General features: G+C 47.9%; 1 protein-coding gene across 1 annotated transcript; it reads right to left on the bottom strand.

The window, feature by feature from the left end:
* Positions 1–11493: 11493 nt before the first annotated feature.
* On the bottom strand, positions 11494–41387 carry LOC115330672 (hydroxyacid oxidase 1-like). Its single transcript, XM_040220469.3, has 7 exons — positions 41239–41387; positions 36159–36414; positions 32815–32975; positions 31501–31592; positions 25967–26125; positions 22497–22566; positions 11494–11624 (listed from the first exon to the last, which is right to left on the bottom strand). Exons 1-7 carry the CDS (start codon positions 41309–41311, stop codon positions 11551–11553), a joined length of 885 nt encoding a protein of 294 aa, XP_040076403.1. The 5' UTR covers positions 41312–41387; the 3' UTR covers positions 11494–11550.
* Positions 41388–72089: the final 30702 nt, after the last annotated feature.

Below are 72089 nucleotides of genomic sequence, written 5' to 3'. Positions count from 1 at the left end.
CTTGTATTGTACAGGTTGGTTTTATCTTGCAAAATTGCAAGGCGTAGCTTCCTTTCTTTAAAAAATGGGGCCAAAAAATTTTCCAGTGTCAACGCCGGACGGCAACACAGACGACCGAGTCGAGTGGCGGGCGCGTTTGGCATCCGTATTGATAAGTGGCGTCGTGAGCAGCGTCGGAGTAGCCGACCAGCGAAAGAAAGCAGACGACACGCAGATGAAATCCGTTGGCAGGAAAGGCACCGTCGTTTCGCAAACGCGTTCTTTTTTTTTTTTCTTTTCAAGTTTCGTTTTAATTGTTTGCATTTGTTTTTAAAGCAAACATACAAAACAAAAATATTATGTTCTTTTTAACAGCCCATGGACGTCGCGAGCCGTCTCGATAAGGAGGTAGTGCCATTTATCAACACGCCAGGACAAAATAATGTAGGTGTGCTGTACTGTAGGTGTTGCGTACCAAATACTTTAGGTGTTGCGTACGAATGCGAATAAATTGCTGGGGCACGTTTGGGGTGGGGGGGGGGGGGGGGGGGGGGGGGCTTCCGACGTATTAGAGTTATATAAACAGGACTACTACGTCACATGGAAGAAGAATACTGGGCCGGTCATCTCGTTTCATTTCCTCCTCACTGGGTTTTTAAAATTATTTGTTAGCCCGGGGGGTCATGCTGTACTCTGGAGTTGTAGTCCAGGCTGCCAGAAAAGTATCGGACGTGGCCGGCCCTACTCGTACCCCTCGCCATGTCTAGACAAGTCCTTACGGCCGCTGGAGGTCCGTGGCTCAACGGGGGCTCTAACGAAGATTAAAGGGATACTACAACGAAATTTCGGCGATCATTTTTTTGGTCTATATGCGTTCAAAAGAGCAGTATCACATGGAACATACCAATATCTTATTAAAAAAGTCTCCAAAAAGAATTTTAAAACGAATAAACGATTAGCAAACATCACCTGGTGGATGTCGCTTACGCCTCGTTTGTAATGCTCGTCTAGGAACCTTGACAGCTAGTGACGGAGGTTGTCTCGTCTCCGGCCACGACGAGAGAAGGGGGGAAGGAGGAACTCCCCTTTTCAGGAGAATCCCTTTTGTGTGTCGCAGAAGTCGCTATTGTCCTCCTAGAAGATTATAGAAGATTAACCCGTCACTCAAAATTCGTACAAAAGCAGCCGCTTCGGTGGCTGGAACGACTAGCCCATCCTCTCGACGTCAGCCTCGCCGTAGCTTTGCTCGTCTTGAGACGACCTACGTCACGATTGTGTTGGATGTCACGTGCTCTAAGCTGGGCCTTCTCCGAGCGCTTGCCAGAGTGGGCCGTTTATAACGAAAAATACAGCCACCAGGATCAAAATGCAAACGTGCGATTGTCATTTACGGATATTGTGGATCATATTCAGCCTATTTTTGAACACGACGGGAATATTTCAAATTCCGTTGAAGTATCCCTTTAATGGGTGCATTGCAAGCGAGCGCTGAGTTTAGTTTTATGGAGTGCTGAGATGCTCTACTTCATCAACAGGGCAATCGAAATCGACACAATCACAATGGCACTCCTCTGGATGGCCAAAGAGGTCCCAAAATGAAACGTGCGCAGTATCGCATGCAAGAATTTTAAGAGGTTGTCTCTCGAGTCAATAGTAAATCAACATGTTTAACAGTAGTCATAATGCCAGTTCGGCTCACAATAAGCCAGTAGCTTGAATATTAGCACAAAGTAATCAATAGTCATCACAAGGTCCGTTAGGTCGAATTAAAGTTCAATGGGACAAACAAAACTCGAGGCAATCAATAGAGTAGTAATAGTGTGAGTCTTGCTCATAAAAACAATTGGTTTAATATATACCACATCAAAGTAACCAGAAGACCCCCGAATTGTGAAATAGGCCAAATTAAAGTCCTTTCGGCCATAGTGACTAAAAGTAGTAAAGAGTAAGCACAATGTCAATTAGGCAACTAATAAATCGATTCCTTGAAGACAACGTTCGAGTAACCAACCGTTATCACAAAGCCATTAGGCCGAATCAAGTCCATTGGGTCAAAAGTAACCCAAGGTAATAAAAATAGTAATTTGAATGTTAATTTAGCTCATATTAAATTCATTTGTGTTTCAATAATTCGAAGTAACCCAAAGTGTAACCAAAATATTAATTAGGCCAAATTAATTTCGACTACGGTCAATAGTAAGTCGAAGTAATTCAAAAAGTAATCATAATGTCAATTCAGCTTTTAATAAATTACATTGTTGAATATTAACTCAAACTAATTAAAATAGTAATCCCAATATCAATGAGGCCGAGTTAAAGTTCTCTTCGTCTAAAGTGACTCCAAGTAATCAAGAGTAATAATAATGTGAATTGTGATATATTTGTGATCAAAAGAGTATTCAGAATCTCAACAAACATCATAAATTTTCAATTGGTTGAATATTAACCCAGAGTAATCACAAGAGTCATCGCAATGTCAATTAGACTGAATTAAAGTCCATCGGATCAAAGATAATTCGACGTAATTAAAAGAGTAATATTAATCTCAATAGATATCATAATATATTAATTGGTAATATTATCACTCGAAGTAAAAGGGGTGCACCAAAATGTCGATTAGGTCGAATAAAGTCAATGTAGTAAATAGTAAAACCAATTAATAAAAACGTAATAATAGAGTCAATTGAGCGCATAATAAACCAGTTTATTAGAATAATAGCTCAAAGTAAAAAAAAGATTGATCACAAAGTCAACTAAACCAACTTAAAGCACATTGGGTCAACAGTAACTCGGAGTGATCAAAAGAGTAATTTGAAGGTTAATTTGGCTCATAATAGATTAATTTGCGGTATACTAAATTGAAGTAATCCAATGAGTAACTGAATGTCAATTAAGCCGAATTAAAGTCTACTGGGTCAATAGTAACTCAAAGTAATAAAAAAGTAATCAGAATGTCACTTAGCTCTAATAAATTACATCTTTGAATATTAACTCGAACTAATAGACCGATCTCACCAGGCACGAGCCCTTGCATGCATGACCGTCTGCCTCCTGTGAACTAAAGTTATGGCAGCGTCACGCATGCGCTGAATGCCCAGTTAGATCGATGGAGTCATCAAAATGTAAATTTGGCCGAATTTGTGAAAAGTAAATGTAGCTAAAGTTAAAGAGTAATAATAATGGGAAGTGAGCTCATAGTATATGAGTTAGTTATATAATAACTCAAAGTAATGAATGGAATCTGCAACATGTCATTTAGGCTGATATAAAGTCTAGTGAGCCAATAGTACTCGAAGTAATCAAAATACTGATCAAAACGTCGGTTCAACTCAAAACAAATCAGTTGTTTGATTAGATGAAAATAATTAACGTCATCAATATGTTAGTTTGGACAAATCAAAGTCCAAAAAAGTCATTATGATTTTACTTGTGCTCATAACAAATCAGTTAGTTTATTATTTGCCCAAAGTAATCACAAGGGTGGCCACGATGTGAATTAGGCCGAATAAAACTGCATTCGGAGAATAGTAAGTCAAAGTAATCAAAAGAGTGATCATGTTGGTATCCGAGCTGAGAATAAATCGCTTTTTGTATAAAAACTCGAAGTAATAAAGAGTGAGGAATATTTTAATTCGATTAAAATAAAGTCAAACGGGTCACTAACTCAAAGTAATCACCATGTCAATAAATTGATATTAACTCAGTTTTGTGACTAATATATCGGGTAAAGATAAAAATTTACCACTAAGTTAACTGGGCTAATTTAATGTCAATTGTGGGATTAAGAACACGGAGTACTGAAAGGAGTAATCAAAGTCTTACCAGAAGTTATATGGCGTCTCATTTTTCAATAATAAATCAAACTAATCGACTGAGTAATGAAAATGTTTGCTACTCTACATTTATTCGCGTCAATATACTACATAACCAAAAAATAAGCAGAATGTCAAATGAGCTTCTACCAAATTATATTTTTCACAATAATTCGTCAAGGCAATTGAGAGAGTACTTAATAATGCTTGTTGAACGTTTATCATGCAGATTGTGTTATTAATAGGTCGAAATGATTAGAAGTGGAAGCCATACCTACACTAAACTTGAAATAATATCAGTGCGTCAATATTAGCGCGAAGTTATCAAAAAAGTTATCATATATTGCAATTGTACTTGTATCATCTGAATTGTATCATTGATAAGTCGACTAATAAGAAACGTGAAACAAAACGTCCATTAACCTAAATATATTCGAGTGCGCCGCAATAACTCGAGGTAACAAAAAAAAGTGAAAGCCGTTTACAACTCCCTGTAATGCCGAATCAGAGCGCAGCTCCTGAGGAGGAGCAGGAGGGGAAGGTGCGGAGTGGGGGCGTTGCCTTTCCTCCTCTCCTGCTCGCCGCCCATTTAGGGGAAAATTTTCTGCTAAATTTGGCGGGGAAATTTTTTTGCTAGATAAAGCGGGGAAATTTTTCCGCTAGCGGGGAAATTTTTCGCTAAATCTAGCAGGAAATTTTTCGGCTGCGGAGAAGCTTTTCCGCTAAATTTAGCGGGGAAAATTTTCCGCTAAATTTAGCGAGGAAAATGTTCCGCTAAATTTAGCGGGGAACATTTTCCACTAAATTTAGCGGAAAATTTCCCCACTAGATTTAGCGGGGAAAAATTTTCGCTTAATGCAGCGGGGAAAATTTTCCGCTAGATTTAGCGGCGAAATTTTTCCACTACAGGTAGCGGGGAAACATTTCCGCTAGATTTAGCGGGGAAAATTTTCCGCTAGTTTTAGCGGGGACATTTTTCCGCTGAACAGCAAGGAAAATTTCCCGCTAAATTTAGCGGGGACATTTTTCCGCTAAATTTAGCGAAGAAAATTTTACGCTAGATATAGCGGGGAAAAAATTCCGCTAGGCTTCGCGGGGCAAATTTTGTGCTAAATCTAGCTGGGAAGATTTTCCGCTAGATTTAGCGGGGGAAATTTTCCGCTAAATATAGACCTTTTCCGCAAGGGCGCCGCCATCTTGAATTGTCGTCACTTCCAGTATGGGCGAAAACATTACTTTGCCGTCATCACGCCAATAGAAGACATTTAGGATATAAGCCTAACCGTCACATATTTTCGTTTTGGCTCCCCTCAATTTTTTTACTAGTTACAGGTTGAAACGTTTTACTATTTTTTCGTCGCCCATACTGGAAGTGACGACAATTCAAGATGGCGGCGCTCCTGTGAAAAATGTCTATAGCGAGACAATTTTCCAATACATCTACCTGGGAAAATTTTCCGCTAGATTCAGCGGGGAAAATTTTCCGCTAAATATAGCGGGGAAAATTTTCCGCTAGATTTAGCGGGGAAATTTTCCGCTAAATCTAGCGGGGGAATTTGCCCATCATGCACCGCGTGATTACGCCGACGCCGACGCCGCTTAAGCCGGAAACAGGTGCCTAAGAGCTGCGCTGTAAAGAGTAACCAACATATCAATTAAGCCTCGTCAATAGTGGGACTAGTAACTCAAAGTAACCACATTAGTGATCAAATTCTCAATTCCCCCCAAAAAATTCAAATTGTATAAACAATTATTATAAGTTACCAAATGTGTAAGCAAAACACGACCACTGAACACAATAAGTGCATATATATATTGTGGATTAAATTGACTGACCCCGGGATTAAATTGTGTGGCGCTTGGATTAAATTGTATGGCGCTTGGATTAAATTGACTGACCCCGGGATTAAATTGGTCGTCGCTTGGATTAAAATGAGCGGGAAAACCTGTAGTATGAGAATTGGCAAATATCACTGAACCTTAAAAAAACGGTAACTATGACGACCACTTAAAAAAAAGAAACACCTAGATAAGCCATACCTTACGCAGGACACCCGACTGAATAAGGTAGATTCATTTAAATACTTGAGAGTTATGCCTAGAAGCGACATGAGGTGGAGCCAGCACATAGACTATATTACAAAGAGAGACTTTAAGAAACGGGGAGACTTAAAGCGATTTCTTAGAGACTGTTCATCTTCAGAAGTAATACTACTCACCTTTAAAACGTACGTAAGGGCTATCCTTGAGTACGCGGCAATAGTCTGGGACCCTTATGGCCCGTTCACACTCTTGCGACTGCTTGCGACCTCTTAAACCTGGGTTCCTTAAAACTTCTTAAACCAGAGAACACACTGGCGCCATCTATTGGGAAACAGTGTAAACTCGGCGGTCCGGCATATTTTTTTTTATTTCTCGCGCAATATCCTTTCTTTTTTGGCTCGAAAAACTTTTGTAAATGTTATAAACGAGCCTTTCTATGGGTATTACGTACATTTGACCTCGGAAATCCCGCAAAACCTTCGCTTTTGTGAAATGCAGTTCTAGGGTCACCGCATAGATGGCGCCACAATGTCAGTCTCTGAGTGTGTTCCCTCATTCTAGAAACATTTAAGAAGTTGTAAGAGATCTCGTCTCTCTCAGTCGTACTCGGTCGCAAGTGTGTGAACGGGCCTTTACACTGCAACAGCGAAAGATAAACTGGAGTGTATCCAGCGAAAGGCGGCACGATTTGTGTACAGTTCGTATAGCTTGTCGATCATTCTGAAACTAATTTTCAAACATTTTTTATGAAATTGCGCCACCTGTCTAACCAAACTTTATTTCCCCGTGGGCCTTGTTTATATAACGTAATTCAGCGCCTTCAGAAAAGCCACAGTAAATATCTTAGCTACATTTTAAATTGCATTTTTAATATTGATTTGAACAATCAATACTGACGCCGATTCTCATTAGAGTCATAAAAACTATCAAATTTTAGTTAATTACCCAACCACAACGACGATTATTCTCCAATCAAACGTTCTCTGAGCCTCAAAACACCGGAAGAGACGGCATTCATGTAACCACTATACCCCGTTTTGACAAAACCTTTTCGATTTAAAATGAAACTACCCATATATTGCAGTAAATTAACAAGCACTTCCGGAGACCAGGAATCTGCTAGGGCTATACAACCAACTTTAACAAAACTTCTTACAATATTGCGTGTGTAAAACTAACGCTATCGAAATATTGTGAATCGCTAGCGCTAAATAGTTTTGCCATCTGAAATCCCTTTTCATTGTGAAAAATGTGGTCTGGGCATTTTCATGGCTTATCGAAGTGTTATTTTCTCACAATAGGTCGGCGCGTTTCCAACACTGAGGCAATTCGTGGGATAAAAACATTGCTCCAAACTAAGTAAATAAGTAAATCAAGTTTAAAGTAGAGTCTAAGCCACAAAATGTTTCGCTCGGCCTAAACCATCATACGCAGCACACGCCGCAAGGCGCGTCCGAAAAACCAAACCGGGGAAAAAGAGCCAGCCAAACCTAGCGTGCCTTCATGTGCGCTTCGTCTAGAGTGATGCCAACTGCCTGTTTCCCTTTCCCACCACACCCTCTTCCACCGCCATTTTGTTCCTCTCATTGTTTCCCCGTGCGCCGGAAAGTGGCCCTTGTGTCCATCGGGGAATCCGAGAGGAAAAATTCTAATCCTCCCTCCGTGGGTTCCAGAACGCTGCTCCGAACTTGTGAGATAAGGTGCTTGTTTCCGGGAGGGTTAAAAGTCCCACAGATTATCGCCAAGAACCGAAATGGCTGCTGGTTTGTCGGCAAGTGGTATTACAAAGGGTGGCATCACCCTAGAAAGGCGCACATGAAGGCTCACTAGCCAAATCTATCTTCCCGCGAGCTGCACTGCACCGTCAAGTCGCGGCGACATGTCCCGGTGTCGTTAGATGTCTTCTTATGACTGTTAAAATGCTTTGTTAAGCATTTTAACAAAACAGAACTGAGCTGTTTTCTTTTTTACCCAAAACCAAGGTTATTCACATAATTGTAAACCGAACGCCTCTTTTTCTTTTCTGTTAGACATGAGAGGCGTAGGCAAGCGCTGGTTTCAGTTTACTCAGTAAGAAATGAAAATATTTCCTCCCCTTTCTATCTTCAAGAAATGGCACGCCAAACTAATAACTGAACGAAAGGTGCCATAATATTTTTTTTATGCGATCTAAATTCAACGCACCATTCTAATAACTTGAAATATGTCAAAAGCAGCCAAGTGCTCAACTTGCCGTCTGTTTCTTCACCGGTTCGATCCCTGCTGCCACAGAGAACATTTGAAGATGAAGTTTTCTTACCTTTTTCCAGCGCAACCAGACGGCGCTGCGTGTGTATTTTTTTTTTTTTATTATTTACAATTACCCTCAAGGCCCCAAGTGGCATTATAGAGGGGAGTGGTTGGTTAGTACAGTTCTAAATTTCGCGTTATCGGTGATGGTGACGATGTCATCGGGAAGGCCATTCCAGTCCACAATAGCTTCTGGCATGAGCTAATGTTGATGAATTGCTGAAGTGGTCTTGGGACGGTTGATGTTGCATGAATGATCCACTCTAGAGAAATATAGCTGGGCGGGCTGAGGAGAGGCTGTCGTAATGGTTCAGAATAGTAAATTTTATGAAGAAGGCAAAGACGGGAAATTCTGCGACGGACGGAAAGGTCAGGAAGAGTTAACTGAGATTTCATTGCAGGGACACTAGAAAAGCGAGAGTAATCACAAAGAATGAATCGAGCAGCACGATTTTGAAGAGATTCGATTGCGTTGGTTAGAAAAGCCTGATGGGGGTGCCAGATAGCTGAAGCATAATCCAGTTTAGGGTAACAAGCGTGACGTAAAGGAGACGTTCGAGGTTAGAAGGAGCAGACTTGAAATTGCGACTGATATAGCCAAGTGAACGGTTCGCAGAGGATATTGTCTTGTCTGCATGAACATTCCAGGACATATTAGTGGTTAGATGGACGCCAAGATACTTGTACTGTGCAGCAGTCTGAAGGGTAATGCCGTTGAGTGTTAAAGAGTTTAAGGGCTGGGAGGGGGAACGTGTGAAGCAGAGGTGCATGCATTTGGTAATACTGAGAGACATTTGCCATGTGCGGCACCATTCAGCAATTTTGTTAATGTCGTCCTCGAGTGCAATATGGTCGTCTGGGTATTTTATTAGTCTATAAACAACACAGTCATCAGCGAAAAGACGAACAGAGGACGAGAGGTGAAGAGGGAGATCATTAATGTAGATTAAAAAGAGTAAGGGCCCAAGCACAGTTCGCTGTGGAACACCGGAAGAAACGGGAGAGAAAGAGGAGGACGTGCTGTTAGCGAAAACGAATTGAGAGCGATGAGTAAGGAATGATTCAATCCATTGGAGAACAGGAGGGTCCAGTTTTACAACTAAGTTTAAAGAGAAGGCGATTGTGTGGAACTTTATCGAGCTTTGGCGAAATTAAGAAAAACAGCGTTAGTTTGATAACCAGTGTCATGATTTTTAAACAGGTCGTTAGTGAGAAAACGTAGCTGGGTCTCACAAAACAGGTGTTTCCGGAAGCCATGCTTCGCTTTGGTGAAGAAGTTGCAGGAATCCAGGAAGTTAATTAGGTGCTTGTAGATGACGTGCGCGAGGATCTTGCAGGAGATGCAGGTGAGTGATATTGGCCGATAATTCAGTGGAGATGTTTTATTGCCGGACTTGTGGACCGGAATGATCTTACCAATTTTCCAGTCGAAAAGTAACACACCTGTATCCAGGGACTGCTGAAATATCTTTGTGGGGTAAAGGCCGGATGCAAATTTAGTGTTACTTAGAATTTTCGCATTAATACCGTCTATGCCACATGATGAAGACATTCTGAGGTATTCTATCATGCTGATTACACCTTAAATAGGATCCATTGGAAAATATTTTTTTTTGTAACAGGAGGAATTTTAGTAATGGGTGTAGAAACGGTGAAAGCATCAGAAAATACCCTGTTTAGGATATTTGCACATTCACTACTCAGTATGTTATCACCAGAGCTATTCACTAGATTTATTTCTGATTGGGGTTTCTCATTAACAAAGCTCCAAAATTTGTTAGGGTTGTTTAGTAACACATTAGGTAGAGTGTGCTGAAAGAATGTGCGCTTACACTCCCTCAACATACTTTTATATTCAGAAGAGCAAGTGGCATGCTTAGACCTAAGCTTCTGGTGTATTTGTTTTTTTAGAGTTCCTGAAAAATCTTTTCTTTTTGTTAGATACACGACGAAGGGAATTATTGTACCATGGTTCAGACGCGATAGTTCGAATTGTTGCAATTGCAATTGAACGAATTGTTCGAATCGGTGGAATGGAGGAACAGGAGCAACTTCCTACTCTTATGTTGGCGACAGGAAGGAAAATATATTTTTTTTACATCTGTCCTGTCTTTTTTTTACAGTGCAGTAAACAATGGTCAGTGCTCGCGTCGTCGCCTTCGTGAAAGATATCCAGAGGAAAATTAGAACATCGAGCACACGTCTTGTCCACAGACCACATCAAATCTGGAGTGATATTCGGCAGACGTAAAAGTTCAACACTTTATGCATTGTAGTCCTGTCGCTTATTGTCTGATCGTGTCAGAAAGGAGTTTGAAAAAAAGCCATTCTCCATTGGCGATTGCATTCACTTCACCTCTAGGCTCAGTATTGTCAGCTTTGAATCCAAATTACGCTCACGGTCTGATTTTAGTCATGGTGAGCTCTAAAGCGTTATCGGCCGCTGATTGGACGTGACTCGACAGTTTGAACCTAATTAACCAATGAGACCATTTCAACCCGCTTGAGAGTTCGCAATCGGGCAATATTTTGGTGAGAACGTCTTACAAACATAAAAATAGCCATAGAGGTCTCGGGGTCTCTGATGCGGTCGTCCTTATTATTCTATCGTCCACTGCAAGGTGTCTGTTTGTACACAACAGCAGTACAACTTGAGATATTTAATCAAAGCTCGACTTGAAAATGGCTTACAGTGTTTTGTTGCATCATTTTTGTTTCCGACAAACGGTTCGTAGAAGACGAACTGCGTTCTTCCATCATCGTAGCAGACGGTCTTCTTACAAATTCTATTTTCGTTCGGCCCACGAGAGTCAAATTACGTATCGCTTTCGCTTTAGTCATAGAAATATGCAAGCTGCTTTCCGGTCTCGTAAACCTCGGAGGGTATGATGCTCTCCGAAAAATATTTTGACAGACGGCGCAGACCTTTCAGAACATGTTGACGTACCGTGATGCACGTTCAAGACCCGAGGCTAGGAGACGTGCTACTCTGGCTAAATTGCTCATCTGCAGCGTCAAACGTCCGTTGTGGCTACATAACATCCCACTGTTTTAACAGGCTCACAACGAAACGTACTTTTTTCAAAACTTTTTGAAAAATGTAGAAGGGGTCATCAGGACGACTAGAAAATCCTGACGGGCCGTACTGGCAATCTCCCCAGTAGGATATTATCAAAGCAAAGTAAGCACGTAAATGAAACGTTGGTGGACATCCCCAGACACAAACTTATTTTAGGTGCTGTCTCGGAATGCCAAACATGGGCTAGGAGATTATCAATATATAGAAGAGGCAAAATATACAAAGGGCAAAATATTTCAGACATTTAAGTTTTATTTATCAACCTGACAAATCACAAAGGCGCTTGCTGGCAGATGGCACAATAAGCGATTGTAAAATGCAGTTCATAAACAAATGTTGTCACTTGAGTTAGTCACACTGGCCGGAAAAGTGGTCTTTGTGCACAACCATCTCAGGGACCAGCTGGTCAAGGGATGAGCAGCCTGCATGTTGGGGCAAATTGTCAGTCTTCGTTTATCACAAATGACTACAGTGTCGCGTGTCACTTAGGCTTTCGAACAATATACCCGATTTGAAGGTACGCGTGTGTACATGTTCAGAGAAAAGTAAAAATGCGACCACACCCCACAACAGTCTTGGCGGTGACCCATTAAACATAACCGCGCTACCATGAACGCGTTAAATTTCCATTAAGTTTGTAATGTACTCGTTACATTTTCAAAACTGTAACGGTTAACGTACTTACGTTATTTATTTTGGGTAACGCGTAACTTCGTTACATTACGCGTCACATACTCTTCCCAAAGCACAAAAGAGTACATTTACGATTTTTTTCTTCAGATACCAATTGTTATATAAAACGTTGCTTTTTTTTTGCATTTTTACTTGTGTTTTCTCTAAATATGGCGCTTATGCATAGTTGTAATGTCGTAACTTAAAGCAGGTAATTTGTAATTTATTGAGTAACACCAGGGTAACGTGTCTTACTTTATTTTAAAGCAACGCTGAAGCGTTGTTTTTAGGTAACGTAGGTTGGTAACGCATTTATATGATTTTCAAGTAATGAGTAACTTATTTATGCAGTTTTTTTTTCGGTAACGCCTACAACAGTGGTTACAGGTGGTATGCCTCTCTGGCGTGTACTGTCAACACACGAACCCGAATGCAAACTGTTATCCCCCGGAATTCCAGTCGCACAAAATTCAAAACGTTGGCGTTCACGTTTGCGACATATGTATGCTGGCATTATGTTTACGTAGATATTAGATTCTCTTCCAGGTGTTCCTAGAAGCGGGAATTAAAGCCGGCGCGAGAGCCAGCTGCATATTTCGCTGCATACATCCCACAGCAACAACAATATCTCTAAAGAAGACCGCAAAACAAAGTAAATAACAATAAAGAAGCAGAAAAACCTGAATGTAAACAGATTCCAACAACTACACGTTTCGAGGGAGGCTCTTGCGCATACGCAAAAACATCCATCGGTTGCCTTTTTTCGTTTAGTCTTGCAGTACTCTAAAATAAAACCATTATCTGTCTTTTTAGGAAAAAAAAATCCGCTATGGGCTTCAGGATAATTTCTGGACATTGGTTAAGTACAGGTATGCCAGAAGGAGTATGAAAGCAATATATATATATATATATACATAAACAAATAGGTGCAGATGAATGAACCGTACTTAATCCAATGAATCAAAGAGTCAAAGTTTTCAGGAACCCGCCGAAAGCCAAAAAACGGCGGAGCCAGGATATGAACTCTGGGCCTCCCAATGTCCGGTCGGGTGCGCTAACCTCTACACCACTCCACCTTGGCTTTCTGGCGTTTCCTACCTGTCTTATTAATGCACAAGAAACGAAATGTGTCCAATCGGAGGTGTTGTGGAAACACACGCCGCCGTGTGGAACGCGGTACGACGCTTAGTTTCACGTGGTACGTGCTCGTTTGTGCTCCAGAAATCCTCCCACTGTTTGTCTCGCCCCGTGTACATGTAGTATTCTTTGTTTATGAGCTTTTAGAGACACGGTATCATCATGATCTGCGAGAATCAAGAGCCAAGTTATTGAATATACAACACGGGCACTTCACGTCATCGTACGTGGTCTCCAAGGAGGATATAAACAAATATGTGCAGATGAATGAACCGTACTTAATCCAATGAATCAAAGAATCAAAGTTTTCAGGAACCCGCCGAAAGCCGAAAAACGGCGGAGCCAGGATATATATATATATATACATATATATATATATACAACAAGGGCACTTCACACCATTGTACGTGGTCTCCAAGGAGGATATGAACGAATATGTGCAGATGAATGAACCGTACTGTTGTATTCGCGTAGACTAAGTGGCTACCACCCGAATACTTAGGTTTATTGATCGGAAGCGGATCAGCGTTCGGGGACGACTGGCTTGCGCCATCGGGGGCTCGTGTCTCTGGATCGCGCTCTGCGGGCACGCGCTCTGGCTGCAGATCGCTTTTGATATTTGGTGGTCGCGTGGCTCCGCTGGCTATCACACTCCTTCCCCCTCTAGATGCCGTCGCCATATCTATCAGGAGGCCGTCTTGAACGTTGTGGTCTAGAGGTAGGTGGCGGAACCATCTGCCCATCGGGATGAACCTCTATGAATTCCTGTGCTTTTTTTGTTGCTGGCTGCACAACCATCGGAATGGTCTACTGCGCGGGTAAAGCTTGTGGGCTGTTGTTGCTGATGCCTTTTGTTGAAGATGGTATCGTGACCACTTGTCTTGAAGCGTCTTCTGCGGAATTTCTGATATGATCTTCGTGCCTTCGTACAGTGCCATCCCTTGTCTTCACAACCCAAGAACGGAGTCCGAGCCTTTTAACCACTGTTCCTGGTATCCACAACGGCGTTCCTCTGAAGTTTCTAATGAATACGTTGCTGTTGACCGCAATCTTCCTAGGAGACGTGACTGGTTGTGTCGCTTCTTCATCTCGCTCTCTCTGCGGTTGTAGACATGTGAGTGCTGTTGACAATTCTCGACCGAACATGAGCACAGCCGGCGTCTTTCCTGTCGTGAGACTGATTGTGGTATGTTGTTTAAGCAGAAATCGAGCAAGCCGGCACGACAAGCTTCCCGTCTTGTCTTTAGATAAGGCCTGTTTAGTATCGTACACCATTCTTTCTGCTTGGCCATTGGTCGCCCGATGGTATGGAGCACTTGTTACGTGACGAATACCGTTATTCAGTAAGAATTGTTCGGTCTCGGCGGATACAAACGATGTGCCGTTGTCGCTGACAATCTTACGTGGTACTCCGAACGTTCCAAACAAGTTTCGGAGTTCTTGGATCAGTGAACCGGAGTTGATGTTGTTCATTTGGCGAACTTCGAGCCATTTGCTGAAGGCATCAACAACTATCAATAGCATTTTTCCTTCCACGGGTCCGGCGAAGTCGACGTGTAGAGTGTCCCATGGCTTCGATGGTCGTTGCCATTCCGGAACAGGTGCCTTGGGCGGTGCCCGTTAGTGCTGTTGGCAAATGCAGCATGTCCTTGCCTTCACCTCGATATCCTTGTCTACTCCAGGCCACCAGACGTAGCCACGAGCAGCCGCCTTCATTGTCACCATGCCTCGATGACCAGCATGCCGTAAATCGAGTACCTGAGCTCTGGCTGCGCTGGGGATGACCACTCGTGATCCTCTGGTCAAGCAGCCGTTGAGCGTCGAGAGTTCTTTGGCGACACTTTTGTATTGCCTGCAGTTATCACCGTTGAGCTCTTTTACGCTGCCGTGATGTACAGCCTTGTAAACTGTCGCTAAGGCTTCGTCTTGTTGAGTGAGTGCTGCAATGCGTTCTGGAGATAGTAGAGGAATCCGCGAGCCTGCAAGCATCAGCACCTCACCTGGGGTGCAGGGCTCGTCGATATCAGCAGGAAGGGGTAGCCGGCTGAGGGCGGTAGAGTCCTTAATCAACTCCTTAAGTTTGCGAAATGCCTCCCTGTGACTGTCCGTCCAGAGCCATGGCCTGTCCTTCTCAAGAAGCTTGTAGAGGTCGGCTGCGACCGTAGCCCTGTTCTTGAGGAAGCGATCGTAAAACGCAAGCAACCCCAAAAAGGCTTGCAGTTCCTGTCTTCCTGTTGGCTCTGGAGCATTGAGGATCGCTTGCACCTTGTCAGCGGTTGTATGATTTCCTGCGGCGTCAATCCTGTGTCCCAGAAATGTAGCCTCGCTGACTGCAAACTGGCATTTTTCTTTCTTGAGTTTCAGACCGCAGCTGTCTAGCCTGGATAGAACTTCGTCCAGACGTTCATTATGCTCTTCTATGGTTGCTCCGCTGATAATGATGTCGTCAAGGTAGACGCTTATACCTTCAATGCCAGCTAGTGTCGTCTGCATCATCCTCTGGAAGATCGCTGGCGCTGCTGAAATTCCAAATGGCAGCCGCGTCATTCTGTACAATCCTTTAATTGTGTTGATTGTCAGGACAGCTGCTGTGGACTCTGTCACCTTCAGCTGCTGGTACGCTTGGCACAAGTCCATTGTGGAGAAGATGGTCCCTCCTCTGAGGTTTAACAGGACTTCTCCTGACGTAGGTAGCGGATAACTTGACGTTTTTGATGCGGCGTTCACAGTGCTCCTGTAATCGCCACACAATCTGATAGCTCCGCTCTTTTTCCGGACGAGTACCAGCGGCGTAGCCCATTCAGCGTGCTGGACTGGTTCAATGATTCCTTGCAGCTGTAGCTGCTGAAGCTCGAGCGTTACAGCTGAGCGGAGCGCGAGGGGAACCGGGCGAGCTTTGCAAAACTTCGGCTTTGCTCCTTCCTCCAGTTCCAAGTGCACTGGGGGTCCCATGTAGCCGGAGATTTCATCCTGGAACACCTTGGGATGCCGTTGAAGGACTGCTTCCACCTCTGGCGGCGTGGTTTGTTGCTGCACCAGGTTGATCCCCTGTACTCTGATGTGGAGTGCGTCGAACCAATCTCTGCCCAAAAGGCTGCAGCCGGACCCTTTCATCACTAGCAGCGGCAGGATATAATCTTTTGACTTGAAACGTACATGCACTTGAAGCGAACCAAGAAGTTTCAGGCCCTCACCACTCCAAGTGAAAAGTTCCAAGTCATTCTTCGTGATTTTCGGGGGATTCTTAGGCCACGTGGAGCGAAATGTCTCTTCGCTAATCAGTGAACAAGCGGCGCCAGAATCAACCCCGACCTGAAGAGGCTTGCTCTCAATCGAAAGAGAAACGTGAAATTTGGGAACGTGGCTTCTGGTAGACAGCTTGTTCAGTTCATAAAATGAACTTCTGGAAGAACACGTCGGCTGGCTCCCGCTTTCCATCACTGGTTCAACGTTGTGATTTGTTTTCTTGCGTCCTGCTCTGCCTTGGTGCTTCTTCGTCAGACATGCCTTTTCGATATGTCCAGTCTTCTTACAGTACCGACACTCAGTCTTCTGGAATCGGCACTCTTGTGGCTCGTGCTGACCCGTGCATCGGTAGCAACGACGTTCTTTGTGTGAAGCAGAATTCTTGTCGGCTTTCACAGTCTTGTTAATTTGGAGCGCCTCCTGGTTCTTGATGGCTTTCTGTTGTTTGTAGGTGCTCTCTGCTCTAACAGCAATGTCCAATGCGCTGGAGAACGTCAGGTCTTTCTCCGCAAACAGTCGTTGTTGCTGGAGTTCGTCGCGGATGCCGCAGACGAACCGGTCGCGCAGCATCACTTCCAGCGGCAGTTTGGTGTCCACTTGTGGCATCACTTGTTTGCTGAGTGCTAGCTGCAGCACCGGATGTTTGAGACGACGCTGGTAAACCCGACACTGGAAGCTGCGCAGTTGTCGAAGCGATTTGCGGAGTTGCGGAGGGCAAGATGCCGAAATAACAGTCGCTTGCTAGCTGCTTGAGAGCCGCAAAGTAGCTACTTATTGATTCTTCCGGCAATTGGTCTCGCCGTCGAAATTTGAAGCGGCTGTAGAGCTCTGAAGGTCGAGGGTCGAAGTGCGCACCAAGGATGGTCACGAGCTCGTCGAACTCAACCTCGCCAGGTCCTCTGGGTGCCACTAATGCCCGTACCACTTCGTAAGTCTCTGGGCCACAGAGCGTTAAAAGGAGCGCTCGCTTCTTATCCATGGCGTTGATGCCATTGGCCACGAAGTAAAATCCGAGACGTTCGAACCACGATGTCCATGACTTGCCTGAGAAGGCTTCCAGCTTCCCTTGCATGGCCATGGCTTGTGGTCGGTGGTTTCAGGCTTCGTTGGTCCTTGGTTCTCGTCGCCAGTGTTGTATTCGCGTAGACTAAGTGGCTACCACCCCAATACTTAGGTTTATTGATCGGAAGCGGATCAGCGTTCGGGGACGACTGGCTTGCGCCATCGGGGGCTCGTGTCTCTGGATCGCGCTCTGCGGGCACGCGCTCTGGCTGCAGATCGCTTTTGATATTTGGTGGTCGCGTGGCTCCGCTGGCTATCACACGTACTTAATCCAATGAATCAAACAATCAAAGTTTTCAGGTACCATCTTTGGCGGAGCCAATTTTTGGCTTTCGGCGGGTTCCTGAACACTTTGATTTTTGATTCATTGGATTAAGTACGGTTCCTTCATCTGCACATATTCATTCATATATATATATATATATATATATATATATGGAAGCACGATATATATATACTTCTGAACAGTATATGTTCGTGAGCCATCTTGGAGCTTCTGCTTCTTTGAGGTTTGCGTGAGTGCGGGCAGTAGCTTCTTTTGAGTACGTTTGAAAAAGTTTCTCGAGTAACGGCTGACCAGGCCCTCAAGTTAAGTAGTCTAATAATCAAGGAACACGTCCGCATAGGCACAATCTTCTGTGATCGATACCAATTAAAATAGTTATCTGAACACACACACACACGCGCGCACGCTCAAACACACACAAAACACGCAGACACACGCACAAACAAACACACTGGTTGAGGCGATTTGCTACACCGTTCACGCTGAAAAGGCGTTTGCCGAAATTCTCATTGTTTTCTTTTCCAGCAAAAAAGCCTGTAATTAAAACTGCTCTAGTCAATGACAAGTTAAAAGACGCAATGTGTGGTGAGTCTCGGGCACCCTGTTAACGCCCCCTGGTCAATCATATCGCGTGCCATTAGCCAATAAGAGCACATACAAATGAATAACGTAGTAAAAAAGTTTAAAGTGGCACTGACACATCAAATCATTTTTTTTATTGTTTGAAACGATTGAAATCGCTGCTTGGACATTACCCTCAAAATTCGAAACTTGGAAATTCAGTTTTTGTGAAGTAAAAATTTAATTTCCAAACGGTCGAATCAGAAGTTCTCACGCGATCCGCGCCGGTGGAGTGACGTCAAATTTTGAGGGCTCCTGAGGGTCGAGTGTCTTTCGCGCCTCCGCTCTGAAACGTGTCTCCGCGACCCGAAGCGAGGAGAGAGAAGCGCCGGCGTCGCGGAAACTACCGTACCGGAAAACCGGTTTGCTGCGTGAGTGCCGTGCTGCCGGATGCTTCGAGCAGACGACGGTGCCCCGCCGATGTCACAACCAAAACTATGATACACAGACACAAAAACCCAGTTGTTTTGACGGTTTGCCAATTTCCTTTTCAAGGTCTGAGAGGTCCTCGGGCACTTTAAGAAGACCACTTCATTCAATCCCCGACTCAGCGATCACCCTTTGCTGTACATGGGTCGAGCGCCGTCATGTGTTCGAAGGTAGGATAAAAATCCGGAAGGTGACATCACAACGGACTACGATTTTCGGTATTTCAAAAAGATGGGCCGTAGTGCATTCGTAATTGCGTTAAAAAACATGTTTTACGATTGTAGTGTTTAACTGTTATAGAAATGTCGCCTACAAAGGTTCTAAATTTTATTATTCGTGACGTCACCAATCAAAAGAAGCAGGGAGGTGACGAGCGAGAGAGGAAAAACGCCAAAAATAAAAAAAGACGCGCACTCAGCGGGGTATTCATTTTTTTTTTTTTTTGCGATGCGGTATTTTTTTTGTGTGTCTACGACTACGACGTGCATCCTTTTAGACATTAGAAAGATAAGACCATTGGAGTGTCAGTGCCCCTTTAAGCTACCCGAACCAAAGGGGAGTGAGGCGCCCCCTAACCGACCTGTTACGACAAATTTACCCTTCGCTGCTAATCCATCACGAAAAAAAAATAATAACTACCCAATTTTTTTGTTGCTGCTCAAATGTCGGGCAGTCCACGCTATGTAACAGTAAATATAAACAGCCAGACAATATAGAAAATCCTTAATTTTTCAGAAACTCCTCGTAGATGCTTGCAGACGACAGTCAAGACATGAGATCGCCCAAAAACTCTAAGCTTCTATGTAGCTGTGTATGCTACAATTTCTTTAGAGCAATACTAGCTTGCTCGGTACTCATGAAACCCTGTTTTTCTTAAGCTGTCAGAGACTCCAGAGAACATCATCTGATATAGTGACTGAAGTAAAAAGTGCGAACATAACAGATCACACCATGCATTTTTGAAAATGTCAGAGACTACAGGGTGTCACAAAAGAAAATTTACACGATCTTTTTTACCGCAAAAATAAACTAGACATCGCCGAACGCTCATTCTCCGCCCAAAGGTAGAGCCAGAGGTCATAACCAGATGCCAAAGTTTCAGCCCGATCCGATAACCTAATAAAAAGTTATAAGTGATTTTCTGAAAATTTCAATGGGAAAATGGCGGCCGACGGAGTTTTCGAACACATGGGGCTCTATGGCACCAGAAACCGGAAACGGGCGAAAATGGGCTCCATTTTCCCATTGAAATTTTCAGAAAATCACTTATAACTTTTGATTAAGTTATCGTATCGGGATGAAACTTTGGCACCCGGTTGTGACCTCTAGCTCTACCTTTGGGCGGAGAATGAGCGTTCGGCGATGCCTAGTTTATATCTGCGGTAAAAAAGACCGTGTAAATTTTCTTTTGTGAAATCCTGTACATTCTAAAAAACTTTCTCCTTTCAAGGGGAAGAAGAAATGTCCGATGAAGTCCTCCGCCAAGGGAGCACAATTTTCTTATTTCAAAAGGTTGGGAATTTTATCCTCCCACGGTTCGATTCTCCTTCGATTCCCACAAACGGAGTAAAACCTCCTCCCCTAAACCAACATGGCGGAACGTTAGTCCGAACCGGGTCCAAAGGCTCGTCCATCTGCACGGCTCTTCACCGTAATAAGAGCGAACGGCGTATACTCCTTTCCGGCGTCTTTCAGGTGCACAAGAGACTCTAAAAGAGCCGTCTTCAAGCACGAACCTCATATCTCGTACGGGAACACGATGAAAAATGAGCACACAAAAGACAAGGACAAACGCGAAAGAAACACAGAACACAAACAGGCGCGTGCCTCTTTGTGTTCTAAGTTTTTACTCGTTTTTTCTTGTCTTTGGTGTGCTATTTTTATCATGTTCAACGTTTACGAACTTGCCCAGCTTACCACTTTACTTTCGCACGGGAAAAACGACAGTGTTCGCATAGGACGATTCGGCGCTTAGGTCTACGTAACGTACTGTGATCGATGTGGTTTCCACCAAACGACGCTCCAAACAAAACAAAAACAAAAAGTCGAAATTTTGCCGCTTGTATTTTTCTTGCCGTTCAAATTCCAAATGCACAGACAAACGTGAATATACAATACAATCCACTTGCATATACAAACAGAACACACATTCAAGAGCAACACAAGGCAGAAACCTGTAACGACATGCACTTTGAATGGTTCACCCGATCGCTATGTATGGCAGTCGTTTTTTTAATATTCCAATGAGACACTTATTGGCACATTTAATCTAATGTCCATGTAAAGGCCGACGAAATATTACTACATAATATTTCTATAGATTTTTTTAAGGGAATCGTACATATCTCTTCATCTAACGCCTTTAAAATTGCCGCAATAGATTAATTAAGTAATTCCTATAAAAACTTTTTAATATTGATTTTTATGAGTCCTGCGAAAGTACAGTATTTACGGTGATTCCTCTTAGAGGTACTACCAGTTATTAGATATTAGTGAATTATTGTATCACCGCGACAAATATTCTTCTATCTAACAATCTCCGAGCCACAAAACACTCAGGAAAGACGGCCTTTATGTAACCGCTATACGCTCTCTTTATCAAATTCTATTTGAGTTAAAATAAAAATACCTGTTTATTGCCGTAAACTAAAACGCATTTCCCAATAACGCTAATGGGCTTCGAATATACCACAGGGGGAGATATCATTCTCACATTTTTGTATGTGTGTAAAAGAATTATAGCTCTCGATTGAGGCCATGTAAACCGCGAACGCCGAATTGTGGGTTATCTGGACGTTCTTTTTTTATTGTGACAAATTTGTGGTCTGGAAATTTCCATAGCTTAAGCAAGTCTTTTCACACCCTTTTGAATTTTTGAAATATTAACAATAAAACTACCGATTTAAACGTTGGGGCAATTCTTAACTTCATAACTTTACTCTAAGGTAAATAAATCAGTCTTTATACTAGCCAGACTTGGTTCCGCAAAGAACAAGCCAAAATACGCGACACAGGCGACGAGACACAGCCCAACACGCCAAACCAGTGAAACGAAACAAGCCAAACCTAGCTTCTTGTGAGCTCCACGGCCCCGCCATTTCGCGGCGATCGCCCAGAGTTGCTGGATGTTTTTCTGTTGCTGCTAAAATGCTTTATTGGTTATTGTTTGCAAAAAGCAAAGAAAACGTCACTGAGTTCTTTCAGGTTTTACCCCATAAAAGAATTTACCAGGATGTTCTTCAACAGAAAGGTAAACTTAACCGCTGTTTTCTCTGGTCTTTGGCAAGCGCTGGCTAACTTTCGTTAAATGGAGGGCCGGGCTGGTGACCGGCGAAAGGTTCCCCCAAGCTTTTTATTAATACGATCTAAATTCAGCACCCCAATCCAAGGATGTAAAAAGAAATTAAGCACTCAATTTCTTGTCCCTGCCGTCACCGACCTGACCGCCGCTGTGGCCACGAACATGCAGGAGGAAGTTATTTTTCTTTCTTTAAGTGCTAGAAGACGGCACTGAATGTCAATCTGTTAAATGAAGGAGAGGAAGCAACTTCCTTTCCTTCCGTTGGCGAAAGGGAGGAAAATCGATTTACCCTACAATTCCACCCGCCCCCCACCTCTTTTTTTTATAGTGCATAGTCAACTACGGTCGGTGCTCGCGTCGTGCAGTGGTGGACAACATTCAAGAGAAAATTAGAGCAACAAGCAGACGTCTTGCCAGAAGACGACATCAAGTTCTGCGTTGTATACGGCAGGCAGCAACCAAAGTTCACTGCTTTATGCACTGTAGTCCTCTCCCTTATTGTCTTAGCCTGTTGGAGAGGTGTTTAAAGAAAGCAATTACCCATTAATCCAAGATCTCGGTCCACCTCCCGCCTCAGTATCGCCAGCATTTCCCTCACTCCGGCTTCACCCTGAAAACGTAAAGAAGCCTTGTTATAGACACACAGGTGTGGTCCGGAATAAAATGTCAATATTGTCCGCATGTCTCGTGTAGTGATTTTGTTATCCGACGACCGCAGGCAGATGAAGAGGTTATTTCACGCAAGAGTTTAAGACGGTAGCTATGCTAAAAACACAAGCATTGTAGAGTTTATGACCATACGCGTTGGTGACGAGTTGCGAGGCGAGAGTTGATGTCGTTGGGGGCTCTGTAAACCCCAGTCACAATCCACAAGCATCATACAAAACACAGGGTGTTCCCGGTGGATATGATGAAAAAGATATGTGCAAACGCGCTTCAAGCATTATCGAAGCATATTTGTTTTACATACGTGTTTGCTTCGAACATAGCTGAATGCAGTTTTTGCATAATGCATTCGCTTATTATGAAACTCAAGGGAGCAAAGATTTATCAATTATGAATTGGTAGGGGAAATTTGGAAAGGTTTGACGCTGCTTAGATTACTTTACGTTAACGGTTATACTGTGCATAAGGTCGCGGACATTCAATCAGAAAAGGAAATTCGCTGAAGAACTTGCGCAGACTGGAACTGGGAGTGTATTCGAACACACCAAATAAGAAGGTACTCGGGGACATGACCTGGGCCGTCACGTGAGAGGAGTGGGGCAATTACTAAACTTAAAATTGAACGGTTTGAGAAAAATGTAGGATGGCTGGAAGGCTTGGAAACTAAACGAGCAATTAGGCCGAAATAGTTTAAACAAAAAACGAACGAAGTGAAGCCGAAGTCTTTTCTTGAAATTCCTCAGCTTCTTTTGCAGGGGTTGTGGTAACGCCAGAACGACATGCTCAGATTGGCTGTGATGGAAAGATTACGGGTAGATTTCAAAGCAAGCTGCCTTGTGGTTTACCTAATATCCTTCACATCGAGCGTGCTCGGCGTTCTGACGTTATCGCAACCGCTGCAAAAATAGCGGACGAACTTGAGCTATTATTTATTTTAGCCGAACCGCAACTGAACCAAACCGAAATCTTCGCCGCCATTTTCGAACTGAACCGGGACTCAACCAGAAAAAAATATAACGACGACCGGCCCAAAGCGGTGCGCGATATTTCTTTTGTAACAAAACGAATGTTTGTGAAATAAAACTTGTCAGCTGTAGTTTTATGTAGGGATCGAAGTGGCATACACCGAAGTGCAATATATGTGAAATTGTGGGTTTTCCTGGCGCTTTTTTATTGGCACTGTAATTCATCGCTTGGTCCCGTAACGTAGTCAAGTGACTCAAAGTGGACTTACATTGAAAACGTCACTTGGTCTATTAGTGTCATTCTTGACGCCGTGATGTAAAATGGCGTCACGACTTAGCACGAGTCACGTGACGCCGTGCCGTACTCGATTGCCATCAGCCCTATAGTGCTCGTGTTTATCAGAATCAGGATCGTCAAACATTCGAACAATAGCTCGTGTACAATCAAAGATGAGGATAGCCGAACTCTAACAATGTCTAAAGCTCAACTTATGCTTGATCCTTCTCCAACCCCATCGCATCACTAAGATATGCGCATAATACGCGTATCTGACACGCATAAATCAGAAATATTATATGTTGCATTTCGTAATAATAAATAGAAAAGGTGATCCCTTCTTGACAATTGATTACGCACAGGTGCCAAAACAACATTATATTTTCGTTCAAATTCACATGCACGGAGAATATAGTAGGGAAAATCCTAAACACGCCAGTCTCACTCGCTTTTTTCATTAACCGAGCTATCAGGCGTGAATATCCTTTTGCATTCATAACACGGACTCTGCATACTTAGGATTATGGTTCTGAACTGCCTTGCTGCACTCCCTGTGGGAGCGTCATTGCGCTGATCACCAGATAACTTAGTTCATTCGAAGTTTTTTTATAATTATTTTCGCTTCGGCTCTCCCTCCCCGCTTCCTTGGTGGCATTGAGTGTAAGTGCCGGACGGATCCCGAGTTGGCGGGTCCAAACCCCGGCCAAGATGCCCGTATTGTGACGGGAAGCCCATTACGGGGAAGACATGGTGTAACCGAGATTTGGATTGCGTTCCTGTCCAGAGGTTCGAAATTAATCCTCAGTTTTCCGCTGGTCCGTGCGTCCCCCTCCCTTCCACCTTCATTTTATGTGGCTCCCTCTCCCGTTTCTTCTCGCCCCCTTCACCTGTTGAACGCACACAGCCGCCACGTTCGTTTGTTCTTTGCGCACCTCGTTCTTTTGCTTACCTTAGAGAAACGCCCACGTGCTTCTGTTTCGCCACGACCTCTACCAATGACGGCCAGCGCCTGTCAGTCTCGATTTTGCGTATTTTTGAACATATATTACGTTTTCATTTGATTGGCGTTCCCCTACTGGCCTTCTAACACGTGCAGGGACGGATTTCGAAACACTTTCTCTCCGTATAGTCAGAGGAGCTTACGAAAACCGAGGCAGGGCCTATTATGCTCGCGATTCTGTCTTTCGGACCCCTTCGTTGCTGCTCTTATCGGATAATTCCGCAATGCACCCTCTTACGGTGGGCTAATAAGTTGATCGAAACATAATCGCGCCCACCGTTTCTTGAGCTGTCGATGAGCATACACGAGGAAAAAACCGTCGAAATCGGGACACGCTCGCCGTGACCGCGCCGGGACTTCTAAGGAATCCCTGAGCGGCCCTTGCAAACACCATCTAGATAGCAAGGCCATAGTGCTAAATTTTGTTTACGTTACACAGAAAGATGAGCGCGGGGGGCGATATCGGACACGGTATTGCGCCAGCGTATATCCGGAAGTCGTGTCATTTTATGAGGCAACAGTTGTAACAGCAGAACGATTGACGCAGCACACGTGGGTCCATGCCCTCTAGCCTCTTGTAGGTTACCTGACCGTAGACCTCTTTTTAAAAAGTCCTCATCATCTCCTGTCCGTCATTGCTTGAGCACATACTCTGAGCATGTGTTAGACATGAGTGCTTTCTCATGTCCAAGCAATGGCGATCACCAACGCTGCTTTGTACACTTTCGAAAATGGTCTGTTCCAGCACTGCCTTGTGAGCAGGTGGCATTCTCATTGGTATGCAACAAGCAGCCGGTGCGATTGCTATGCGAAAGATTCCTGGAGAGTGACAGACTTCAAGTATCATAGTGACCTCGGGGACCTCTGACCTTGCTTCAACAAAAAAAATGAAGGTTTCCAGTCCAACGGCGACATGCCGAATACGTCCCGGCAAATCTCAGCTTGGACCTTGTCAATAGATCTGGAAGTTGGCTCAGCCTTTATGCTTGAACTGGTGTCTTATTCCGATCACTTTTTCTTCTATTTCACGCTCTTTGATCATAAGGCTTCTATGGGGTCTCTTTATGATAATGTTGCTGAAGCAATATCGTGGATGTCTTACGTTGTACGCCAACCCCCAGATGGTAGGACGTCCAACGAACACAGCCTTGGCTCCGAGTGCCAACGCCTTGATCACATCCGTGCCAAGACGGACGCCGCCGTCTACGTAAACTTCGACGCGTCCGCGGACTGCACTCACGATCGCTGGGAGGACTTCGATCTGCAGAAAGGTGGAAACAGAAAATTTCTCTGGAAAATTTGCTTACCTTTAATATGAATTTCAAGGCAGAACTGAAAGCCGGGATTAATTGCAGTTTGTCTTATTTGCTATAGACGCTTTCAGGCAGCTGTGCATGGGCGCCGCCATGACCGACCTTCAGTGTTTTTTTTTTTCTTTCCTCTTATTCCGTTAGCCGGCGCCATTTCAAGGTTGCCAAATTCTCCATAGCACCCCTCTATTTTCTTCTTCCGTTCGCTTCACTTCATCATTGCCGCAGCAAAAAACGTTATTGCCACTTTAAATGCTACTTAGTCCTTCTCCCCAGCATAGGCTTTCGTGGAGGCTCGTCAGCCCCCGCTTCAGCTGCTCAACATCTCGTAAGAAAATATGGTCGGCAATGGCAGCTCAATCTGCGAGTGCATATAGCGTCTATATGGGAAAGGTTAGAACTTCTTTCGAAAGATTTTGTTTTAAAAATTGGCGGAAGGAACACTAATGATGTTTGCGTAGGTAAGCTCTACGGCCAGGGAGCATGATATAGGTGGTTAATCCTCAAGAGATGTGAACATATCAGTTAATTACCTAAGATTTTAGAATTCACTTTTACTTTGTGAACTTACCCATATGGCTCTAATTAGAAACTTGCCACGCGTCATTGAAAACACCTAAATCAGTAGATGTTAGAAGGTTTTGATGGACGTGGGAAGCGAGGGGTGCACCAAAATTCTCACTTGTGCCTTGAGCAACAGGCACAAGGCTAATGGTGTGAAAACGAACAGATTTGTACTATATGAGGTTGGATATTGCTTAGAGATGCACCATGCCGGGCACGAGTGAGCCCATTGAGAAGTTTAATGCTTATCCCGAAAGTCCAGTGTTTCGTTTGGATTTATTTCATAGAGCATTTATTCAATGATTTGGGTCACAGTTTCTTGCATTTTTACATGGGCTTTAGTAATACCTTTCAGCTTTTTATCTAGAGGCGTTTGAATAGGGATATCCACACTTGATCAACTGAGCTCGAATCTACAAGTTCTCGCAGATTGCTTGGCTTTCCAGTAGACTTCTCGAGCCCACATGAGCTGTCCTTGCGCAACAAGTGCGCTGTCCTGAGATAACGAAAGCAAGCCCGCAGCCTGAGACAATGTTTGAGCAAACGCTCTAAAGAGTTGGAAAGACTCTCAAGCGCTCATTTCCTGGACAAGCCGCTTAAATCTAGTGGCTTCATGCGTGTTTACTAAATGCGCCATCCAGTACCCTAGTGAAGATTAGTAAGAAGACGTGGATGAAAATCGTATAGTATCCGCGTTTAGGCTCCGATAGTCTTGTGCCTGTTGCGCGAGTGGTAACAAGTTGACACAACCCCTCGCTTCCCACGTCCGTAAATATTTTAGAAAATTGGTTGATGCGAGCGTGTTCGATGACGCTCAGAAAGCGCCTAATTAAAATCATAAGTATATTTTAAATATTTATAGAACCGAAGAAACCGCAAAAGTGCACCAATCACGAAGGTTTTAAAGCAATAACTATACGAATTAAAAACCAAACACCCTGTATAGGTCATGTAAAACGATGACATTGAGTGACACTTCGAGATCAAGTGACCTCGAGAGTCATGTCACACTGTGAAATCACTTGACTTTATGATGAAACGTTGCACCGTGCCATCAGTCGAAACCATGGACAACGCTGCTAGATTGGCTCGGTTACGAAACTGCCCATAGACGCCCCTTGCACGAGCAGTACACCCCTCTCCCCCAACGGCTCGCCGTTCAGCGCGCCACCGTTTCGGGGAGAGGGCTGCTATGGTACCAATGTGTTCTATGGAATTCTTATGTCTCGAAGCACAGCGTCTAGATATTTCACCATCCTCTATGGAACACGCGGTTTTAACACAACAATCTAGATGGCACCTCAAACGATGGGAGAACGGGGGAGGGGGAGGAGAGAAGGTATCCAATCCTTTTCACAATTGAAGATATCTGGTGACGTTTACCATGGCATCACATGGCGTCGGTATATCACGCGTAACCGTGACGTCATGTGTGGGTGTGCACTCATCACACGCTTCCTGCGTGACTGCACAATCTACGACGGCCGATAAAAAGGAATGAGTAATGATATAGCGGCGTCGGTGTCGAAATTGCCGTCGGCGTCGGCGTAACCGCTATATGCGAGAACTTGCACCTAAGTGACCCATAATGCAACGCTGCGGGCGTTGCACCACGGGACGTCACGGGGCACTGCTTCACTAAATGCGCCTTGACGCGTCTCGCTGATACCGAACAGGGCACCCACCGTACCCCCTTCTCCTCCTTTCTCGCCTGCAGTCAAAGTAAAACAACGAATCAAAATATATATACATTAATATATAGATATATATAGTTGTTTTTTTTTTTTTAAAGATTTGCAGATTTGTTTAAGAGAAGCCGTGAAAGTTGAATTTATGCGGCTTGTGGAGGTGAGTTATACGGCCAGGTTGGTATTATATGGGAGGCTAACCTTTGTGATAAGTCGGGTAATTATTTCAAATTTGTTAATTAACCTTTTAATTCGTGAAAATAGACATATGGTTCCAATTAGAAACTTAAAAAGCGTCATCGATGACCACTAAATCAGCTCTTTTTAGAACAACTTGAAGCTCGTGGGAAACTTGGGCGCGCACCGCAGTTACCACTCGTGCAGCAGGCGCAAAGCTAGCAATGGCGGAACGCGATGATATTCTGCTCATCCGCGTTCCGCAACCGCTAGCCTTGCACCTGCTCCACGAGTGGTAACTTCAGTGCACTACTACGCTTCTCATGCGCTCAAAGTCTATCTGAAAATTACTGATTTAGTGTTTTTCGATGGCGCTCAGAAAGTTTCTGATTGAAACCGTATATCAATTTTCATTATTTAAAACGTTGATTAACAAATTTCATTTAATTATTCTAAAGATCGTTACGATTAGCCTCCTATTCTACGAGCGTAGATTGAAAAGTTTCGTTAATGAAAACGAAAGCAATATATATCTGATTTAAGTTATACTTTATTTTTCGAGATAATTCCCCCAAAACACGCAAACTTCGTCTAGCGTTTCTTCAGCTTCTCCATTCACTCCGGGAAGTGACGTTCTTTAGATCCCCAAAAAAACTGCTCATGGTCTCCATCACCTCCTCATTCGACAAAAACTTTTTTCCATCCAAGAAGATCTTGAGCTTCGGGAGTATGTGGAAGTGCGAGGGAGCCAAATCAGGTGAATACGGTGCATGCAGAATGGTGTTTGAGATTCAGTTCTGTTAGTTTTTAGTGAGCAACTACACTTGAATTGGGGGGGGGGGGGGGGCGGGGGGGGGGTGCAATGTCATGGTAAAACCCCACTTGTTTCTGGACAATTTCCGGGCGTGTTTTTTTAATTACGTGTTTCCGCTTGTCCAGAGGTGTTATGCATTATTGGCTAAAAACTGTTTTTTTTTTCTCTTTTCAAGATAGAAAAATTTTTTTGGCGTCTCAAAAAAACGGATGCCATCACCTTGCCAATTAACTGAATGATATTTGTTTTCCTCTGAGCGGATTCACCGGGCCCTGTCTAATGTTTCGTTTGATTTTTTTTTTCTTATTTTGGGCGTATAATCCTGGGCCCAGGCCTCGTTTCTAGTTACAATCGTCGCTTGAAATTTGTTGGATTTGCTTGAAACACTTGCCAACTGTCGGCTGACGTTCGACTGGAATGCGTTTTTGCTCCGGACTGGTCAAGTACGGCAGCGATCTTGCAGAAAGATTTTAATGGGAAGGCATCTACTGTCTCATGGCGCGAGCCTACGTCATCAGCGTTCAAACCACGATAAAAGGCTCTTAAATTCTTCTTCAAGTCAAGCCAGCTCCCATTCGCCGGTTCGCCATGGCACCTTTTACACCGCTTCGATCCCATTGGCTGGCGCGCGTTGACCAGTCTCCCATTCGCCGGACACGCAGCGCCATAAGGTGGCCAGTCGTTGAAACTGACGTTACGCGTCAGTTTCAAAAACCGGCCACTTCACGGCGCTGCGTATCCGTCAGCGCCAGGTCAGCGCCAGTCAGCGCGCCAACCCGCGTAGAGCAAGAATGATATGTATATATACATGCTTTCGCATTCACAACTCATAAGAGATGCTTAGGTGTACCTCGATCCTTTTTAATTACAATTAATTTTGTAAGATACGAACAACTCATTCAGAAGTGATGCCGACTGCTTCTTTAGTCTCACTCACTTTTATGCGGCGGTCTTAGAAAAGCAAGTCATGATCTTATCCTCAAGTTATGGTGTGGTAGCCGTTTTTGGATGTCCTGACCGTGGTTCATCAATTGTGTCCGTACGACCACCCTTGAACTCGGAAACGCAAAACCTCGCAGTGGAAAACGAAGGCGGTGACTTCCCAAGAACGAAATGATATGATTTACACCACATCACAGTTTTTCTCTCCAAATAAAAAAAAAATTAGTGAACGTTCGAATTTTGTTTTCATTCATCGTTGAAAATGTTCCTGGTTGCTCGACTAGAATGGTTGTCAAAGCCCTACTTTTTAGATATCAATGAGACATTTGTGGTCATTTTATACGAAACGGTGCCCAACACAGCGCCACAAAAATATTTTGGTAAAAAAACCTTCCTAACGGTGATTCCGGAAACTTTTCAATCAAACCTCCTATGTAACCCTGGTCGTATAACTCAGCTTCAGAAACCTCATAGTGCAACATTCACGGCATTTTATTAACAAATTTATAAAGCAAAAAAAAAAAAAGACACACGAGATCTGTGTATCTCTCTCCTGATAATTACCATAGCATGTTCGAAAAGAAGAAACATTATGAGCTGCGCTCTAATTTCGCGTTACACAAAAGGGTACACTTTTTTCAATTATAGTGTAAACTAGCCATTTTATTTTCACCTTGTAAAAACTTTAGTTGCGTGTAGATATTTTAAAATTACGAACACACAGAATTTCCACGGCGATTACTCCGGACTATATTAAAAGAGCTACGCCGCAATCCCTACTCCTTAATGGTCAAGGCAAAGATCAATCACGAAATGCCTTCCCTACTCTGACAAGCACGACTTTGCCATTCGCCATATGCCAACACTTCTCGGGCGCCATCACTCGCTGCGACAAAACGATAAATAATATGATGTTCCAACTCCAGGATTAAGCTAGTGGATCTATATACCTTTACAAATATGATCACAATACTGCGCATCTAGCTCTTTACAATAAAACACAAAAGCATCCTCATTACTTCTCGAACAGCCCTCGTACTTGGGAGACACGGAATATCTCCATCCCGATCATCGACGTTCGTCTACAAAATTTAAAGCATAGCAGTATTTATAAAGTAAGACTTTGCCAGATGGAGCGTACGGTTGCTGGGAGCCCGTCCAGCAGGCGACCACCGTGGTTTGACACGAGGATCGCTGAAGCGCCGCGACTGATGGCTTCCTCCGCGTCTTCCGCTGTGAAAGGTAAGAAAGCTAGATCGGTACACTCATATTTGCGAATACAATCGAAGCATATAAATGTAGACGAAAGCTAGAACAGCAGCAGAAGCTTCACTAGACAAGTGACTTGGGAAGACTTCCCGAAACGTTTGTTCGGTAACGCTTCTCCTTTTAACGTTAAAACAAAATCAATATTTATAAATATATCATATTCATAGTTATATTTACGAACACATTGCTGCATTTCATTACTGAAGTACCACAGTTTTTTATTCCAAAATTTGGTGTTTGCGTGTAAATTTTTAGAACTATGAACGCCCAAAGAACGTTAACGTAAAACCTTGGATTTTCTTTTGGCCAGAGCCCGGCACGCTTTTTACTGAGTAGGCAAATATGTGCCAGGCTTGACCCCGGGTTGCTGGGAAGGTAATGGGCCATTTTGACGTTTGTTTGGTACTTTTTTTGCATTATGCGGTGAACAGGACAAACATCACATAAAAGCCGAATAAATGTCCTTCGGCACTTACTGAAGCTTCGGAGAAGAACCCTATTAGACCCAAGCTTTTGCGTCTAGTCATGCTCGACGCTCTTCTGGCGGGCAGCCTGTGTAGCCATATTTGTATTTGGGGAACCAATGGGTAAAATGTACATTTCCTGTTCTTTGGCGATTTCAGCAAGCGTCATACTTAAGTTGGAAAATGCCCTCACTCCTAAATCGTGTTTTCTGCGTTTAGTGTCCAAGATATGCATCTACATCGAGTTAACCACAACGGTGAAATATCCATTAAAATACCATCTATTTTAAAAATACAGAGTGTGTCTCGTGTTTTTTTTTCTGACATCGAAACATTAATAATTTCAATTCTCAGCTTTAATATTTTCTCTCTATGTAACAAACATCTTAGCTCGGTACGTTTAACCCAGGCGTGTATCACGTCACGTTATCCAGTCATGAAATTCATGCGAATGCCGGTCAGTCCGTAACCGGCTTTAGAGTATCTCTGCAGATCGAGCAGATCTCTATTCGCTATTTAATGCCTCCAAACCTTAAAATAAGAATTAATAAACAAAAAATGTGAATATAAAAGATTGTATAGATTCTAGAGAATTAATTATTTTCAGCGCTCGAATAATTACGTAATTTAAATATTGAGAAGGCACCAATTTTCCTTTCTACACCAAAAACCAAAGTTTCAAATCAACACGAGAGGTGTAAGGATACTTTGCAAGTTCGCACCATTAGTGATTCCTTTGAGCACCAAAGGTAGACTGGTAATACTCTTCAACCAGGTGATGTCATCCCAAGACTGCGAGGGGTCGATGTGGGCGTCTCTCACCGACACCATCGCTTTCACGTTGGCAGATTTGTTTTCCGGGCTTGCCTCCAGGTTCCCGAATCTGCGTTGAAAACGCGCTGTGGAAACTTTCCGCGTTTGTCGACGGCGTTTTCATTACGATACCCTGAGTTACCGCTCATTTACACTGGAAGCGGATCCGCGTTCGTAAAGCGGTTGCGAACGCCGGTTGTTTAAAGATTCAGTACAATATCACGCGCACTTGATGTCATTGAGTGGGCGTGCAATTGTAGTGGATCTTTATACAACCGCGTTCGCAACCGCTTTGCGAACGCGGATCCGCTTCCAGTGTGAATGAGCGGTAAGAGCTGACTTTTTAAAGGACGAACGGTCTTGAGGCCGAATTTTTCAACATCATTATTATAAAAAATAAAATAACAGCCATTGTCATTTTGTTTTGTCTCGTGCTCTAGAACAATCACTAAAATAACGCATCGAAAATACACTCAATGACTAAAGTTGAAACATATGCGATATGCTTCTCTTTTTAAATAATACTATAAAAATGCATCAACACGACTCATCCGGTTATTTGAGCAAACCTGCCTTATTACCGGTGATGATAGTTTAGATTGAATAAAAGGGTAAAATATGCATGAGTCTCTGAACAGACGAGCAGGCCCATGAAACTTCAATGACGATACCAAATCGCAATTCAAGTAGCCATGAACTATTACAAAAAAAAAACAAAAAAACGACATGAGCGGTCTGTTTTCTTACAAGTTTGGTAATGAGGGTTAATACAGTATGTATTCAGGGTCCTTCTTCACATAAAGGTGTCGAAGGTCAAGCTATAGACAAGTCGACTTAACGCCAAACATTTAACACGCGTCCACTGATCAAAATGCAAAAAAAAAACATTTATTATAGACAATCGTGGGCGACTGCAGCTCCTTGTTTTTTTGTTTTTTTTTTTTAATTACTTTGACGACACCGTAATATTACGACTGCCACGAAATCCTCGTTCTATACACACAAGATTACGACCTTGAGTATTAGCCGTTGCAACCTCCGCCTCTATGGACCATGCCCGAAGTCAGCTCACTCAGAAACATCAGCAAGGGGAGGGCAGGGGGGAGGGGGGGTGGCAACTCCTTACGCAGAAGCTCATCACCCTGATAAGAAAACCACGTCGTGATTCAGCGAATAACAAGTCTTCGGGACGACGGGAGTCATCACCAGAGCAAGTTCATAGGACGACAAAGTACAATATAACTTTTCTAGCACGGAAAAGCGACAAAACTGTTTACAAACAAGCAGCACGTGTCTGAGAACTGGGCACAATCACTGACAGGCTTTTGGAGCGATGAAGGTGATGTCATTATTTCGTAAACAGTATGCTAGCATATATGGTCCAGCACTCTGTTTGCAAACCCGTACATATTGACCTCTCTCCGACCTCATGTCGTCTGTGTCCTAGTCTTGTTCCTGGAAGGCGTCATTGATAAATGTGATTACCGGGTCCAAAAAAGCGGTCCCTCGATTTCCGGCTGATGACGTCGCAGAACTGTCATGTTTTCTCCGGCCGCGATCCTGGTGGTGTCACAGCGGCGGTGGTATATGTGGCACACACCTATTCTGCTGCGGGCTGATCTCAGCTTGACAGTCCACGGAAGCTTATTAAGCCGGGGTTTGGGATACCGCGACGACAGCGACACTCTCGTTTGCTATTGCTTTGTTGCCAGGACATCAACGCCCAACAGCCAGGACCGCGGCATGCAATCCGACAGCGTGACACTCCCGCGTCAGTGACGCCATGTTTTGCCACTTTACGACCACTTTCGGTTCATGGGCGGAATAAGACTCTGAACACCAACAGCCGGCAACGCGTTCCAGATACTGTATTTGTACTAGTAGCGCACCGCAGCTCGGTACACCGAACCAGGAGCTCGCGCTTCAGAAACCAGTGACCTCGGTCTCAATGGAGACTTTTAGTATAGTCCTCACGGTTCTTGGTCTTCTTAGAATCTTATGGCATCGCACTGGTTGTGCGAGGACATTTTAAGTATCCAGAGTGCAGCACCTCAAGCTGGTTGCGGGACCGCTGGGGCGTCCTATTCTAACATTCACTAATTTTTAACCTCATCAAATTCCATGAGGGAGGACATATAGCCACTAAATACAATGCTCTTCCGAGCGAAACGTTAGCCGACTTGGTGCTTGTTACCAGTTTTTTGAAGTTTTATCTGACATCGCGCAAAGTTAAGTTCCTTCCTCCAAAAATATTAAGGCAGTCAGTGACAGAGCTTTGTAATAGTCTATCTATAACTAAGAAAATTTCATTTTCGAATTGTTATTATAACCGAGTGCGCTTGCCCTGTACTACGCACCAAACTGGCGGCGCACAAAAGAAGATTGGGGAATCGTAGCTGATATGTTAATCACAGTTTATTGACTAGCTGGAGGTGGGCATTGTATACTGTCATGTAACCGCCGCTGCATGATGCATGTTAAAGATTGCAGTTTATTTCAATATACGGGCCCGCCTTCATCACGACATCCTACATTGTAGCACCAACTATAAGCTATGCTAAGATAAGGGATTAGAGTCACTCAGTCCCCTCCGACTTGGGTAGCGTATATACACATAATGCCTCCTTTACGACTTCCTTGTAAAAGAATATGCCTTACACCCTGACAGTAAAGCTCTTTTTAATACCTAGGATTTTCCAATTGCCTGGAAGTGACTTTAAACTTATTATTAACTTCAAGTTCCCCTTGGATTCATTCTGTGAAATGTGTTCAATTTGTTTCCCTCTCCAGCGTTAACTATGGCTGATGAACATGGCCTCGCCTTCTTTTCTCATTTTCAGGACTCTACTTCGAATATTCAAATCGTCTTGCTGTTTGTCACGTCACATTATTTATTTATTATTCAATGAAAGTTAGTGATTGTTCAAGGAATAGAGAATTATGTGATTCCATGCGGCTCATTATTTACATGATAATGAATGATACCAATGACTAACAGTGTACTTATGTACTGTGCGTACTTCAGAGAGTGGGAAGTCAATCATCCGCAATAGGCGTCTGGTCTCTTCGCTGGAGATAAGAAATTTGCCCACTGCAGTAAACTGATAGCCTGGCACGAGAATCATTCATATTGAAGAAGGCAGAAGTACGGATATATACCAGAACCCTTGGGTTTCGCAGCGCGAGCCTTCGCTCTACCGATGAGTAAAAAATAAATACCAATAATTAATAAAGTTCCTGAGGCTCCACGCACCTGATTCCGTCATGCATATAGAAACGCCGCATTACTGCGTCGACTTTCTTTCCAAGCACGGGAGAATCCACGGTGACCACGAGTGCCCGGTAGCCAGATCGTTCGGCCCGTCTCACCAGGCTCCTCGTGAGGTCTCGGTCAACGGCGAACTGTACTTGGAACCAGAAGAGGCCGTCTGGCACTTCCCTCTTCACAACCTCCATAGAAGTGCTGCTGTAGGTGCTCAGTACCATTAGAGTCTTCTCTGCGTGGGCCGCTGTAATGTCAGAAAATATCGACTTTCCTTCAACTCGGGTTCACTTTAAAGAGACATAAAGTGAAAAAAAAAAAAGATTCTTTGTTTGATTTATATTTTCTTGTACATTTCTCTACTGGAAATTTTTTTGTGCAATGTTTACATTGTTATGCGCAATTCAGTGGTGGTAGCCCTAATCTACTCCCCCCCCCCCCTCCCCTGTCTCCCGGTGCTCACAAAACTAAGCACCGTTTCTCAGATCTCATTGGTTCAAGAGGTGATTGATGTGTGAAATGTCGGTTGTAAAATTGTCTCTCTGGGCCGTAAGAGCATTGCGATCAACAATGTCTTTATGTTTGAGAAACAAGCAATCTAAATCAAGTGATTATTGTTTTCAAAAAGTATTCAAAGATTGCCTTTCCGCTTGACTTTGAAATGACAACGAACAGGGCTACCGGCGTCTGCGGAGTGATCAACTCTACTAAAACACTCCGTTGGGAAACTCACCCTTGAAACCGGGACCGCTCATCTCCACCGAGGCCAAACTAAATACGATAACAGCGCCTTCCTTTAGCAACTGGTCAAAGTATGAAAGTTCATTTGTATTGCTACTGCGAAATGGCTTTGCGAGATGGCGCAACCCGCCCTTGCGTGGTTGTACCAGAACTCTTACGTGCAGACGTGCACTTCCCGGAGTGGCCGCTGCGAGAGAAATGGCGTCGTTGTGTTTGGCAATAGTTCGGTTATCGAGAACGTATCGAAGCTCATAACGAAATGTAAAGCGCGCAAGAAACAAGGACGAAAACGAGTTGGAGTCGTGTACTGCATTCCGCTGTCTTGTGGTAAGGCCTATCTGGGCCAGACTGGACGTTGTATTAATGATAAACTGAGGGAGAACTGCAACTCTCTCCGTAACACTCCGTCTGGCCACTTAGCAGTCCACTGCAGCAGGTGTGAATGTGCTGCTGTTTTTAAGAACAGCATTATTTTAGCTTGATTTCAGGAGCAGAGAGAATGGTAGGCTTTATAGGCTTTTATTACGAAAACTTTGGGTGATGGCGGCATCTGTCACCCGACACTTGCTTTGACAGATGCAGAGGAAGCACTCTTATCCACGACAGTGCCCTGCGCACGTTAAAAGGGGGCGGGGGGGGGGGGGGGGGGGGGGGGGGGAGGGAGGTAGCAAAAGGGGTTCCTTTGTTTCGTACATTAGAACCGGTAAAAGGGGCCGAGGGAAGGGGATTGAATAACCAATGTGCAGTCGGTAAAAGGAACTATCTTCATGTTTTCCCAAATATTATTAAAAGTTCAGTTGCGAGTAAGCGCTCGTCTGTCTTTCGAGTCCTCTCTTTTTCGTCCTTGTTTATTGCGCGCTTTATATTTTCTCATGAACTGCTACCAACTAGCCCAACTTTCAACCCTGCTGCGGATCGAAGTCACGGTTTTAAACCAGGCTTTGTGGCAGTTTCCCAACTGAGTTGTACTGGAAACAATGGGAGTGAGCAACGAGAGCAGCTCGTCCAGCTCGTTTATGCTAATGTGTGCCAGTCATTCTGAGTTCACCGCGGTGTTTAGACGAAGATCTCGTAAACCGATGTAGTTTGTAACAAGCGATCTTTATAAGTAGATGCCTACGGAAGCGCTGCTGGCACTGTGCAAGAGCTTGGGTTCGTAGCGTGGGTACTGGGACAAACCTAAGCCTAGCGTCCCATTTTAACTACATGGTGCTTTGAAAAGCGGCCAGGCTCTTCAAATCGACCCCAAATGCGGTTTCTTAACCTATCGCACTACGCTTTTGTGGAGCGTTGCCTACAGGTGGTGCTTTTCTTTTTGTTTTTTGCCGGCAGTTAACGACGCGGAGGAAAAATAAACGAAGATTTTATCTTTGTTTATTTTTCTTCCGGTAAGTTCGCTCTTTGCAAATTTTATAGAAAAAAATGCACCAGCAGTGTACAACGCTGCAGAAAATCGTAGCGCGATAGGTTAACAAACTTATTTTCGCAATGCATTTAAAGAGCCCGGCTGCTATTTGAAACACCTTGCATGTTGGATGACCTGGCTTGATCTGTTCCTTTGCGCGTATTGATGCTGAATAAAGATATTGGTTCTCATAAAAGCGGCAACGCTGCTTTGTGAACTGTGCGACCGTTGCGATTGCACCCAAGGTTTTAATCCCGAAAGGTTACCTACACAGGTACGAATTTGCGAGCACTTTGGTTGGGGGCAATGGGGCGTTTGACTCGCATTAAGTTTGTCCAGGTTCGTTCCCGTCAGTTTGTTTCGAAAATAAATTAGCTCAGTGTTTTGCAATGCACCGGGCCTGCCAATACGAATATTTTCAGGTCGCGTTTTAGTTGTGCGCCATGACGCTTACCCACGTTTTCTCGCGGATGCCATGCGAAGAAAATAAAAAAAAAAACACCTGGAAAACGACATATTTATTTTGTTAATTTTTCATTCTTTTCTTTAGTCCTCTCGGTCACAGACCCTGACAGTCGCTTGTACTGGACTGTGGCTCGTGCATGATAGATCGCTGGAACGCCGCTTTCATGGTCGCGTCTTGCAAGCGTTGCAGACGTTTTAAGACAGGGGCGGAATGCGGAGAGCACGTTTGTCTGCTTTGTTTGCAGGGGTTGTGGTGACGTCAGAAAAACACCGAGCTGTGATCGTCTTTGATTGAAGGATAGTGAATACACCCCGAAGCCAGTTGTGTTGAGGTCAGGGTGTGAGACAGACAGGTGGGGAAACAGCCCATAAAATCCTACCGCAGCGCCGTGACGGAATTGTGTACTCGTCTGCTTGCGGGTACGTCCAATTTGCGACAGATGGCACTGCGTCGAGAGGAAAAAAATCGGAATCGGATTTGCGTGGAACTCTATGGGAGAGTGCGCAAAATAAACCGGGAGCACGACAGTCTTTCATTGAAAATTTACGAGAAACCATATCCGTCAGTTTAGCCGGTCGCCACCGGTCTCCCACCCGGAGTGAGAGTTCGCGATGCTTCACATAGATGGCGCCACAGAAAAAGAGAAAACCAAGGGGGACACAATCCAGACGCTCATTTGGCTCTCGTTTCTCCACCTGTCTATCACCCTGATTAAGGTCTACCCACAATCCTTCAATTAGAGCCTATCAGAGGTCGGCGTTCTGACGTCACCACAACCCCTGTCAAGGAAGCAGACGAACTTGCGCTCTCTATAGCAGACGGACGAAGGCAAAAGCGGACGCCGATACGCAGCTTCCATATCCGCGTCTGGGCATGGCAGACGACGATAGACGATGTTGTGGAATAGCAGATGATGCCGGAGGTTGCCGCACGTCCGCTCGCACGACTAGCAGGCTGTGTCAAACTTCCAGACTATTCCAGACTAGATGCACCGGATGTCGAGAAAATGGAAACAATAGGCTCCCGAGCATATTCGATCGAGCAGCCAAGCCAATCCAGTGGTTATGGGCGGGGCCACTGATCTGAGGCCGGGGCTTGGAATGGGCCGGGATTACCACCAAAATTGCGCCTAACGGCGTAAATATTGATAGAATAAAAATTAAAAAAAAACACATTTTTAATAAGTTTTTATTTTTTTTTAATCTTTACTCTAGCGTTCCTTTTAGTCCGACCGCCTTCAACACTACTATGTGATGGAGCAAATCAAGCGGCGCCAAAATGTGCATCGTCAGGTTGCTTGTCGTCTTCGTGCATTTCCTGTCGCAGTTTAAGCCATTCACTCGGAGAAAAAGAGCTCGAAGTCGAGCCGCACTCAAGGTGCGTGGTTGGTTTAGCCGGTGATATGTACATAAACCGCACAAAGAAGACAAGCGCAATGGCCATGCACCTTTGACGCTGATTGGTCGACTTCGAAGGATTAGAGCACTGACTGCGGTCCGATCTCATGTGGAAAAAGAACGCACACGCCAGGAAATAACAGATTACATTTGCGATTTATACGCAACGTGTGACCAGACATGAAAGTAGTAATCTTGAACACATCACGCAATCTATGCCTATTTCAATGAAGCGTTCGCGTGAATAGGTTTGGTCTTCCAGCAATGATACGGGATATGAATGTTTCTCAGTTTACACAACCTTAGTGCTGCTGGCGAACCTATGTATTCTCGCACACAACGCCACTGACCATGGAAGATACTTTGTCGCCCCGTAATTTCAAGGATAAAAACGGACGTTTTATTTCAGTCTCTCCTTTGCATACCTTCGTAAGAAAATTGTGGGGTCGCATTATTGGCGCTGTCAACCATGCGTGATTCCCAGATTTTCGCCATCAAGCTTTCCCATTCCCGTTGTGTCGATACATTTCAATGCGGCTCGTACAGTAGAGCCAAACACTGCTTGAGGATTCAATTAGGGCTCGTGATAACGAAGGCCTTGACTACTCAAAGCATCTCCGCGTCAAGGTCATTGCATTTTTGTGGAGTGACATTTATTCCCGTATAGCCTGTTCCAGGTTAAGAGAAGTAGAGCAAACTAATCCCAGAAAGTTCTTCACTGTTTTCACTTTAGCACAGCAAGCGCTGTAAAGCAGTTCCTCATCGCCTCCTTTCGCTCCCTCTGGCGTTCGCTCTACTAAAGTGAAAAGAGTGGACGGCTTTCCGGAAGAAGCTTGCCCCGCTTTTCGTAACCCTAAGCAGGGTCAGAGTATTTCGTGTAGAATTAGCGACGGCGCAGTTGCCGTTGATTGTCTACAAACAACCTGCTCGCTTGCGTTTATTGCACCAGTTCTGTTTGCTGATTCCACAGATAGTTCCCCGAAAAAATGTTTCGGCGCCTAGGGGGAGCTACAAGTTTGACACCAGGTCGATTGAATGTTTCGTAACTCCTGGATTGCTTACCTCTAGCGGTGGCGATCTCCCCGTCCGGATGCCACAGCTTATGGAGGGATGACGGCGAGAGACCAACCGGCATTGACACTTTCTGGTCCCCCAGCAGGGTTACCTCTAATCGGCGCTGGGAAACGTCCCGAAGTACCCTCGGCAATAGACGCAACCTGCGTGAGAAGACAAATGTACTAACTGGGGTTTTGGGCCTTCTGGGTAAATCCTATTCTAACATAGGTATTTTTTAATAATGATAATAAATAAGTTATGTTTGCAATCTGGGATAACATTATTATAAACGAAGCACAAGAAAAACCATTAAACATCATCGCTTGAACTGTGTCTCTTTAGAAACTTTTTATGTGTTAAATGCGCAACCGAATGCTATAGAGGCTGCAAATATCTGTCGTTTTGTAGCGAATATTTTATTATCAGAACCTGGTTTTTCTTTTAACATTCTTACCGGGCTGGCAGTATGCTCAAAATAAATAAAATTAACAACTTAAATATTAACATTAACTTCGTTTTACAAATTTTAATATCATACATAAGCAACTCAATACATTCACATTTTCAGTCTGCCATACTGCCACCCTACCAAGCGTAAAATTGCTTTCAGGGTTAACAGGATAATCAGTACGACAGCTTATGAGCAGGTTGCTTATTGATGAAGATGGCTTCAACGTAGGTGTGGTACCGGGCTACAAACCGCTTTTTTCATGAACTAATTTAATAAAAACAATTACTGCCTGACACCTGCCCAGTAGTGTTCTAAATGCGGAGAGGAAAAGAAACTGCCCGGAAAAACAATAAACCTATAAACAGGTCGATAGCAAAATAACGCACCGATGAAAAAATAAAAATGAAGTAATGTAAAAGACCATGTTTCAAGTGAACGCCCATTTGTCCGTCCAGAACGTGGTATTTCCCGAGTCCCTGCCCTTTTCCTTTGGCACGGTATGCTTCTGTCTGTGCAACTAAAACACCAAGGCTCTTGGGCCACTGCTACGAATTTTCTTTTTTTCAGTTTTCAATGAGAGGCTTTAGGTAGAGAACCCGAGAACCCTGTGCCCCATTCCTGCCTCCGTTTGTTTCGATTTGTATGATCAACGTATCTGCTTCCCGTTACGTACCCCTGCTACGAGCTTTGCGCTGAAGTCTACAGACTACGAGGAGCTCCGCGCCGGCTAAATGTTTCGTCCACGACTTGAACCAATGTCACCGTATCCGAGAGGCAGAGTGGCACCGGGCTGTCTAAACGTTCAAGCTTGACTCCATAATTCAGTGCTTTCTGAATACCAGAGCGCTACAGACTAAACCACTGCGCGTTCCTATACACCTTCACCTGCAGCCAGTCGGTAATGCCCAGTTGGAAAAATCGACGGTCTTATCGTTTTCCCGCGTCTCTTGCCTAGTCCTCGAAACTCAAGAGGGGATGCGTCGTTTCGTTTGTTAGACATTTGAGTCATGTAACTGCGAGCAATGGCATTTTCATTGGGGATTCGGCCACCGTGTGACTCTCCTGTATTGTATTATTACCACCCAGAAGACAAAGATTGCGCCCCCCGCCCCCCCCCCCCCCCCCTCAAACGTCAATCAGTACAAAATCCACGCTGCTGCGCTTAGCTAGCCTCACCATCGCCGCTAGCTCGACTTCCAGCCTCTCACAAGGAGCGGGACGCTTGCACACGATGACGCCAAAATAGATCCGTCTGCCTCTTCGCGGCGACTATCATGGTACTTCAGCGTGAATGCCTCTTGGGCGAATGAGGAGTCCACTAAACATGACGTAATGCGTATGCCTTTTACTCTTTTGGGTAGTGCTTGTACTGAAAAGAAAGCTTCATGATCACCACGATCAACAAAAGCTGTAGCAGAAACATTCCATTTTAATGCGAAGAGCGCTTGCTTCTAACGCAGGGGTTGTGGTGACGACTGAGCGGCGCTGAGATCTGATTGGCTCTGCTTAAAAGGATGGTCGATAGGCCTTGATGTGATATGCCTTGAGGTGTACCCACTATTTTTTATCAGCCAATAAGAGACCGGCATTCTGACATCAGCGCAACCCCTGTGAAAGGAGCAGACGAAATTGCGCTCCGCGTAAAGTGGTTCAAAACTTATTTTTATTGTGCTTCGAACGAATCCTTGCTCTCAATGAGATATAGTTTTGTAAGTTTGAAACTGTTTCATAACTGCATAAAGAAGTTCCCCGAGTAAGTTCGCGACAGAGCAGACATCGTATATTCTTGCCGTCACGTCGATTCAGGTTACCCCTTAATTTTCTAGGAATATTACGAACTTCTGTTCAAAACTGAGGTTCGACTGGTTAGTCGAAACTTCGAACTTCTCTCAAAACTCAATGAGCTTTCTTCTGTAGATGTTTTGCTCAACCTGTACGCAACAATTTTATTTCAATTATATTTATAAAATTCGTATAATATGTGCACAACATAAAAACAACATGTCTGCTTTTAATGCTTTGGTTGGTCTAATAATGCCAAATAATAAAATATATACCCAACAAAGATTACACTTCTCCGCTAAGTGCCGTCTGCTGGATTTCGATTTTCGCACATGCGCACAAAAGTCGAAACTTCAGTCGAAGTTTTGTCAATAAGTTCAAATTTGGTCCAACTCGTACTAGAGGAGGTCCCTGACCTCCTCTGGTACGAATATCTGGATTCTAGACGGTACCCAGAAGCTCACCTGAGGTAGGCCATCCGGTTTTCCTTGAGTGTCTGTTCCAGGTCCGCCCCAGCGTTACAGTAACTTTTCGCACTCCCGTTCATATTGGAACAACCAAGACGTTCGATGTCATCCACTGTCACCACGACTTCCCCTCTAGCGGTAGAAGCATCCATCGCAATCCGCCACGCTCTTTTCGGCGATGCCAAATGCCCCATCTGTGACAGTGCTTACCGCGGAAGTGTCTCGAGCGTAGATGTAATCAAACTCCCCTTTTTTGAGCCATATGTCACGCTATAAGCTATATCGCTTTTTGATTTGTTTGTTTTAGCGAGTTCCCCACAGATTTGCACATCTCGGCACCCTGTTGAAAAAAAAATATATATATATATGGTGTAACAGAAACAAAGCAGAACTCCAACAAATAATATATCGTAAATAGGTGTTTATATACTTTTGACAATCCTTGAATGTTTGTTGAAAGTCACATTTATTTTTACTGGTAAAAGCACAACAAATGGAAATGCTGCAGGCAGAAACGTGTTGCAGCCGGCACGAAAAAAGCAGGTGCTCGCGAGAAAGGTATAGATGCAGCACACCGAGAGTGGGAAGATGTGTTCTGGACATCACGCTCCTGAAAGCAAGATATTTCTTTCTATAGATTTTGTGTTTTGGTTTTTCACTACAGAAATGCGGAAAATACTTTCAAGTTGTTCTGCATCATATATTTTTGTTTTAATAGTAAAACATTTTATATAATTTGTCACGTTGTATACAACTTCTCAGATAGAATTGATTACGAATGAGCTCAATATGTAAGAGGGCTTCGTGACCCGTGTAAGGTTGCCTGGGAAAGGCCAAAAAGGAGAGCTACGGTTTTACCTTATGTGCATAAGGTCTCACACAACCTACAAAAATGTAGCAATGGAGTGCCAGTGGTCTGGTCGGCGCCTTTGAAGTTCCTGCGCTAAAGTTGAGTAGTTGCAGTTTATAACATCAAACTGTCCTGTTGCTATGTTTACATCGGACAGGCCGGCAGATGTATGAACGAGAGGTCAAGAGAGCATGCTCTATCGGTTAAATCATCGCCAGCAGGTAACTTGGAAGTATACTGCGATAGGCGCGGTTGCAAACCCCTATTTGATAATACGAGTATCTAAGGACGACACAGTCAACAGATGACTAGAGAAATTTTAGAATTTTTGTTCTTGAAAGATGTCCTGTTCCCGTCCTCGTCCTCTCTGTTTTATACTTTCAAGTTTTGTATGAAATTTTAGAAGCCTTTTTTATTTTGAAGCATAAAGAAAGGCGCGCCAGTTCGCCTTCTGTCGCATTATTTGAGAAATAGTTGGCATTCTTGAGCAGGTTTAAGACGTGCGGGAGGCGGTGACTTGATGTTTTTTTGATGGTCCGGGATGATTTTCGATTTGTGTTTTCTTGCAATAAATCCGTTGAGAGTCAGTGCTCTGTTTTTACTCTTTGCCTTCTTTTCTTCCGTTGTTGTATTCTTTGGCGCTGTTTTACTTTTAGTTCATCATGTACCATTAAAGCACCTAACTGGACACTTGGCGTGAAAGTCAACGAGAAATTCCGGCGGAAAAGATTGGTGGGCAACAAGGTCATGTGCGGCGTCAATTAATCACGGTCGCCAAATTTCTCGCCGACGTTTTCGCCAAATGTCCAGATTAGGGCCCAAGTTTAGGGTTGTATCTCGCCCAACTTTCCACGATGTTCCTGTTGCCGCGGGCGCAGCTAACCAAGTTGGAAGGGACCCGTGGCCGAGCACTTATCGTGCTTGGATCCCCGCAAAAGAGCCGAGGTTCGAAACCTGACTGCGGATACGCCTCTTCAATGCGAAAGCATTTACTGTCCCAAGGAGCCAGCCAATGACATCAGCTTTGAAGCCGCGCCAAACAGAACTTAAACTCCTTTCTCCAATTAATGCCGCGACCTGATCGCTCACAGCTTTGACGCCGCCTAAAAAGCCCAGCCAAACGTCCCCCAGTTCTTCTACTCCCAATGATACGAAGTGAAGCCGAAATCTAATGGATTGCCATTGAAATCCAATTGGCTGGCGAGCGTTATAGTTTTATGGGACAAGGCTTCCATTGGCCGGAGCGCGTTAGTTTAAAGGAAGGCCACGCCATGGCGCTGCGGGCTTGTGCCGCCCGCGCACCGGTAAAACGAAGCGGCGCAACCACATGGACCTACGGGCCTCGCGCCGCTAAAACAGACACGGTGGAGCGCGCTCGGCGGTTTCTGCTCGTCTCGTCGCCGACAAACATGGCGCCGCCTCCAGCATCCACATCGTCGGCGAAAATTTGCTCGTCTCGACGCCGACGAACATGGCGCCGCATCAAGCATCCATATCGCCGGCGGGACTTCGCTCGTCTCGACGCCGACGAACATGGCGCCGCATCAAGCATCCACATCGTCGGCGGGACTTTGCTCGTCTCGACGCCGACGAACATGGCGCCGCATCAAGCATCCATATCGTCGGCGGGACTTTGCTCGTCTCGACGCCGACGAACATCGCGCCGCATCAAGCATCCACATCGTCGGCGGGACTTTGCTCGTCTCGACGCCGACAAACATGGCGCCGCATCAAGCATCCATATCGTCGGCGGGACTTTGCTCGTCTCGACGCCGACGGACATGGCGCCGCATCAAGCATCCACATCGTCGGCGGGACTTTGCTCGTCTCGACGCCGACGAACATGGCGCCGCATCAAGCATTCACATCGTCCGCGGGACTTTGCTCGTCTCGACGCCGACGAACATGGCGCCGCATCAAGCATCCATATCGTCGGCGGGACTTTGCTCGTCTCGACGCCGGCGAACATGGCGCCGCATCAAGCATCCACATCGTCGGCGGGACTTTGCTCGTCTCGACGCCGACGAACATGGCGCCGCATCAAGCATTCACCTCGTCGGCGGGACTTTGCTCGTCTCGACGCCGACGAACATGGCGCCGCATCAAGCATCCATATCGTCGGCGGGACTTTGCTCGTCTCGACGCCGGCGAACATGGCGCCGCATCAAGCATCCACATCGTCGGCGGGACTTTGCTCGTCTCGACGCCGACGAACATGGCGCCGCATCAAGCATTCACATCGTCGGCGGGACTTTGCTCGTCTCGACGCCGACGAACATGGCGCCGCATCAAGCATTCACATCGTCGGCGGGACTTTGCTCGTCTCGACGCCGACGAACATGGCGCCGCATCAAGCATCCACATCGTCGGCGGGACTTTGCTCGTCTCGACGCCGACGAACATGGCGCCGCATCAAGCATTCACATCGACGGCGGGACTTTGCTCGTCTTGACGCCGACGAACATGGCGCCGCATCAAGCATCCACATCGTCGGCGGGACATTGCTCGTCTCGACGCCGACGAACATGGCGCCGCATCAAGCATTCACATCGTCGGCGGGACTTTGCTCGTCTTGACGCCGACGAACATGGCGCCGCATCAAGCATCCACATCGTCGGCGGGACTTTGCTCGTCTTGACGCCGACGAACATGGCGCCGCATCAAGCATCCACATCGTCGGCGGGACTTTGCTCGTCTTGACGCCGACGAAATGGCGCCGCATCAAGCATTCACATCATCGGCGGGACTTTGCTCGTCTTGACGCCGACGAACATGGCGCCGCATCAAGCATCCACATCGTCGGCGGGACTTTACTCGTCTTGACGCCGACGAACATGGCGCCGCATCAAGCATTCACATCGTCGGCGGGACTTTGCTCGTCTTGACGCCGACGAACATGGCGCCGCATCAAGCATTCACATCGTCGGCGGGACTTTGCTCGTCTTGACGCCGACGAACATGGCGCCGCATCAAGCATTCACATCGTCGGCGGGACTTTGCTCGCCTCGACGCCGACGAACATGGTGCCGCATCAAGCATTCACATCGTCGGCGGGACTTTGCTCGTCTTGACGCCGACGAACATGGCGCCGCATCAAGCATCCACATCGTCGGCGGGACTTTGCTCGTCTCGACGCCGACGAACACGGCGCCGCATCAAGCATTCACATCGTCGGCGGGACTTTGCTCGTCTTGACGCCGACGAACATGGCGCCGCATCAAGCATTCACATCGTCGGCGGGACTTTGACTTTGCTCGTCTCGACGCCGACGAACATGGCGCCGCATCAAGCATTCACATCGTCGGCGGGACTTTGCTCGTCTTGACGCCGACGAACATGGCGCCGCATCAAGCATCCAGATCGTCGGCGGGACTTTGCTCGTCTCGACGCCGACGAACATGGCGCCGCATCAAGCATCCATATCGTCGGCGGGACTTTGCTCGTCTCGACGCCGACGAACATGGCGCCGCATCAAGCATCCACATCGTCGGCGGGACTTTGCTCGACTCGACGCCGACAAACATGGCGCCGCATCAAGCATCCATATCGTCGGCGGGACTTTGCTCGTCTCGACGCCGACGAACATGGCGCCGCATCAAGCATCCACATCGTCGGCGGGACTTTGCTCGTCTCGACGCCGACGAACATGGCGCCGCATCAAGCATTCACATCGTCCGCGGGACTTTGCTCGTCTCGACGCCGACGAACATGGCGCCGCATCAAGCATCCATATCGTCGGCGGGACTTTGCTCGTCTCGACGCCGGCGAACATGGCGCCGCATCAAGCATTCACATCGTCGGCGGGACTTTGCTCGTCTCGACGCCGACGAACATGGCGCCGCATCAAGCATTCACATCGTCGGCGGGACTTTGCTCGTCTCGACGCCGACGAACATGGCGCCGCATCAAGCATTCACATCGTCGGCGGGACTTTGCTCGTCTCGACGCCGACGAACATGGCGCCGCATCAAGCATCCACATCGTCGGCGGGACTTTGCTCGTCTCGACGCCGACGAACATGGCGCCGCATCAAGCATTCACATCGTCGGCGGGACTTTGCTCGTCTTGACGCCGACGAACATGGCGCCGCATCAAGCATCCACATCGTCGGCGGGACTTTGCTCGTCTCGACGCCGACGAACATGGCGCCGCATCAAGCATCCACATCGTCGGCGGGACTTTGCTCGTCTTGACGCCGACGAACATGGCGCCGCATCAAGCATTCACATCGTCGGCGGGACTTTGACTTTGCTCGTCTCGACGCCGACGAACATGGCGCCGCATCAAGCATTCACATCGTCGGCGGGACTTTGCTCGTCTTGACGCCGACGAACATGGCGCCGCATCAAGCATCCAGATCGTCGGCGGGACTTTGCTCGTCTCGACGCCGACGAACATGGCGCCGCATCAAGCATCCATATCGTCGGCGGGACTTTGCTCGTCTCGACGCCGACGAACATGGCGCCGCATCAAGCATCCACATCGTCGGCGGGACTTTGCTCGTCTCGACGCCGACAAACATGGCGCCGCATCAAGCATCCATATCGTCGGCGGGACTTTGCTCGTCTCGACGCCGACGAACATGGCGCCGCATCAAGCATCCACATCGTCGGCGGGACTTTGCTCGTCTCGACGCCGACGAACATGGCGCCGCATCAAGCATTCACATCGTCCGCGGGACTTTGCTCGTCTCGACGCCGACGAACATGGCGCCGCATCAAGCATCCATATCGTCGGCGGGACTTTGCTCGTCTCGACGCCGGCGAACATGGCGCCGCATCAAGCATTCACATCGTCGGCGGGACTTTGCTCGTCTCGACGCCGACGAACATGGCGCCGCATCAAGCATTCACATCGTCGGCGGGACTTTGCTCGTCTCGACGCCGACGAACATGGCGCCGCATCAAGCATTCACATCGTCGGCGGGACTTTGCTCGTCTCGACACCGACGAACATGGCGCCGCATCAAGCATCCACATCGTCGGCGGGACTTTGCTCGTCTCGACGCCGACGAACATGGCGCCGCATCAAGCATTCACATCGTCGGCGGGACTTTGCTCGTCTTGACGCCGACGAACATGGCGCCGCATCAAGCATCCACATCGTCGGCGGGACTTTGCTCGTCTCGACGCCGACGAACATGGCGCCGCATCAAGCATCCACATTGTCGGCGGGACTTTGCTCGTCTTGACGCCGACGAACATGGCGCCGCATCAAGCATCCACATCGTCGGCGGGACTTTGCTCGTCTTGACGCCGACGAACATGGCGCCGCATCAAGCATTCACATCGTCGGCGGGACTTTGCTCGTCTTGACGCCGACGAACATGGCGCCGCATCAAGCATTCACATCGTCGGCGGGACTTTGCTCGTCTTGAAGCCGACGAACATGGCGCCGCATCAAGCATTCACATCGTCGGCGGGACTTTGCTCGTCTTGAGGCCGACGAACATGGCGCCGCATCAAGCATTCACATCGTCGGCGGGACTTTGCTCGTCTTGACGCCGACGAACATGGCGCCGCATCAAGCATCCACATCGTCGGCGGGACTTTGCTCGTCTTGACGCCGACGAACATGGCGCCGCATCAAGCATTCACATCGTCGGCGGGACTTTGCTCGTCTTGACGCCGACGAACATGGCGCCGCATCAAGCATTCACATCGTCGGCGGGACTTTGCTCGTCTTGACGCCGACGAACATGGCGCCGCATCAAGCATTCACATCGTCGGCGGGACTTTGCTCTCCTCGACGCCGACGAACATGGCGCCGCATCAAGCATTCAGATCGTCGGCGGGACTTTGCTCGTCTTGACGCCGACGAACATGGCGCCGCATCAAGCATCCACATCGTCGGCGGGACTTTGCTCGTCTCGACGCCGACGAACATGGCGCCGCATCAAGCATTCACATCGTCGGCGGGACTTTGCTCGTCTTGACGCCGACGAACATGGCGCCGCATCAAGCATTCACATCGTCGGCGGGACTTTGACTTTGCTCGTCTCGACGCCGACGAACATGGCGCTGCATCAAGCATTCACATCGTCGGCGGGACTTTGCTGGTCTCGACGCCGACGAACATGGCGCCGCATCAAGCATTCACATCGTCGGCGGGACTTTGCTCGTCTCGACGCCGACGAACATGGCGCCGCATCAAGCATCCACATCGTCGGCGGGACTTTGCTCGTCTCGATGCCGACGAACATGGCGCCGCATCCAGCATCCACATCGTCGGCGGGACTTTGCTCGTCTCGACGCCGACGAACATGGCGCCGCATCAAGCATCCACATCGTCGGCGGGACTTTCCTCGTCTCGACGCCGACGAACATGGCGCCGCATCAAGGATTCATATCGTCGGCGGGACTTTGCTCGTCTCGACGCCGACGAACATGGCGCCGCATCAAGCATTCACATCGTCGGGGGGACTTTGCTCGTTTTGACGCCGACAAACATGGCGCCGCATCAAGCATCCACATCGTCGGCGGGACTTTGCTCGTCTTGACGCCGACGAACATGGCGCCGCATCAAGCATTCACATCGTCAGCGGGACTTTGCTCGTCTTGACGCCGACGAACATGGCGCCGCATCAAGCATTAACATCGTCGGCGGGACTTTGCTCGTCTTGACGCCGACGAACATGGCGCCGCATCAAGCATTCACATCGTCAGCGGGACTTTGCTCGTCTTGACGCCGACGAACATGGCGCCGCATCAAGCATTCACATCGTCGGCGGGACTTTGCTCGCCTCGACGCCGACGAACATGGCGCCGCATCAAGCATCCACATCGTCGGCGGGACTTTGCTCGTCTTGACGCCGACGAACATGGCGCCGCATCAAGCATTCACATCGTCGGCGGGACTTTGCTCGTCTTGACGCCGACGAACATGGCGCCGCATCAAGCATTCACATCGTCGGCGGGACTTTGCTCGCCTCGACGCCGACGAACATGGTGCCGCATCAAGCATTCACATCGTCGGCGGGACTTTGCTCGTCTTGACGCCGACGAACATGGCGCCGCATCAAGCATCCACATCGTCGGCGGGACTTTGCTCGTCTCGACGCCGACGAACACGGCGCCGCATCAAGCATTCACATCGTCGGCGGGACTTTGCTCGTCTTGACGCCGACGAACATGGCGCCGCATCAAGCATTCACATCGTCGGCGGGACTTTGACTTTGCTCGTCTCGACGCCGACGAACATGGCGCCGCATCAAGCATTCACATCGTCGGCGGGACTTTGCTCGTCTTGACGCCGACGAACATGGCGCCGCATCAAGCATCCAGATCGTCGGCGGGACTTTGCTCGTCTCGACGCCGACGAACATGGCGCCGCATCAAGCATCCATATCGTCGGCGGGACTTTGCTCGTCTCGACGCCGACGAACATGGCGCCGCATCAAGCATCCACATCGTCGGCGGGACATTGCTCGTCTCGACGCCGACAAACATGGCGCCGCATCAAGCATCCATATCGTCGGCGGGACTTTGCTCGTCTCGACGCCGACGAACATGGCGCCGCATCAAGCATCCACATCGTCGGCGGGACTTTGCTCGTCTCGACGCCGACGAACATGGCGCCGCATCAAGCATTCACATCGTCCGCGGGACTTCGCTCGTCTCGACGCCGACGAACATGGCGCCGCATCAAGCATCCATATCGTCGGCGGGACTTTGCTCGTCTCGACGCCGGCGAACATGGCGCCGCATCAAGCATTCACATCGTCGGCGGGACTTTGCTCGTCTCGACGCCGACGAACATGGCGCCGCATCAAGCATTCACATCGTCGGCGGGACTTTGCTCGTCTCGACGCCGACGAACATGGCGCCGCATCAAGCATTCACATCGTCGGCGGGACTTTGCTCGTCTCGACGCCGACGAACATGGCGCCGCATCAAGCATCCACATCGTCGGCGGGACTTTGCTCGTCTCGACGCCGACGAACATGGCGCCGCATCAAGCATTCACATCGTCGGCGGGACTTTGCTCGTCTTGACGCCGACGAACATGGCGCCGCATCAAGCATCCACATCGTCGGCGGGACTTTGCTCGTCTCGACGCCGACGAACATGGCGCCGCATCAAGCATCCACATCGTCGGCGGGACTTTGCTCGTCTTGACGCCGACGAACATGGCGCCGCATCAAGCATTCACATCGCCGGCGGGACTTTGACTTTGCTCGTCTCGACGCCGACGAACATGGCGCCGCATCAAGCATTCACATCGTCGGCGGGACTTTGCTCGTCTTGACGCCGACGAACATGGCGCCGCATCAAGCATCCAGATCGTCGGCGGGACTTTGCTCGTCTCGACGCCGACGAACATGGCGCCGCATCAAGCATCCATATCGTCGGCGGGACTTTGCTCGTCTCGACGCCGACGAACATGGCGCCGCATCAAGCATCCACATCGTCGGCGGGACTTTGCTCGTCTCGACGCCGACAAACATGGCGCCGCATCAAGCATCCATATCGTCGGCGGGACTTTGCTCGTCTCGACGCCGACGAACATGGCGCCGCATCAAGCATCCACATCGTCGGCGGGACTTTGCTCGTCTCGACGCCGACGAACATGGCGCCGCATCAAGCATTCACATCGTCCGCGGGACTTTGCTCGTCTCGACGCCGACGAACATGGCGCCGCATCAAGCATCCATATCGTCGGCGGGACTTTGCTCGTCTCGACGCCGGCGAACATGGCGCCGCATCAAGCATTCACATCGTCGGCGGGACTTTGCTCGTCTCGACGCCGACGAACATGGCGCCGCATCAAGCATTCACATCGTCGGCGGGACTTTGCTCGTCTCGACGCCGACGAACATGGCGCCGCATCAAGCATTCACATCGTCGGCGGGACTTTGCTCGTCTCGACACCGACGAACATGGCGCCGCATCAAGCATCCACATCGTCGGCGGGACTTTGCTCGTCTCGACGCCGACGAACATGGCGCCGCATCAAGCATTCACATCGTCGGCGGGACTTTGCTCGTCTTGACGCCGACGAACATGGCGCCGCATCAAGCATCCACATCGTCGGCGGGACTTTGCTCGTCTCGACGCCGACGAACATGGCGCCTCATCAAGCATCCACATCGTCGGCGGGACTTTGCTCGTCTTGACGCCGACGAACATGGCGCCGCATCAAGCATCCACATCGTCGGCGGGACTTTGCTCGTCTTGACGCCGACGAACATGGCGCCGCATCAAGCATCCACATCGTCGGCGGGACTTTGCTCGTCTTGACGCCGACGAACATGGCGCCGCATCAAGCATTCACATCGTCGGCGGGACTTTGCTCGTCTTGACGCCGACGAACATGGCGCCGCATCAAGCATTCACATCGTCGGCGGGACTTTGCTCGTCTTGACGCCGACGAACATGGCGCCGCATCAAGCATTCACATCGTCGGCGGGACTTTGCTCTCCTCGACGCCGACGAACATGGCGCCGCATCAAGCATTCAGATCGTCGGCGGGACTTTGCTCGTCTTGACGCCGACGAACATGGCGCCGCATCAAGCATCCACATCGTCGGCGGGACTTTGCTCGTCTCGACGCCGACGAACATGGCGCCGCATCAAGCATTCACATCGTCGGCGGGACTTTGCTCGTCTTGACGCCGACGAACATGGCGCCGCATCAAGCATTCACATCGTCGGCGGGACTTTGACTTTGCTCGTCTCGACGCCGACGAACATGGCGCCGCATCAAGCATTCACATCGTCGGCGGGACTTTGCTGGTCTCGACGCCGACGAACATGGCGCCGCATCAAGCATTCACATCGTCGGCGGGACTTTGCTCGTCTCGACGCCGACGAACATGGCGCCGCATCAAGCATCCACATCGTCGGCGGGACTTTGCTCGTCTCGATGCCGACGAACATGGCGCCGCATCCAGCATCCACATCGTCGGCGGGACTTTGCTCGTCTCGACGCCGACGAACATGGCGCCGCATCAAGCATCCACATCGTCGGCGGGACTTTCCTCGTCTCGACGCCGACGAACATGGCGCCGCATCAAGGATTCATATCGTCGGCGGGACTTTGCTCGTCTCGACGCCGACGAACATGGCGCCGCATCAAGCATTCACATCGTCGGGGGGACTTTGCTCGTCTTGACGCCGACAAACATGGCGCCGCATCAAGCATCCACATCGTCGGCGGGACTTTGCTCGTCTTGACGCCGACGAACATGGCGCCGCATCAAGCATTCACATCGTCAGCGGGACTTTGCTCGTCTCGACGCCGACGAACATGGCGCCGCATCAAGCATTCACATCGTCGGCGGGACTTTGCTCGTCTTGACGCCGACGAACATGGCGCCGCATCAAGCATTCACATCGTCAGCGGGACTTTGCTCGTCTTGACGCCGACGAACATGGCGCCGCATCAAGCATTCACATCGTCGGCGGGACTTTGCTCGCCTCGACGCCGACGAACATGGCGCCGCATCAAGCATCCACATCGTCGGCGGGACTTTGCTCGTCTCGACGCCGACGAACATGGCGCCGCATCAAGCATCCACATCGTCGGCGGGACTTTGCTCGTCTTGACGCCGACGAACATGGCGCCGCATCAAGCATCCACATCGTCGGCGGGACTTTGCTCGTCTTGACGCCGACGAACATGGCGCCGCATCAAGCATCCACATCGTCGGCGGGACTTTGCTCGTCTTGACGCCGACGAACATGGCGCCGCATCAAGCATTCACATCGTCGGCGGGACTTTGCTCGTCTTGACGCCGACGAACATGGCGCCGCATCAAGCATTCACATCGTCGGCGGGACTTTGCTCGTCTTGACGCCGACGAACATGGCGCCGCATCAAGCATTCACATCGTCGGCGGGACTTTGCTCTCCTCGACGCCGACGAACATGGCGCCGCATCAAGCATTCAGATCGTCGGCTGGACTTTGCTCGTCTTGACGCCGACGAACATGGCGCCGCATCAAGCATCCACATCGTCGGCGGGACTTTGCTCGTCTCGACGCCGACGAACATGGCGCCGCATCAAGCATTCACATCGTCGGCGGGACTTTGCTCGTCTTGACGCCGACGAACATGGCGCCGCATCAAGCATTCACATCGTCGGCGGGACTTTGACTTTGCTCGTCTCGACGCCGACGAACATGGCGCCGCATCAAGCATTCACATCGTCGGCGGGACTTTGCTGGTCTCGACGCCGACGAACATGGCGCCGCATCAAGCATTCACATCGTCGGCGGGACTTTGCTCGTCTCGACGCCGACGAACATGGCGCCGCATCAAGCATCCACATCGTCGGCGGGACTTTGCTCGTCTCGATGCCGACGAACATGGCGCCGCATCCAGCATCCACATCGTCGGCGGGACTTTGCTCGTCTCGACGCCGACGAACATGGCGCCGCATCAAGCATCCACATCGTCGGCGGGACTTTCCTCGTCTCGACGCCGACGAACATGGCGCCGCATCAAGGATTCATATCGTCGGCGGGACTTTGCTCGTCTCGACGCCGACGAACATGGCGCCGCATCAAGCATTCACATCGTCGGGGGGACTTTGCTCGTCTTGACGCCGACAAACATGGCGCCGCATCAAGCATCCACATCGTCGGCGGGACTTTGCTCGTCTTGACGCCGACGAACATGGCGCCGCATCAAGCATTCACATCGTCAGCGGGACTTTGCTCGTCTTGACGCCGACGAACATGGCGCCGCATCAAGCATTCACATCGTCGGCGGGACTTTGCTCGTCTTGACGCCGACGAACATGGCGCCGCATCAAGCATTCACATCGTCAGCGGGACTTTGCTCGTCTTGACGCCGACGAACATGGCGCCGCATCAAGCATTCACATCGTCGGCGGGACTTTGCTCGCCTCGACGCCGACGAACATGGCGCCGCATCAAGCATCCACATCGTCGGCGGGACTTTGCTCGTCTCGACGCCGACGAACATGGCGCCGCATCAAGCATCCACATCGTCGGCGGGACTTTGCTCGTCTTGACGCCGACGAACATGGCGCCGCATCAAGCATCCACATCGTCGGCGGGACTTTGCTCGTCTTGACGCCGACGAACATGGCGCCGCATCAAGCATTCACATCGTCGGCGGGACTTTGCTCGTCCTGACGCCGACGAACATGGCGCCGCATCAAGCATTCACATCGTCGGCGGGACTTTGCTCGTCTTGAAGCCGACGAACATGGCGCCGCATCAAGCATCCACATCGTCGGCGGGACTTTGCTCGTCTCGACGCCGACGAACATGGCGCCGCATCAAGCATTCACATCGTCGGCGGGACTTTGCTCGTCTTGACGCCGACGAACATGGCGCCGCATCAAGCATTCACATCGTCGGCGGGACTTTGACTTTGCTCGTCTCGACGCCGACGAACATGGCGCCGCATCAAGCATTCACATCGTCGGCGGGACTTTGCTCGTCTTGACGCCGACGAACATGGCGCCGCATCAAGCATTCACATCGTCGGCGGGACTTTGCTCGTCTTGACGCCGACGAACATGGCGCCGCATCAAGCATTCACATCGTCGGCGGGACTTTGCTCTCCTCGACGCCGACGAACATGGCGCCGCATCAAGCATTCAGATCGTCGGCTGGACTTTGCTCGTCTTGACGCCGACGAACATGGCGCCGCATCAAGCATCCACATCGTCGGCGGGACTTTGCTCATCTCGACGCCGACGAACATGGCGCCGCATCAAGCATTCACATCGTCGGCGGGACTTTGCTCGTCTTGACGCCGACGAACATGGCGCCGCATCAAGCATTCACATCGTCGGCGGGACTTTGACTTTGCTCGTCTCGACGCCGACGAACATGGCGCCGCATCAAGCATTCACATCGTCGGCGGGACTTTGCTGGTCTCGACGCCGACGAACATGGCGCCGCATCAAGCATTCACATCGTCGGCGGGACTTTGCTCGTCTCGACGCCGACGAACATGGCGCCGCATCAAGCATCCACATCGTCGGCGGGACTTTGCTCGTCTCGATGCCGACGAACATGGCGCCGCATCCAGCATCCACATCGTCGGCGGGACTTTGCTCGTCTCGACGCCGACGAACATGGCGCCGCATCAAGCATCCACATCGTCGGCGGGACTTTCCTCGTCTCGACGCCGACGAACATGGCGCCGCATCAAGGATTCATATCGTCGGCGGGACTTTGCTCGTCTCGACGCCGACGAACATGGCGCCGCATCAAGCATTCACATCGTCGGGGGGACTTTGCTCGTCTTGACGCCGACAAACATGGCGCCGCATCAAGCATCCACATCGTCGGCGGGACTTTGCTCGTCTTGACGCCGACGAACATGGCGCCGCATCAAGCATTCACATCGTCAGCGGGACTTTGCTCGTCTTGACGCCGACGAACATGGCGCCGCATCAAGCATTCACATCGTCGGCGGGACTTTGCTCGTCTTGACGCCGACGAACATGGCGCCGCATCAAGCATTCACATCGTCAGCGGGACTTTGCTCGTCTTGACGCCGACGAACATGGCGCCGCATCAAGCATTCACATCGTCGGCGGGACTTTGCTCGCCTCGACGCCGACGAACATGGCGCCGCATCAAGCATCCACATCGTCGGCGGGACTTTGCTCGTCTTGACGCCGACGAACATGGCGCCGCATCAAGCATCCACATCGTCGGCGGGACTTTGCTCGTCTTGACGCCGACGAACATGGCGCCGCATCAAGCATTCACATCGTCGGCGGGACTTTGCTCGTCTTGACGCCGACGAACATGGCGCCGCATCAAGCATTCACATCGTCGGCGGGACTTTGCTCGTCTTGACGCCGACGAACATGGCACCGCATCAAGCATTCACATCGTCAGCGGTACTTTGCTCGTCTTGACGCCGACGAACATGGCGCCGCATCAAGCATTCACATCGTCGGCGGGACTTTGCTCGCCTCGACGCCGACGAACATGGCGCCGCATCAAGCATTCACATCGTCGGCGGGAATTTGCTCGTCTTGACGCCGACGAACATGGCGCCGCATCAAGCATCCACATCGTCGGCGGGACTTTGCTCGTCTCGACGCCGACGAACATGGCGCCGCATCAAGCATTCACATCGTCGGCGGGACTTTGCTCGTCTTGACGCCGACGAACATGGCGCCGCATCAAGCATTCACATCGTCGGCGGGACTTTGACTTTGCTCGTCTCGACGCCGACGAACATGGCGCCGCATCAAGCATTCACATCGTCGGCGGGACTTTGGTCGTCTTGACGCCGACGAACATGGCGCCGCATCAAGCATTCACATCGTCGGCGGGACTTTGCTCGTCTCGACGCCGACGAACATGGCGCCGCATCAAGCATTCACATCGTCGGCGGGACTTTGCTCGTCTTGACGCCGACGAACATGGCGCCGCATCAAGCATCCACATCGTCGGCGGGACTTTGCTCGTCTCGACGCCGACGAACATGGCGCCGCATCAAGCATTCACATCGTCGGCGGGACTTTGCTCGTCTTGACGCCGACGAACATGGCGCCGCATCAAGCATTCACATCGTCGGCGGGACTTTGCTGGTCTTGACGCCGACGAACATGGCGCCGCATCAAGCATTCACATCGTCGGCGGGACTTTGCTCGTCTCGACGCCGACGAACATGGCGCCGCATCAAGCATCCACATCGTCGGCGGGACTTTGCCCGTCTCGATGCCGACGAACATGGCGCCGCATCAAGCATCCACATCGTCGGCGGGACTTTGCTCGTCTCGACGCCGACGAACATGGCGCCGCATCAAGCATCCACATCGTCGGCGGGACTTTCCTCGTCTCGACGCCGACGAACATGGCGCCGCATCAAGGATCCATATCGTCGGCGGGACTTTGCTCGTCTCGACGCCGACGAACATGGCGCCGCATCAAGCATCCACATCGTCGGCGCCCGCCACATCGGCAGTGACGCCACCTGCCGGTCCACGCAAGTGCAACGCAGACGAAGGAGCGAAACAGCGTCATGCATGCTTTCGCATTCACGACTCATAAGAAGTGCTTAGGTGTATCACGAGCCTTTCTTTTGTTTGTTTGTTTGTTTGACTTGCGTCGGAGTGTTGTGGCGTCTTAAGCACGATCCAAGCAAACGCGTATTTGTGCGCGCGTGGGCCGTGCGCTTCCCGGAAATTGCGTATTTCGTGACGTGTTTGCTGTTTCTGGAGCGCTTTCCGAGTCACAATTATGCGGGTTGGTTAGGACGGTGCGGCGTCGGGCGAGCGCGCACGCAGAGCCGTATATTGGGAGAGTTTGGCCAGTTGGTGTGGCAACGAAGGCGCCGGAGAGGAGAAAAGTAAATGAAAGGGAGGAGAGCGCCGAAGGAGCAAGAGAGAAAGAAGGGAGCAGAGAAAAGACGACCGCCATTTTTTCGCAACGCTGCCGGAGACTGGTCGGAGAAGAGCACTGCTGAGGCTACGCGTCGTCTGCTACGGGCCGACTTCTTTTTCGCCTTAATAAAAGTTTCTGGCGATACGCCGAAAAATGTTCATTTATTAGCTTTTCAACCCACCGAGGAATAAGAGTATGTCATGTTCTTGCCAGAGCCCGTGATATAAAAGGAAATAATCGAGATTTAGATGCCGATCCCTCGCATTCCGCCGGGAGAATGAACTAAAATGGCGGCTCTCCCCACTCAGCTGGGAGCAGCCGGGAGTTCACGCGCATGCGCTCATGCCTCTCGCTCTGCGCCGCGTGCTGATTGGCTCACTCGGGAGGAAAGCGTTACGGCGGCGAGATAATAGACTGACCAAACTCTCCCCATATACGGCTCTGCGCGCACGCATACACGAGCGCACTCTGACGGTGAGCGACGGCCAAGCGAATTGCAGCTTCGTCTTTCCTCTGCGCGTCCGCAGCAGCCTTCGTTTCGGCTGCAGAAGTCACCTTCTTTGCGTCGGAAACAGGGGGAAAGTTCACAGACGCTTGCAAGCTAGCAGAGAGCATCTGCGCCTGGCGACGTGTCTGTGTCGGCGTTGTAAAAGTAGATAAGGGGGGGGGGGGGGGGGGGGGGGGGGGGAGGAGAAGGCCAATCGCGCCAGACGACGAAGAAACGCGGAGCCGGAATTAGTGCCCCCCACCGATTGGCCGGGAGACAAGGGCGCCCTACTACGTCACTGCGCGTTTTCTTGTGCCTTCAGAAAAAGCTGAAATTATCCTCCTTCCTCATGTGCTCCCGGAAGGCGCACGGAGTCAGCGCAACGTCACAAAATACACAATTTCCGGGAGCCTCACGGCCTACACGCGCACAAAAACACGCTGGTTTGGATCACGCTTTACGCATTTTTGCATGGTGTAGTCCTGGTATTTCAAGGACGTACTGCAGGATTAGGGACGTTCAGCTTGTTAAGCTGCAGACTTCTATGGCAGTCTCCGGCAAGCGACACTGATGTCGTTACGGGTATGGGGTATTCGCAGCTAGGCTTAGCGGGGTTGCGGGTCAGTGCCTCCACAACCTCAACTTTTCGCTGGAGGGTACCCTGAAGCATTGTTTCGAGAACCACGAGGCTTCATTGACGTCCTGAGACATCTATGTGTCCGAGTTGCAGTGGAAGTTCGCCACCTTATACGGACGGGAGACGGCAGAGAATCTTCTCCGGATATGAACCCAGGGCCCCAACGAAAGCGTCACGAGCTTCATGAAAGATATCCTGCGCCTGAGCGCCCGTACCGACCTACGAGCCACAGACGACAACAAGCTGCGAGCTCTCGTGAGCGGGGTGAGAGACGACATCTTTAAAGGCCTCTTCCGCAACCGGCCGGTCACCATCAAAGCCTTCGTCACCGAGGCAACAAACATCGAGCGCGCCCTCCAAGCGCGCGCTTCCCCATACCAGCAACATTTAAGCGTCGCTGCAACCACTCTGCTTAATGGCGAAAACGCTATCGGCACAATCATCCGCGAAATTATTCGGGAGGTCGTCCGGGAGGAACTCCGCAGGTTGCTGCCAGCCGCAAGTCGTCCAGCGACACTCTTCGTCTCCGAGGCTGCGCGCGAGGAAGTACGACGGGCGGAAAAATCTGAAGCTCCTATCAACACGGCGGTACCGGTGGAACCGACGTTGATTTACGCTGCATTGGTCGGAAGAACTCCACCAGCCCCGCGCAACCCTTGGAGGTGGAGTTGCCGTAGACCGCCGACGTAAAGTTCCTCCAAAAACACGGGAGGCCTCCCACTCGACTGAAGACGTGCATCGGCGCGACGCTTCTGCAACGGTGCCCAGCACCCTCAACATGACCATCAACGGACGCAATGGGTCGGTACCCCTGGACACTGGACCAGACTACTCCGTCTTGTGTGAGAGGCTTTCAAGCTGTCATCGGAAAAAGACAACGCCGTGGGAAGGCCCTCAAGTATGGTTCGCCGGTGGGCACCTCATCAGACCAGTCGGGAGATGGACTACTCCAGGTGAGATTCACGGTGAGACTTGCACCGTGAAGTTCGTCATTCTGCAAGACTGTGCGTGGGACGTTATCCTCAGAATGGACCTCTCTGCGAGTATGGCGCCGTCATCAACCTCGGAGCAAACTGACTGACGCAAGGAAAACCTGTTCCACTAGCGGAGGAACCCAAAGTTACGTCATCGGCACTCTTAGTCCTCGCAAACCACGTGACTTTACCGCCGCAGTAAAGCGTTTTCGTACCTGTCCGGATCGAAGAAGCTTCCTGCGGCGAGGTTATTCCGAAAACCAGCCTTCCATTGCTCCTGGGAAGAGGAATAGGCATCGCAAGAGGAGTAGCTGAACTTCAAACTGGACGCACTGCGGTCCTCACACTCTAAGAAAAAGTGAGCACCCCCCCCCCCCCCCCCCCCCCCCCAGTAATCATGCGTTTTGACGGCTGTAACTACCCCAAAGGCTTACTTTCCTACCCACTGGGCTCGAGCCATATGGCGTTACCACCCTGTCGGCAAGTGACAAGCATGGGGTAGTCACGTCTTATAAACTCTTGAATTGAACAATCAAGTACATGCAGCCGTTCAATAGTAAAAGTCACTTCAAAAATCTCAGAAAGTACTGGAAACTTGTTTTCTTTGTGCGTTGGCTACCATTTATTCAAATTTAAACCGGTCGAAACAGGCGTGTGGCTCGGTTCGCCTGAACTGGCAGAAAAAAACATGCCAAAGAGTACAGGCAACCTTGGTAGGCAGCTACTAAAGCCGGAGGCAGATAAAAAGTATCGCGGTTGTCCTTTTTGGTTCCGTCGTTCCGTCACGGGTTTTACCATGTACTGCTAGTAAACAGCTGGCAGCTGGCGTCGTGCTCGAGGAATTTAACCAATTCATTAGAAAAGCACAGGAAGCTACGCACAGGCGTGAGTTCACTGGAATGTTCGCCGGACGAGATCTTGTCTTTTATTGTGCGGTTCAGTTAAGAGCGTGCTCTCATTAAAGGTGTGATCGGTCAGTCCTGCGTGCAGATCAGTTGCGAATGACCTCGGTTCCGCCGAACTTGCACGCCTCTCATACCCAATTTTTAAACTTTCAATTGCACTAAAGTATGAAGCATTGAACACCACGACTGAGGCCGGACAGGACGAACGTACACAGATATCTGGGATCATGCCTGCGTATTTCAGTATTTCTCTGTCTTGGGATATATGATTCGCCTTCACTGGCTCATTTGCCACATTTCATCGAGCATACTCGATAAAAATGCTTCAAACAAGTGTGTGTCATCCAAGGTGGAGGACTTTGAAGGGAACTAGGATTTCAGGCCTTTCGGCACGCGTTCCTTTTACCTATATAAAGGATTCCAAGTAAATTTCCAAAAATAAGGCGTTGGCAAACATACACGTGCTATTCGGTTTAGATTTTTTTTTTAGAAAAGTTCTGTCGGAGAAGCGAGAGCAGGCGCGGCGCAGAGAACTGTTCTCGGCGTTCTTTGATGCTTGAGGCCGGTTCACACACTTGAGTTTAAATGCGTTTGACAGCGTTGCGTCGAGAACCAAAAGCGACTCACCGGCACATCTGTGCTTCGTATGAAGCGTGGAATCCAATTCAAGGAATCGTCTTGGCACGCGATATAAGCAGCAGGGATGTCCTGGTTTCCCGCTGCCGCAACGCAGTCAAACGCAACTGTATGAACTAGGCTTTAGATAGCATACGTATTTCGCGTTCGCTGTAGGTGAAAACACGGGCCCGAAAACGGCAATTCTGCACTGTCCTCATGGCGCGAGCGCGAGCGCATATAACGCATATTTCAAAGACACGCGCTTGAGCCGAAACATTTGTAGCGAAAAGAAGAAAACTGAAACAACGCTTCGGGGAGGACCAGCGGACGGGCTTCGCTAGAATCACCTGCGCGCGCTCAGTGTACTCAACATTCACTCAAGCGCCACTGTTGTTGTTGTTGAAAAACTTTATTGAGTTCAAAGATTTAGGAAAGGGAAGGGGAGAAAGGAAGTCATTCGGATATGTAAAAAGAGAAAAGAAAATGCATCAGCGTGTTCAGAAAGTTGTGATTGCAGAAATTCGTTTTGATAATAATACAATTAATTAAACAGGCTTCTGTATACATGAAGTGTAGGCAAGCGAGAAAACGAAACTGATCAAAACGTGACGTGTAGCGACAATTCAATTTGATTTATAACCTGCTGTTCACTTTTGCAATGGATTACATTAGAGATACGAGCGCTTTCCTGACTGCAGTACAGAAAAATAATATATAGTGATAAATCTTGCACAGTCCTTTCGTATTTATGCAAAATATGACAGCGGTCACCATCCTAATCGGTCACAGAAAATACAGCAGTATATAAGCTGGTGGTGCCGACGAGTCGTGTATGTAGGAATGTAGAGTGTCAATATCTCATATTGTGCCTTGTGCTGTTTGTGAACGTGTTATGTATAATATTGTTTGGGTGTCTGTATGTCGCTTATGTGTGAAGTCTGGTGTGGAAATGCACGTGCATGTCAGGCGAGGCGCTCAAAGCAAAGACTGTTGGTTTCTTTTTTTCTTAGTTTGAGGGCTGTCCGTTAGGTGACGCGTGTAACCGCCCAATTCAAGGAGTCACGCGTTTATGTGTCTACTTATTTGAGTGAAAAACATGGAGGCGCTTCATGGCTCCACGGAGCAGCCACAAAGGGTTCGGTTCTCGGCCTCTCGTCCCAGTGGAATCAGTGGATCAGTCTTAACCCCAGTTGAATGGGTGTTCCGTGCGGTGAATAGTGCGTGCACAGACGAGGTGGGGATTACCAAGGACTTGGAAGTGAATAACGAACGCTAACAGGTGAGCAGGAGCGTTGAACGATAGAAACCGATGCGCTTGAATCGGTGATGCCTCGCCTCGCCGCTGTCAACCGAAAACGCCGGATCACTTGCGGCAAGCACAGCAAGCAGATTCTCTGTTCAATAAAGACATCATTTCATTCGTCGCTATACGATTCCTTCTTTGAATGTTTTCTGGCCGCGAAGTAATTGCAGCCGGCCGCGCGAAAGCAGTCGCGGACGAACCCCCTCGAATGCACCCCTCCCCCCCCCCTCACATCGTCGCCCCTACTCGTAATAGGTGCGTTGCCGGTGCTTCGAGGCACGTTTTGGAGTGCTTCAGTGCGCACGGAAGGCAGCGGACGGGCGGACGCACTTGAGAATCGTATTTTAGCAGAAAGCAGTCCAGTTCGCTAGGCCTTACTCGCATTGCTCCACTGTCGCTTGCTAGCCGCCATGTTGCTTTTGGGGGTGCTCACTGTGACTACCTGTTGATTTCATGCCGCGTGACTACGCATGGGGTCGTTAGTACTACTAAGGGGGGGGGGGGGGGGGGGGGGGTAGCGATATCTGTGACGGCTTCTGACTACCCCAAATGTAGTACCCTACGACTATTGTTTTGTTGAGAGTGCACGACGATCTTCAGACAAGAAACGGAACACCTCACTAGAGATGCAGCTGTGCGCCACGTCGAGGAACTTCTTAACTCCGCCGAAATTGCCGCGATTACTGAAGAACCATCGCCACCTCAGCAAGACAGTTTTGCTGTCGTGCTGAGGTGACTGCAACCAGAGCTTTTTTTTTTGCTGCGACGCTTAGGTTTTGCAAAATAGAATTTGTCCACCTTCCGTTCTCCGAAACACCATGTATATATATATAAAGTCAGAGATCCGTACTTGCGGAGTTGCTACGCTAGGAGTTTATTGTATGTATTATGACAGTTTCGCCTAAAGGCTCGGCTTCGTCAGGAGATGAAATAGCAGACAAACAGAAATATAAAATACAATGCACTGACAAACAGGAAACGAAACAACCATAACAAAACAACAGCCAATACAATCATTTACCCTCTTCTCTGAATGCCAACTTTCAGCCGATACGCGGCTGTCTTATGTTTTATTTGGAGTTGGCCGGTCACGGCCACATTTGTCTCATCAACACCTACACGCTGACCAAACATTACGCCTACCCAATTCGTCTGTCAAATCCGCCGAGGGAATGGCCCCGGGGTAGTGAGTAGGCGACGCCTCGGTGGACTTGCTAGTGCGCGGCTGGTGGCCGAAAGGGTCAACTTTGGGGAGGTCTACTCACCGAGCGATTGGCCACGAGCGCTGAGGCGCAGTTTCGGAAGGGGGCACGGACATTCGAGCTCGAGATCAGGTCCAATGACTGCGACCGCGGGTCGACTCAAACTTGCGAAAATTCTCCTTAAAGGGGCCCTGCAAGCACTTTTTTACTGGTTTTTAATTTGCACCAAACCTGAGCGCACTGACCGTAGTAACGTAATGTAACTTTTCTTTTCTCGAATTTCGCTTTATTTTAAAAGTTATAGGCACATTAAAATTACAAAAACAAGCAAAAAATAACCACACTCATGACGTCCTTGGTTGCTTGAGTGGCCGTGAACTAGAGGAGGGATAGTCAGCTCAGCGAGCGCTCACGGCTGCCGCAATGCGTGTCGACAGCGCGAGAGGGCGCCACTAAAGCGTGTTCTGGATAGGCTGTATACAGCGGGCAGCCAGAGCGGCTCTCATTGCGTTTGCTGCGCGATTAAACACTAATTCGGCATGACACTTCATTGGCCACAAACGACAGCAAACACGGGGTAAAGACCAGTTCAGAATGGGAGCCACTTCACGCTGCCGTACCGCGAAATGGCCAAAACGCAAGATAAGGCTACGCGGTGAAGGCCTTCGGAACGCTCGGAGCCGGTCGGATCTTCCAGTACGTAAACGACCGCAGCGCCGCCGCGTACATCCGGGATCTTTCCATGTCGGCGCCTGATCCCACTACTCTTTTCTAGCATGCGCCGCCTTTTCCATCGCTTGGTGGCGGGTATGTCGACGGGTCATTTCTGGTTTCCGTACTTTATAAACTGCATTTTTTTTTTTCTTTTCTGATCTAAAATAGTGAACAAAAACTACTTTTATAAATAATTGAAACGGTTCGCGCCACTTCTGTTTTGTAGTTCGACTAAAAAGAAGCTTCTAGCGGCTCTAACCAGTAGTAAGCCCAGAACCGAAGACGTCAAATTTCGCGCGCTTTCGGTACCGCGGGTCGCCCCCGTCGGTGGAGGAGGTTTCCGCGTCGTCCGGTTAAAATATGACGCACTGATATTTAGTTACTCTCTCCGTGCCCACTGGCTTGCCCGAACCCCAAGAGACCTGGAAACCGCAAAAAAGGTAGACGCTTAAATACGATTGCAGGGCCCCTTTTAAGATTGCGCCACCTGTCAAACCAAACTTTCTTTCCAGTGGGCATTGTCTAAATCCCGTAAGTCAGCTCCATCCCAAAAGCCACAGTAGAGTAATTAACTATATTTTTAATAGATTAAGTTTATAATACGGATCTGATTAATTTTGTTAAAAACGCGGTATAGCCGCTGATTTCTGTTGTCAAAAATTTATTAGATATTAGTTCATTATTCAATTACAGCGACGATTATCCTCCCATCTAACGTTCTCTGAGCCAGACCCAGAGCACACAGAGACGACACGGCATTTACGTAACCGCCATATTCTCCTTTCAACAAAGTATTTTCAATTTAAAATGAAATTACCCGGACATTGCCGTAAACTAACACACAATTCCGAGCAACGCTAGGAATATGCCGGATTATAAATCATTCTGACAATTTCGCCTGTGCAGAACTAACACTATCAATCCACTGTAAACCGCAAACGCGGTCTTGTTTTTCCTCTCAATGTCCCTTTTCATTCTGACAAAGTTGGTGCCTGGGCATTTTCATGGGTTATGCAAGTGTTTTACCCACAATAGGTTGACGTTTCAAAAACTGTGGCAATTCGGAGGATGATAACTAGTCTAAACTAAACAAAATGAGACTCCATGCCACAATATGTTCCGCTCGGCGTAAGCCATCATACGCAGCACACGCGACGAGACGCCGCCCAAAAATCCAAACCGGTGAAATTAAAACAGGAAGAAACTTGCTTTCCGTAAGATCCGTGGCACAACCATGTCGCGGCGATCGCTTAGTGTAAAATAAAAAGAACAGCAATGAGCTGCTACCCTTTTCACCCCAGTCTCAGGCTATATTCACATAATGTTAGACCGAACCACTCTTCTTCCTATTAGCTTTGAGAGGCGTAGCCAAGCGCATGGTTTTAGATCTCTCAAGAACAAATAGAAAAAAACATTTCCAGAACTTTCCATCATCGATAAAATGCACACCGGACTAATAATTTCGCGAAAGGTTCTTTAATAATCTCTTCTAGCGCGATCTAATTTTAATGCGCCATTCTTATTATTTCAAGTATGTAAAAAGCAACCAAGCACTCGATTTGCCCTACCTTTCTTGACCGGTTCGAGCGCTGCTGCCTCCAAGAACATGGAAGAGGAAGTTTTCGTCACTCGCAGACGGCGCTGCGAGTGAATCGGTCAAATGGAGGAACAGAGGTAACTTACAACCCTGTTTGAGAAAGGAAAACTTTTTTTTTCGCCGTCTGTCTTTCCTTAAAATGATGAAAGACGTTCAGGCGGAAATTGGAGCATCGAGCACACGTCTTGTACGCAGGCCACACCTAATATGAAGTGAAATTCGGGAGACGTCAAAGCTCAACACTCTATGCACTGTAGTCATGTTACTTATTGTCTGATTGTGTTAGATAGGACTTTGAGAAAAGCTATTACCCATTGGCGCAAGCTCTCAGCTTATTTCTTGACTCAGAATCGTCAGCATTGGATCCAGAGTACGGTCAGGCTCTGATTTTGGTCATGCTGAGATCAAAAACGTTATCGGCTGCTGATGCGACGTGACTCCACAGCTTGAACGTAATACACCAATGAGACCGTTTTAACCCTCTTGCGAGTTCACAGTCTGGAAACATTTTGGTGAGAACGTCTCACAAAAATAGAACTAGTGAAAGAGGACTCGCGGTCTCCGATGCGCTCGTCCTTATTGTTCTGTCATCCACCGGAGGCTGTCGCTTTGAGTACGACAGTAGTACAGCTTGAAATTTTTAAAAAATCTGGGGTTGTCAATGGCTTATGATGTTTTGTTGCCTCATTTTTGTTTGCGAATGACGCTTTCTAGAAAGCGAACTGCGTTCTTCAGTCGCATTAGCAGACGAACTTTATACAAACGCTATTTTCGTTCACTCCACGAGAGGCAAAGTACGTCTCGCTTTCGCGGTGACCGAATTCGGACCCTCGGTAGCTGTCGCAGTGGCGCCCTCAGCTTTCCTTTCGCCCGCAGGACAAACTTCTGAGGTCTGACAAATCAAGAGGCATGGGAAACGCGGCGCTGAGTGACCTCCACTCATACCTGAGGGACATGGGGCTGCTGGAGCTGCCATAAACAACCAATGCGTGGGACAAGAGCCCGACACTGAGCGACCACGCCTTGCGACCACCCGGTACGAAATACCCGAGCGGCTTTTCAGGTGCGAAAATCCTGGAGGGTAAGGTGCTCTTCTGGAAATACCTTAGCAGATGGCACAGACCTTTCAGAAAACTTTGGCTGACCGTGATGCACGTTAGAGACCCGAGACACTGGCTAAATTTCTCATCTACCGCGTCAGACGTCCGTTGGTGCTGAATAACATCCCGTTGTATAAACATGCAGACAATGGGACTCTTTTTCAAATCTTTCTGATAAACATTGAAGGGGTCATCATGACGTTTCAGAAATCCTGACGATCCTTACTTACCATCTCCCCATTAGAATACTGTCAAAAATACGGAAGTGCGTAAATGAGACGTCGGTGGATATCCCAAGGCACTAACTTATATTAGGTGCTGTCTCCGAATGTCGAACATGGGGTAGGAAAAAATCGGTATATAAGAGACGCAAAAAATGCAAAGCTCAAAATATTTCAGTCATTTAAGTTTTATTTATTAATATGACAAATCAAAAAGGCTCTTGATGGCAGATAGCACCACAAGCGACAGATAAATTCAGTTCATATAAACTGTGGTCACTTGAGCCGGTCATATTGGCCGGAAAAATGGTCTCGGTGCACAAACATCTCGGGGATTAGTTGGTCAATGGATGAGCAGCCTGCATGTTGGGACAAATAGTCAGTCTTCGTTTATCACAAATTACTATAGTGGTGTGACATAGACTTTACCGGATTGTTTTATTTTTCGTAGTTCAAGCTTCATTTTGGCTTGAGAACAATATACCTGATTGGAAGATGCGCGTGTTGTAGGCGTTCATCAAAATAAAAATAAAAAAAACATGCGACCACAGCCCACAGCAACATCGGCGGTAATGCGTTAAATGTAACGGCGTAACCGGTAACGCGTTACATTTTCCCGTAAATTTGTAACGTATTTGTTAAATTTTCCAAACTGTAACGGCTAACGTATTTCCGTTATCTATATCGGGTAACACGTAACGGTATTTACGTTACTCGTTTCATATTCTTACCAAGACATAAAAAAAAATATGCTTACATATTTTTTTGGGTCTCTAATGCCAAGTTATATAAAATGTTGCGTGTTTTGTATTTTTATCAGCGTTTCTTTATAAGTATTTAGGTGAAACCTTAAGAAAGATAAGGTGATTATGTTCAGTTTATGAATGGACATAACGTTGATTTAAATATGTCGCTTACGCACACCTGTAACGTCCCAGTGCAAACGTGTTAATTTAAAATTTAGAAAGTAACGCAAAATAACGTGCCTTACTTTTATTTTCAGGTAACGGTAACGCAGGCCCTTCGTATGGAGGTAACGTACTTCGATAACGCGTTCAATTTATTCCCAAGTAACAAATAACGTATTTGGCTATTTTTTTCGGTAACGCCTACAACACAGGCCACAGGTGGTATGCCTCTCTGGCGTGTACTGTCAACAAACGAGCCCTAATGTAAACTGTTATCTCCCGGAATTCCAGTCGCACAGAATTCAAAACGTTGGCGGTCACATTTGCGACGCACACATGCTGGCATTATGTTTACGTAGATTTTAGATTCTCATCCAGGTGTTCCAAGAACACAGAATTAGAGCGGCCGCGAGCCAGCTGCATTTCTCTCAACAAATGCCTCCTATAAACAACATTATATATATATATATATATATATATATATATATATATATATATATATATATATATATATATATATATATATATATATATATATATATATATATATATATATATATATATATATATATATATATATATATATATAAAGAGACGGAGCAGCAAAAAAATATAATGAAGATGCAAAATAATCTGAATGTAAACATATTCCAACCTAAGACGGAGGTTCATGAGCATATGCCGAAACATCCATCGGTTGCCTTCTGTCGTTTGGGCTTGCACTCCGCTGACATAAAGCAGCCATTTCGTGTCTTTTTATAGGAAAAATATTCCGCTATGGGCATCAAGATAATTTCTGGCCATTCATTAAGTACAGGCATGTTATGAGGAGTGTTGAAGAAAAAGTGGAAGCCGTTTACAACTCCCTGTAACGCCGAATTGGAGCGCAGCTCTTGAGGAGGAGGAGGGAAGGGTACTGAAGGGAGGGTAGACCCCTCCTCCACCTCCTCCCCTCATTCTTTAATATAGGCTCCTTGCACATGACGTCATTTCGGATGCCCTCCAGAGAAAAGCAGAAGAAGGAGCTCCCTTCTTATCAGGATCCTCCTTTGTGCCTCCCGGATTTGTACAGGCGTCGCTATTCTCCCCCCAGAGGATTATAGAAGATTAACCTGTCACTCAAAATTCTTACAAAAGCAACTTCCCTCTCCTCCTTTTTCTTGGTGTGCAAAAGTATGCGATGTGACGTCAATGCAAGGGGGGGTCACCTGACCCCGCGGGAGGAGGTCACGTGACCTCGGGGGGGGGGGGGGGGGCTCGTGATCTTGGGGGGGTCACTCACGTGACGTTGGGGGGGTCACGTGACCTCGGGG

Source organism: Ixodes scapularis, unplaced genomic scaffold (assembly GCF_016920785.2).
Source record: "Ixodes scapularis isolate PalLabHiFi unplaced genomic scaffold, ASM1692078v2 PGA_scaffold6__148_contigs__length_123643588, whole genome shotgun sequence".
NCBI lineage: Eukaryota > Metazoa > Arthropoda > Arachnida > Ixodida > Ixodidae > Ixodes > Ixodes scapularis.
This window is presented reverse-complemented; position numbering and strand designations above follow the sequence as displayed.

Bases quoted from the DNA above. Each gene is read 5' to 3' on its own strand.
- LOC115330672 (XM_040220469.3), bottom strand. From the start codon at position 41,311: ATGCCGGTTGGTCTCTCGCCGTCATCCCTCCATAAGCTGTGGCATCCG. The intron at 32,976-36,158 runs GTGCGTGGAGCC...TTTTCAACGCAG, and splicing joins TATATGCATGACGGAATCAG to ATTCGGGAACCTGGAGGCAA. The intron at 31,593-32,814 runs GTGCGAACTTGC...TACCTTTCACAG, and splicing joins GCTCAAAGGAATCACTAATG to CGGAAGACGCGGAGGAAGCC.